Raw genomic sequence first — 72,089 nt, forward strand, 5'->3', positions numbered from 1 at the left:
GTGAAATTATTCCCAGCAGATACACTCATGCCCAGGACGATGACAATTAAGGCAATGGCATAAAGCAAGCAGGCAGCACAACCCCAGCGACAATTATCGGATCTATACCGTAGGAAAGCATACCTCTCAGAGACTCACATTAATTTCTTTATACTTACCAGAACCACTGTTCCCCAGCAGAAGAGTTCTGAATCCGTGCAGTCGAATCCATCTCAGCAGTCTGCTTTGCAGGAACACTTCTTTGACCGCTCCTTCCCCGTGATGCAGTTCTGAATCCTCCCTGTAGCAGGGGGTCTTCGCTCATGCCTGAAGATGTCTCTTCCCAGGTTTCAGCACCACTTCTTGTGAGCGCCTGTCTTGCCAGCAAGAACGACGCCACAACAGGATCCTTCCACACATGTTGATTGGAAGAGATTGATTGCAGAGGCGAAAAGACGCCAAGCCCAGAACTGGTGTTGCTTATATAGGCCTAGGAGAGGCGTGTCTCACACCCGGATTGGTTATGCTTTTCACCTCATTTGCATGTTCCTCATCTGATTGGTTATTCTCTCTCAGTACCTCACTGAGCCTCATTATCATACCTTATTTGCATGTCTCTCATCTGATTGGTTATTCTCTCACAGTACATTGCAGAGCCTCATTATCATGCCCGGGCCAGGCAGTGACTTGGTGAAAACTTTACTGTATATAAACACATTGGTTGTTTACCCAGACTTATGCATGGTGGCCAGCGGTAGCCAACAAGACCCTGCAATAGCATATGTGGCTTCCACAGAAAAGGGAGACAAAACAACAGATCATGAAGAAATACAAAACACAATCAGATCCTTCTACAAAAGGCTATACTCAACAAAACTGAAGAACCTGAATGAAATGAATAAACTTCTAGACAGATACCAGGTACCAAAGTCAAACCAGGATCAGATTAGTGATCTAAACAGTCCTATATCCCCTAAAGAAATAGAAGCAGTCATTGATGGTCTCCCAACCAAAATAAGCCCAGGACCAGATGAGTTTAGTACAGAGTTCTATCAGACCTTCAAAGAAGATCTAATTCCAGTTCTTCACAAACTATTCCACAAAATAGAAGCAGAAGGTACTCTACCCAATTCATTCTATGGAGCCACAATTACTCTGACACCTAAACCACAGAAAGACCCAACAAAGAAAGAGAAATTCAGACCAATTTCCCTTATGAATATCAATGCAAAAATACTCAATAAAATTCTTACTAACCAAATCCAAGAACACATCAAAACAATCATCCATCCTGACCAAGTAGGTTTCATTCCAGGGATGCAGGAATGGTTTAATATAAGGAAATCCATCCAAGTAATCCACTATATAAACAAACTCAAAGACAAAAACTACATGATCCTCTCGTTAGACTCGGAGAAAGCATTTGACAAAACACAACACCCATCATGATAAAAGTCTTAGAAAGATCAGGAATTTGAGGCCCATACCTAAACATGATAAAAGCAATCTACAGCAAACCAGTAGCCAGCATCAATGTAAATGGTGAGAAGCTGGAAGCAATCCCACTAAAATCAGGCACTAGAAAAGGCTGCCCACTTTCTCCCTACCTATTCAACATAGTACTTGAAGTCCTAGCCAGAGCAATTCGGCAACAAAAGGAGATCAAGGGGATACAAATTGGAAAGGAAGAAGTCAAGGTATCACTATTTGCAGATGATATGAGAGTATATATAAGTGACCCTAAAAATACCAACAGAGAACACCTAAACCTGATAAATAGCTTCAGTGAAGTAGCTAGATATGAAATTAACTCAAACAAGTCAATGACCTTTCTCTACACAAAGGATAAACAGACTGAGAGAGAAATTAGGGAAACAACTCCCTTCACAATAGTCACAAATAATATAAAGTAACTTGGCCTTACTCTAACTAAGGAAGTGAAAGATCTGTATGATAAGAACTTCAAGGCTCTGAAGAAAGAAATTAAAGATCTCAGAAGATAGAAAGATCTCCCATGCTCATGGATTGGCAGGATCAATATAGTAAAAATGGCTATCTTGCCAAAAGCAATCTACAGATTCAATGCAATCCCCAACAAAATTCCAACTCAATTCTTCACTGAGTTAGAAAGGGCAATTTGCAAATTCACCTGGAATAACAAAAAAACTAGGATAACAAAAACTCTTCTCAAGTATAAAAGAACCTCTGGTGGAATCACCATGCCTGACTTAAACCTCTACTACAGAGCAATTGTGATAAAAACTTCATGGTACTGGTATAGCCACAGACAAGTAGACCAATGGAATAGAATTGAAGACCCAGAAATGAACCCACACACCTATGGTCACTTGATTTTTGACAAGGGAGCTAAAACCATCCAGTAGAAAAAAAGACAGCATTTTCAACAAATGGTGCTGGCACAACTGGCAGTTATCATGTAGAAGAATGTGAATTGATCCATTCCTATCTCCTTGTACTAAGGTCAAATCTAAGTGGATCAAGGAACTCCACATAAAACCACATAGAGTGGAACTTATAGAAGAGAAAGTTGGGAAAAGCCTCGAAGATATGTGCACCGGGAGGAAATTCCTGAATAGAACAGCAATGGCTTGTGCTGTAAGATTGAGAATCGACAAATAGGACCGCATAAAATTACAAATCTTCTGTAAGGCAAAAGACACCATCAATAAGACAAAAAGACCACCAACAGATTGGGAAAGGATCGTTACCTATCCTAAATCAGATAGGGGACTAATATCCAATATATATAAAGAACTAAAGAAGGTGGACTCCAGAAAATCTAATGACCCCATTAAAAAATGGGGCTCAGAGCTAAACAAAGAATTCTCACCTGAGGAATGACAAATGGCTGAGAAGCACCTGAAAAATGTTCAGCATCCTTAATAATCAGAGAAATCAAATCAAAACAACCATGAGATTCCACCTCACACCAGTAAGAATGGCTACGATCAAAAAAAATCAGGTGACAGCAGATGCTGGCGAGGATGTGGAGAAAGAGGAACACTCCTCCATTATTGGTGGAATTGCAAGCTTGTACAACCACTCTGGAAATTGGTCTGGTAGTTCCTCAGAAAACTGGATATAGTACTACCGGAGGATCCAGCAATACCTCTCCTGGGCATATATCCAGAAGATGTTCCAACTGGTAAGAAGGACACATGCTCCAATATGTTCATAGCAGCCTTATTTATAATAGCCAGAAGCTGGAAAGAACACAGATGTCCCTCAACAGAGGAATGGATACTGAAAATGTAGTATATTTACACAATGGAGTACTACTCAGCTATTAAAAAGAATGAATTTATGAAATTCCTAGGCAAATGGATTGACCTGGAGGGCATCATCCTGAGTGAGGTAACACAATCACAACAGAACTCACATGATATGTACTCACTGATAAGTGGATATTAGCCCAGAAACTTAGAATACCCAAGATACAAGATACAATTTGAAAAACACATGAAACTCAAGAAGAACAAAGACCAAAGTGTGGACACTTTGCCCCTTCTTAGAATTGGGAACAAAACACCCATGGAAGGAGTTACAGAGACAAATTTTGGAGCTGAGACGAAAGGATGGACCATCTAGAGACTGCCATACCCAGGTATCGATCCCATAATTAGCCTCCAAATGCTGACACCATTGCATACACCAGCAAGATTTTATTGAAAGGACCCTGATATAGCTGTCTCTTGTGAGGCTATTCCAGTGACTGGCAAACACAGAAGTAGATGCTCACAGTCAGCTAATGGATGGAACACAGGGACCCCAATGGAGGAGCTAGAGAAAGCACCCAAGGAGCTAAAGAGTCTGCAACCCTATAGGTGGAACAATAATATGAACTAGTCAGTACCCTCGGAGCTCATGGTTCTAGCTGAATACTTATCAGAAGATGGCCTAGTCAGCCATCATTGGGAAGAGAGGCCCCTTGGTCTTGTAAACTTTATATGCCTCAGTATGGGGGAATGCCAGGGCCAAGAAGTGGGAGTGGGTGGCTAGGGGAGTGGGGTAGAGGAGGGTCTGGGGGACTTTTGTGATAGCATTTGAAATGTAAATGAAGAAAATACCTAATTAAAAAATTATTTTAAAAAATGAGTGAGAGACTAGGCCCTGCAGGCTGCCCATCCCTTCTGCCACCGCGTGTCCCTCTCCCTCTCTGGTGCTCACTCCTTCCCTCCATGAGGCTCTGGGCTGGGGTGCCTAGTGCACCACTCTGCTTTTTCCCTGGTGCAGCGCCCCCTGCCAGACACTGCACTGTGCCTCTTGGGTCCGGTGGCTTCCTGGCAAAGGTCACTAGTGTTGCTCTAGGTCAGAGGGATGGAGTCTACCACCTGCTGATATGCATGAGGAAAGCCTTGGGCTTCCAGATCCCTGGCTAGGTCTGGAAGGTTAGGATAGTAACACAGTAACATTTATGTCAAGGGTTGGAAGGTGAAGACTCTGTGTGTGCAAGTTTCAGGGTCTGTTTACCCGGGTAATTTTTTATTAACAAAGTTTTTCCCTGGTCTGGAACGCCCCAAGCAGACTAGTTTGGCTGGCCAGTGAACTCCACGAATAACCTATTTTCCAACTTACTAATTTAGGATTGTTAAATGAGTACGACCACACGACTTTTTCTTTTCTTTTTTTTTTTTTTGTTTTTTTGTTTTGTTTTGTTTTGTTTTGTTTTTAAAGGTAGATCACAGCCGGATGTGGTGGCGCACGCCTTTAATCCCAGCACTCGGGAGGCAGAGGCAGGCGGATTTCTGAGTTCGAGGCCAGCCTGGTCTACAAAGTGAGTTCCAGGACAGCCAGGACTATACAGAGAAACCCTGTCTCGAAAAAACCAAAAAAAAAAAAAAAAAAAAAAAAAAAAGGTAGATCACATTATGTATCCCTGGCTAATCTGGAACAATTTACATAGACTAGGCTGGCCTTGAGTTTACAGATTTATCTGACTATGACTCCTGAGTGCTAGGGTTATAGGGGCGTGTGACAAATTTTCTTTAAAAATTAAAAAAGAAAAAAGACCCACCAGCTATTCACAAGACCCAACACGGGATCTTAAGACCTCTGGTGAGTGGAACACAGCTGCTGCTTCAATCCAATCGCATGGGATCTGAGACTGCATTAATTAGGGAAGCAGATAACCCTGCCTGATCAGGGGCACACGTCCCATCCTGTCCCGCTGGCACTGACCCACAAGACCCACCACAAGATATTAAGACCTATGGTGAGTGGAACACAGCGTCTACTCCAATCCAATCGCGTGGGACCTGAGACTGCATTAATTAGGGAAGCAGAAACCCCGGCCTGTCAGGGACACAAGTCCCTTCCGATCCCGCCAGCACCGAGGCAGCTAGGGTGTGGAGTCGGCTGACACCCGCCAGCTACTCACAAGACCCGCCACGGGATCTTAAGACCTCTGGCGAGTGGAACACAGTGTCTGCTCCAATCCAATCGTGCAGTGTCCTGAGCTATCGTTCTCGCCGGCAAGAACACACTCGGACAACCGGAATCTTCTGCAGCAAAAGCTTTATTGCTTCTTCAAGAGGGAAGACCCAGACCCCGGAAAATGCCGTTGCTTATATAGCCGTCAGCCATGGCGTTTCAGCACCTGATGTGGCATGTCAGCTCCTGATTTGTTGCTCGCCCATGACCCCATTACTATACCCCGAGATGGGCAGTGACTAGGCAGAATTCACTCTCGCACCTGCGTACAAGGCTTGTTTACTAGTTAGGCACAGCGGAGGCCAGCGCCATCTTATAATGGCGATTGCTCGCGGCACGGCTCTCCACATCTTCCCCCCTTTTTTTTATTAAAATGAGGCTGGACTAGGTCTGTGTGATTATGTCCATCCGCTGTGGCTCCTGTCTTAGGTCATTCCTCTAATGTCACAGCCGGTCCTGTCATAGGGTAACCCTATCGCCACCGGGCCCCGTGTCTTAGGTTGATCTGTGCATGAGGAAAGTTGCCCATCCCTGGATACCACAGTGCTATGTGAAAGTAACTACTAAATGACCTAGGGCGAACTCTACAAAAGAGGCCAGCCACCAAGGTCAACTAATTCTTGAGCATAGATAGCCAGATTTCAGGGGAGGCCCCTTGCTCAATGGCAGCAAGTGCTTGAGCTATCACAACCTTGTTTGTTTGTTGGGTTCTGAGCTTGCAAACCAACCAGAGCATGAACACAAGTCCACAGCAGGTGGCAACACCAAATAAACCTACCTCCACCCATTCCTTAAAATAAGAAAATGCAGATGAAATCCAGGAAGAGAGGCCCTCTGTCAATGTCAGGTCCACTCTCGTTGAGTTGATCTATAAAACTTCTACTCTCAGGGCCTAAAGAGTCTCAGTGAATCCCTCTGACCAATTTCCTGCAAGATACAAGGAAATCTGTCTAGACAGATTAGCTGCATGAGTAAAATTTTCATATGGGACACTGGTAATACACAGAGCGCCCAATTTTCTTTCACAACCCAACTGGACCAACTGGTATAGGACGCCTATCTGTTCCTCCGCTAGGTCAAGGCGCTGATTCAAAATCATCAGCCCTCCCTTTAACTTGGTACTAGCAGAAGTTTGGACAGTGATGGCATCAGTCAGATCTGTGAAGCTGATTTAATTTTGTGCCTGATTGAACCATACTAGCCATAGTGTACCCTGCAGCTGTAGCAGCAGCTGCACTGGCTGAAATTGCTATGATTACGGCAGCAGTAATGCCAAAATCTCTTTTTTGTCGAAACAGGGATAAGGTGGAGGGTGTTTCCACTGGAATAGGGATCAACGTGGGATCTGTGCCACCATGGGACGGGTGTCCTTTGTTACATCCCAACATTGAGAAATCCAACAAGAATCATTGGAACAAACTTCAAATGAATCATTTGAAAGAATAAACAAGAAAGAGGGGTAAACACAGACTGGGGTAGGTGGATAATTAATCTGCTTTACCAAAGTTTTATTGAACCCAGTGATCTCTACACTGGTATTAGTATATCCATAAGAGTCTAGGGAGGCAGCATGTATTCCTCAATACTTAGCAAATCTTGAGATGCCAGTAAAAGAAGCCTTTCCAACTGTTCCTCCCTGGATAAAGATCAAAGGATTGAGTTCTGTACAACTGCATTGACTCCACAAAGCACCCATTTGTGAAAGGGGTGCATTCTAAAGTCCTGTATGAAAAGTCCTTTTTTCATAACAAATTCCTTCTCTGGATCAGCCATCATGTTGGGAGAAAAGGAAAAGGTTTTACTCTGATCTGCCCAATGAGTGATAGAAGATTGACAATCAGACCAAGGCAGGATCAGCCCTTCATCTTCCAAGCTACAATGAGGGGCTATTTTTAGTTGGTGGGGAAGTTCTTTGTCTGAAAAGTTAGGTGATAGAAGTGTACCATTAACACAAATTGCCTCCTGCCAGAAGGTCCAAAAAGGTTATATCTGCGTTGGAAGTATCTTGGGTTGTGCTCACCCAACCTCCGCGCTGCTCATTAAACCTCCCCAAAGCTCGGGCTGTGAGGTTGATACATTTTCCTGGTCCATTAATTTGAAAACATAAAGAACCCTGTTCTAATAAAAAGGGATTTTCTCCTAATGGTGCTCGGGTGGGATCATAGGGTAGATATGGTAAATCTAATGTTTTATTAATAGTGAAGAATTTTGGGAAAACTATAGCATCATGGCGAACTGGCATTGGTTTAGGGAAAGTCGAGAGAATGGCCCATCTCTGTTCACCCATCATACTAGGAACCTGAGACAAGCTCAGCATTGTCAGGATTAGGATCAGTCCACGGGAGGTCAACATCTTCCACACCATCCTTGATTAGTATCTTGCCAGTGAGTCGTTCCGGCAGCCAAAATGGATTGTCTTCACTCTGTGGAAAAACACAAACCGCTCCCCTGGATCTTATCAAAATAGGATCCGGGCCCCTTTCCACAGACCAGATAAGACATCCTTCCATTTCACCATTTCTTTTGGTCTATCAGGGTTTGAGCTATGTCGATCGGCTGCAGACTGACCTTGCTCGTCAAGATTCAAAAAATTAAGTGTAAAGAGTGCCATAGATACAGCTACTCTTGCCACTGAGGGCAGAGTCTCAACAACTCCCCCTTTTTTGTTTTATAAAATAAGACTTGAGTGTATGGTGGGCACATTCCACAATGCCTTGTCCTTGGGGATTATAAGGAAGGCCAGTCAGGTGAGTGACATCCATTTGATGACAAAATTGCTGAAATTTAGTAGAGGTATATGCTGGCCCATTATCAGTTTTAAGGATTGTGGACTTGCCCCAAGCACTCCACGCTTCTAAACAGTGCTGTATAGCATGAGAGGCTTTGTCACCTGTTAAAGGTGTAGCAAACATAACACCAGAGCAGCTGTCAATGGAAACATGTAAATATTGATTTCTTCCAAAGAAGGAAATATGAGTGACATCCATTTGCCAGACCTGTAATGGCCTGATGCCTCGGGGGTTTACCCCTACATGAGGAGTAGGCAGAAATTGACAACAGTTTTGACATTGGGTGACAATGTCACGAGCTTCCTTTCTGGTTAAAGTGAAACAGCTGCGTAATGTTTCAGCCATCACGTGGAAGCGTTTATAAAACTTCCTTACAACCTCTGCCTGTGAGGACAGAGCAGCAGCCACGATTCTAGTGGCTTTGTCTGCCAGGTCATTTCCATGAGACAAGGGGCCAGGAAGGCCAGAATGAGCCCTGGGATGAGTAATATACACAAGATGTGTTATATGTAACAGGACTGACTGAATTTGCTGAAAAATGTGACCAAGCTTGCTAGAGAGTCTAATTAAGCCAGCAACTTCAAGCGTATTAACTGCATTAACCACATATAAGGAATCAGATACAATATTGAGCGGTCCCGGAAAAGTTTCAAGGACCTCTAGAACTACCAAACACTTTACACCCTGGGGTGATGTCTCATTATATTGTTTAGATGTTACTTTGCCATTTACTACATATGCACCTATACCAGATTTGGATCCATCTGTATACACTACTACCCCATCCGGAAGTGGGTGTTTGGCTGTTACTACTGGAAACACTATGGCTTGGCTTAAGGCAAACTGTAAAATTGAATGTTTTGGATAATGATTATCAATTTGTCCTGAATAGGAGGCAACCAAGACTGCCCAATCATTAGTTGTTTCTGCTAGGGTTTGAACTTGAGCAGAAGTATAAGGTACAATTAGCATATGAGGTTCTTTCCCAAAATGAGTAATGGTTGCTTTTATCCCCCAAAATGCAAATTGAGCAACTGCATTAGGATACCACTCAATGATTTTTCCAGGGGAAACATTAGGGTGGACCCACAATAAGGGTCCATTTTGCCACAAGACTGCTGTTGGTAATGTGCAGTTTTTAATATGCACAATTCAAATGACTCTGAATCGTCAATGTGTCGTAATTGAGCATCTTGTAAGGCCTTTTCTATAGTTTGTAAAGCTTGACATGCAGCTAGGGTAAGTGCTTTGTGGGAGGAGATGTGGGTATCACCCTCTAATATATCAAATAAGGGCTTTAATTCTGCTGATGGAATTTTAAAAAATGGTCTTAGCCAATTAATATCTCCTAGCAATTTTTGGAAATCATTTAAGGTATGTAGTTGATCTTTGCCAATCTCTAATTTTTGAGGAAAAATTTTGTCAGGATAAATGAGTGACCCTAGGAAGGCTCCCATTCGAGCAACTTGCACCTTTTCAGTGGCCACCTGCAATCCCCATTGCCCTAACATTTTTATTAATATAGGGTATGCATCTTGCAATAACTGTGAATTTTTATTAGCAAGCCTTTCAACTTGGGCTACAGTAAAGTTGGCATTGACTCCATAGTTACGGACTGACTCCGCAAGTGCTTTAATCTGTATATACTCCACCGGAGTGTAAACGCGTCCTCCATCAGCACCTTCAAATACTGGGAATGCTTGCTGCACTTTTCTCTGTTCCTCTTTTGAAATGAATGAGTCTGAATTATACCTCTGCACATAGGGCAGAGGTGCACTAGGACCCAGAGTTCGAGGGTCCGGAGACCACACAGTGATTTGACATTTGTCTCTAGCTGCTTTTGCTTTCTCTATGTTATTCTGTGACTGATTAGCTCGTGTTTCATCTGGCTGGTATCTTTCTCCCTCATAGCCTGCTGCTTCTTCCTCTAAGTCTGTTTCCTCAGAGGAGCTAAGTTCCTTATCCAATTCTGAGCTACTGACAGCTAGTGCCTTGAACTCACCTAATGGCGGGTAGAGGCTCCTTTCCTTTTGTGCCTCTCCAGCTCGATCTCTCTTCTTCTCTCCCTTTCCATCCCTTTTTCTAAGCTCTCCCAGGGCATTCTGTCCCTTATATCTCATTTCCTCAGGCTCAAGGTGCGTGGAAAGGCCTTTATTATTCAGTGCACCTTGTTTCGTCTCAACTCTTACACTCTCTCCCCGCTCTGTCTCTGATAGACTGTCTTGAATTTCGTCCAAAACTTTCTGCCCCACTTCAACCATTTGCTGATGATAATCCTCGTCTGTTAAGCACGATCTCACCAGTTTCCACAATGGCATGATCCCTGCTTTAAGTTTGCCATTCTGCTGTTCCCTAACTAGAACTCCTTTCAGTTTGTCCCATGAGGCGACAGTTAAAGACTCTGAGCAAGCATACCACGGTGCCACATGGTCTATCTCCCTGACAAATCCCTCTATAGTCTTAGTGGCGATTTTCAGGCCACATTGCTTCAAGACTGACCGTAAGGCCATTACTACAGAGTGGGAGATTCCCATACTGGTCGCTGTCCAGGCCTGACCGCAACTGAGAACCAGTCAGCAATACTGGTCGCTGTCCAGGCCTGACCACAACTGAGAACCAGTCAGCAGTTCCAGCGGTGGAAGCAAAACGAAACCGAAAGAAAAAGAACAAGCGCAATGAAAACAATCAAAAGGGCGTCTAACTCTGGAGAACTTTCAAGACTACGTACCTTACAGAGCCTTAATGTCCTGCAGTTCTGATTCCACCCCGCGAACGGGGGATCTCCCTTCACTGGTGTGATGGTATAAAGTTCCAGGGTTCTTCGGCGCCACTTATCCCGAGCTATCGTTCTCGCCAGCAAGAACACACTCGGACAACCGGAATCTTCTGCAGCAAAAGCTTTATTGCTTCTTCAAGAGGGAAGACCCAGACCCCAGAAAATGGCGTTGCTTATATATCCCTCAGCCATGGCATTTCAGCACCTGATGTGGCGTGTCAGCTCCTGATTTGTTGCTCACCCATCACCCCATTACTACGCCACAAGATTGGCAGTGACTAGGCGTGAATTCACTCTCACACCTGCATACAAGGTTTGTTTACTAGTTAGGCACAGCGGAGGCCAGCACCATCTTATAATGGAGATTGCTCATGGCACAGCTCTCCACAGCACGGGACCTGAGACTGCATTAGTTAGGGAAGCAGAAAATCCGGCCTGATCAGGGGCACAAGTCCCTTCCGATCCCGCCAGCACCAGGGTAGCTAGGGCGTGGAGTTGGCTGACACCCGCCAGCTACCCACAAGACCTGCCAAGGGATCTTAAGACCTCTGGCGAGTGGAACACAGCATCTGCTCCAATCCAATCGCGCTGGACCTGAGACTGCATTAACAAGGGAAGCAGATAACCCGGCCTGGCCAGGGGCACAAGTCCCTTCTGGTCCACTCCAGCACTGGGCTTCCTGGCTCGCTGAGTCTCCGGACACCCGCAAGGACCCACACAGGATCCCCCACGGTGTCCTAGGACCTGTAGTGAGTGGAACACAGTGCCTGCTCCAATCCAAACACATGGAACCTGAAACTGCATTAACTAGGGAAGCAGATAACCCTGCCTGATCAGGGGCACAAGTCCCTTCTGGTCCACTCCAGCACCAGGGATCCTGGCCGGCTGAGTCTCTTGACACCCGCAAGTACCAACACAGGATCCCCCGTGGGATCCTAAGAACTCTGGTGAGTGAAACACAGTGTCTGCTCCAATCCAATCATGCAGGACCTGAGACTGCATTAACTAGGGAAGCAGATAACCCGGCCTGATCAGGGGCACAAGTCCCTTCTGGTCCACTCCAGCACAGAGGTTCCTGGCCCGCTGAGTCTCCGGACATCCACAAGGACCCACACAGGATCCTCCACGGTGTCCTAGGACCTGTAGTGAGTGGAACACAGCGTCTACTCCAATCCAATCGCACGGGACCTGAGACTGCATTAACTAGGAAAGTAGATAACCTGTCCAGATCAGGGGCACAAGTCCTTTCCGTTCATGCCAGCACCGGGGTAGCTAGGGCACAGAGTCAGCTGATACCCGCAAGCTACCCACAAGACCCGCCATGGGACCTTAAGACCTCTGGTGAGTGGAACACAACTGCTGCTCCAATCCAATCGCGCGGGACCTGAGACTGCATTAATTAGGGAAGCAGAAAATCCGGCCTGATCAGAGGCACAAGTCCCTTCTGGTCCATACCAGGACAGGGGTACCTTGGGCTTGGAGTCTGCGGACACCCATAAGGTATACACAGGACCCTCCAAGGGATCTTAAGACCTCTGTGAGTGGATCACAACTTCTGCCAGGAGGCAGGTTCAAACACCAGATATCTGGGCACCTTCCCTGCAAGAGGAGAGCCTACCTGCAGAGAGTACTCTGAACACTGAAACTCAGGAGAGAGCTAGTCTCCCAGGTCTGATGATAGAGGCTAACATAAACACCTGAGGAACAATATCTAACCAGAGACAAATACAACAACTAATTCCAGAGACTACCAGATGGTGAAAGGCAAAAGTAAGAATCTTACTAACAGAAATCAAGACCACTCACCATCATCAGAACGCAGCACCCCAACCGAACCCAGTCCTGGGCACCCCAACACACCCAACAAACTAGACCCGGATTTAAAAGCATATCTCATGATGATGGTAGAGGACATCAAGAAGGACTTTAATAACTCACTTTAAAAAATATAAGAGAACACTGCTAAACAGGTACAAAACCTTAAAGAGGAAGCACAAAAAATCCCTTAAAGTATTGCAAGAAAACACAAACAAACAGGTGATGAAATTGAATAAAACCATCCAAGACCTAAAAAAGAAAGTAGACACAATAAAGAAAACCCAAAGTGAGGCAACACTGGAGATAGAAAACCTAGAAAAGAAATCTGGAACTATAGCAACAGAATACAAGAGATGGAAGAGAGAATCTCAGGTGCAGAAGATTCCATAGAGAACATCGGCACAACAATCAAAGAAAATACAAAATGCAAAAGGATCCAAACTCAAAACATCCAGGAAATCCAGGACACAATGAGAAGACCAAACCTACGGATAATAGGAGTTGATGAGATGGAAGATTTTCAACTTAAAGGGCCAGCAAATATCTTCAACAAAATTTTAGACGAAAACTTCCCAAACCTAAAGAAAGAGATGCCCATGAACATACAAGAAGCCTGCGGGACTCCAAATAGAATGGACCAGAAAAGAAATTCCTCCAGACACATAATAATCAGAACAAAAAATGCACTAAATAAAGATAGAATATGAAAAGCAGTAAGGGAAAAAAGTCAAGTAACATATAAAGGCAGGCCTATCAGAATTACAACAGACATTTCACCAGAGACTATGAAAGCCAGAAGATCCTGGACAGATGTTATACAGACGCTAAGAGAACACAAATGCCAGCCCAGGCTACTATACCCAGCCAAACTCTCAATTACCATAGATGGAGAAACCAAAGTTTTCCAAGACAAAACCAAATTCATACATTATCTAGCCATTCAAAGGATAATAACAGGAAAAAAAAAACAATACAAGGATGGAAACCACGCCCTAGAAAAAGCAAAAAGTTATCCCTCAACAAAACAAAAAAAAGACAGCCACAAAACCAGAATACCAACTCTAAAAACAAAAATAATAGGAAGCAACAATTACTTTTCCTTAATATCTCTTAATATTAATGGACTCAATTCCCCAATAAAAAAGTCATAGACTATCAGATTGGCTATATAAACAGGACCCAATATACTGCTGCTTACAGGAAACCCATCTCAAGGAAAAAGGCAGACACTATCTCAGAGTGAAAGGCTGGAAAACAATTTTCCAAGCAAATGGTCAGAAGAAACAAGCTGGAGTAGCCATTTTAATATTGAATAAAATTGACTTCCAGCCGGGCGGTGGTGTCACACGCCTTTAATCCCAGCACTTGGGAGGCAGAGGCAGGCGGATTTCTGAGTTCGAGGCCAGCCTGGTCTACAAAGTGAGTTCCAGGACAGCCAGGGCTATACAGAGAAACCCTGTCTCGAAAAAACCAAAAAAAAAAAAAAAAAAAAAATTGACTTCCAACCCAAAGTTATCAAAAAAGACAAGGAGGGACACTTCATACTCATCAAAGGTAAAATCCTCCAACAGGAACTCTCAATTCTAAATATCTGTGCTCCAAATGCAAGGGCAGCCACATTCATTAAAGAAACCTTAGTAAAGCCGGGCGTGGTGGCACATGCCTTTAATCCCAGCACTTGGGAGGCAGAGGCAGGCGGATTTCTGAGTTGGAGGCCAGCCTGGTCTACAGAGTGAGTTCCAGGACAGCCAGGCCTATACAGAGAAATCCTGTCTCAAAAAAACCAAAAAGAAAAAAGAAAAAAGAAAAGAAACCTTAGTAAAGCTCAAAGCACATATTGAACCTCACACAATAATGGTGGGAGACCTCAACACACCACTTTCATCAATGAACAATCGTGGAAACAGAAACTAAACAGGGACACAGTGAAACTAACAGAAGTAATGAAACAAATGGACTTAACAGATATCTACAGAAAATTTTATACTAAAACAAAAGCATATACCTTCTTCTCAGCACCTCACGGAACCTTCTTCAAAATTGACCATATAATTGGTCACAAAACAAGCCTCAACAGATACAAAAATATTGAAATTGTCCCATGCATCCTATCAGGTCACCATGGAATAAGACTGATCTTCAATAACAACATAAATATTGGAAAACCAATATTCACGTGGAAACTGAACAACTCTCTTCTCAATGATACCTTGGTCAAGGATGGAATAAAGATAGAAAGTGAAGACTTTTTAGAGTTTAATGAAAATGAAGCCACAACATACCCAAAGTTATGGGACACTATGAAAGCATTTCTAAGAGGGAAACTCATAGCTCTGAGTGCCTCCAAAAAGAAACTAGAGAGAGCACACACTAGGAGCTTGACAATACACCTAAAATCTCTAGAAAAAAAGGAAGCAAATTAACCCAAGAAGAATAGACAGCAGGAAACAATCAAACACAGGGGCAAAAGCAACCTAGTGGAAACAAGAAGAATTATTCAAAGAATCAACCAAATGAGGAGCTGGTTCTTTGAAAAAATCAACAAGATAGATAAAACCTTTGCCAGACTCACTAGAGGGCACATGGACAGCATCCTAATTAACAAAATCAGAAATGAAACGGGAGACATAACAACAAACCCTGAAGAAATCCAAAACACCATCAGATCCTTCTACAAAAGGCTATACTCGACAAAACTGGAAAACCTGGTCTAAATGGACAAATTTCTAGACAGATACCAGGTCCCAAAGTTAAACCAGGATCAAGTTAACTATCTAAACAGTCCCATATCCCCTATAAAAATAGAAGCAGTCATTAATAGTCTCCCAACCAAAAAAAGCCCAGGACCAGATGGGTTTAGTGCAGAGTTCTATCAGACCTTCAAAGAAGATCTAATTCCAGTTCTGGACAAACTACTCCACAAAATAAAAGTAGAAGGTACTCTACCCAACTCATTCTATGAAGCCACAATTACTCTGATACCTAAACCACAGAAAGATCCAACAAAGATAGAGAACTACAGGCCAATTTCCCTTACGAATATTGATGTAAAAATACTCAATAAAATCCTCGCAAACTGAATCCAAGAACACATCAAAATGATCATCCATCATGATGAAGTAGGCTTCATCCTATGGATGCAGGGATGGTTTAATATATGGAAATACATCAATGTAACCCACTACATAAACAAACTCAAAGACAAACCCCACATGACCAGTTTGTTAGATGCTGAAAAGCATTTGACAAAATCCAACACATCTTCATGATAAAGGTCATGGAATGATCATGAATTCAAGGCCCATTATCTAAATATAATAAAAGAAAAGTACAGCAAACCAATAGCCAACATCAAACTAAATGGAGAGAAGATTGAAGCAATCCCACTAAAATCAGGGTCTAGACAAGGCTGCCCACTCTCTTGCTACCTATTCAATATAGTACTAGAAGTCCTAGCCAAAGCAATTCGACAACAAAAGGACTTCAAGGGGATACAGATTGGAAAGGAAGAAGTCAAAATATCACTATTTTCAGATGATATGATAGTATATATAAGTGACCCTAAAAATTCCACCAGAGAACTCCTAAACCTGATAAACAGCTTCAGTGAAGTAACTGGATATAAAATTAACTCAAACAAGTCAATGGCCTTTCTCTACACAAAGGATAATCGGGTGATAAAGAAATTAGAGAAACAACACCCTTTACAATAGTCACAAATAATATAAAATACCTTGGTGTGACTCTAACTAAGGAAGGGAAAGATCTGTATGATAAGAACTTCAAGTCTCTGAAGAAAGATATTGAAGAAGATCTCAGAAGATGGAAAGATCTCCCATGCTCATGGAGTAGCAGGATTAATATAGTCAAAATAGCTATCCTGTCGAAAGCAATCTACAGATTAAATGGAATGTCCATCAAAATTCCAACCCAATTCTTCAATGAATTAGAAAGGGCAATTTAAAAATTCATCTGGAATAACAAAAAAAAAAAAAACTAGGATAGCAAAAACTATTTTCAACAATAAAAGGACCTCTGGTGGAATCACCATGCTTGACCTCAAGCTGTAATACAGAGCAATTGTAATAAAACTGCATGGTAGTGGTACAGCTACAGACAGGTAGATCAATGGAATAGAATTGAAGACCCAGAAATGAATCTACACCCCTATGGTCACTTGATCTTTGACAAGGGAGCTAAAACCATCCAATGGAAAAAAGACAGCATTTTCAACAAATTGTGTTGGCACAACTGGCAGTTATGATGTAGAAGAGTGTGAATTGATCCTTTCTGATCCCCTTGTATAAATCTCAAGCCTAAGTGGATCAAAGAACTCCACATAAAACCAGAGACACTGAAATTTATAGAGGAGAAAGTGGTGAAAATCCTCGAAGATATGGGCACAGGGGAAAAAATTCCTAAACAGAACAGCAATGGCTTGTGCTGTAAGATCAAGAATTGACAAATGGGACCTCATAAAATTGCAAAGCTTCTGAAAGGCAAAAGACACTGTCAATAAGACAAAAAGGTCCCCAACAGATTGGGAAAGGATTTTTTACCAATCCTAAATCTGATAGGAGACTAATATACAATAAATACAAAGAGGTCAAGAAGCTGGACTCCAAAAATTCAAATAACCCCATTTTTAAAATGGGTATAGAGCTAAACGAAAAAAATCTCAACTGTGGAATACCGAAGGGCTGAGGAGCACCTGAAAAAATGTTCAACATCCTTAATCATCAGGGAAATGCAAATAAAAACAACCCTGAGATTCCATCTCACACCAGTCAGAATGCCTAAGATAAAAAATTCAGGTGAAAGCAGTTGCTGGCAAGGCAGTGGAAGAACAGGAACATTCCCCCATTGCTTGAGGGATTGCAAGCTTGTATAACCACTCTGGAAATCAGTCTGGTGGTTCTTCAGAAAATTGGACATAATACTACCAGAAGATCCAGAAATACCTCTCCTGGGCATATACTCTGAAGATGTTCCAACTGGTAATTAGGACACATGCTCTACTATGTTCATAGCAGCCTTATTTATAATAGCCCGAAGCTTGAAATAACCCAGATGTCCCTCAACAGAGGAATGGATACAGAGAATGTGGTACATTTACCCAATGGAGTACTACACAGCTATTAAACACAATGAATTTATGAAATTCTTAGGCAAATGGATGTATCTGGAGGATATCATCCTGGCTGTGGTAACCCAATAACAAAAGTGGTCATTTGATATACACTTACTGAAAAATTGATTTAAGCCCAGAAGCTCAGAATACCTAAGATACAATTTGCAAAGCACAAGAAAATCAAGAAGGAAGACCAACGTGTTGATACTTCAGTCCCCCTTACAATAGGGAACAAAATACACTTGGAAGGAGTTACAGAGAAAAAGTTTGGAGCTAAGACAAAAGGATCAACCATCCAGAGACTACCCCACATGGAGATCTTCCCATAATCAGCCAGCAAACCCAGACACTATTATATATGCCAGCAAGATTTCACTGAAAGGACCCTGATATACCTACCTCATGTGAGGCTATGACAGTGCCTGGCAAATACAGATGTGGATGCTCACAGTCATGTATTGGATGGAACATAGGATCCCAATGGAGGAGCTATAAAATATACCCAAGGAGTTGAGTGGTTCTGCAACCTGATAGGTGGAACAGCAATATCAACTAACCAATACCCCCAGAGCTTGTGTCTCTAGCTGCATATGTAGCATAAGATGGCCTAGTTGGCTATCTTTGGGAAGAGAGAGCCCTTGGTCTTGCAATCTTTATATGTCCCAGTACAGGGGAAGACCATGGCCAGAAGTAGGAGTGGGTGTGTAGGGGAGCAGGGCATGGCGAGGGTACAGGGAAGTTTTGGGATATAATTTGAAATGTAAATAAAGAAAATATCTAATAAAAATTCATTTATCTACAAACTTCATAATAATATTTTGATAAGCAGATGAATAGTGTCCCATGGTCATTATCCATTCATTATCTTATGGATATTTAAACTGTTTCTATATCATGGCTATAGTGAATATATCATCCATGGGACATTGCCTATATTTTTAACTGATTCCTCAATCCATTTTCTTGAGTGTACTTAAAGAATTGGTTCTTTCCATGTAAATTTCTATAAAAACTGGTACAGTCTAATATAATAATAAATCTCCATGGAGGTCTCAGAAAATGAATCATGATCTATCTTAAAGAAAATCAACCCTGGAATAACCCAAGAAGTCATGGTAGGGAATACAGGCTTCAGTTGTTTGATTTATCACAATAAAATGCCCTTGTCCACAAATAGGAAAATGCAAGATTACAGACTGCATGGTGATGATCTGGAAGGTCTTGATGTCAGCCAGATTTTGCAAGGTGAAAGTATATTATGCAACAAACACACACACACACACACACTGGGAAATAAACCTAACTTATCTCTTGATCTCCCCTGAAGAGCACCTCTCTACACCTGATGCCAACACCACTTTACCACTTAAATACTCCCTAAGGAAAAAAGGAAAACTTCTGGTAACTTTGGCTCTACTACTCATTATGATATCACAAACTCTTGGGCATTATCATTAATTACCAGAAAGTGAAAATGTTGATTTGCCTTTGAAATAAATATGTTTCCTTTCATTAAAAGTTTTCCAATATACCCATACAGTCATATTCAATAACACCACAGATGACAAGGGAATGGACTCTCTGAAGGATTTCAGGACCTGACACTGTCCCTTTATGAGCTCTGATATCTGGCTTCATTCAACAATCTGCACAGCACTTTATGGGAGAGGTAGGCACTTCTTTGAATCTGTCTTAGGAAATGGATACAGAAAGATGTTCTTCAAAGGGAGAGGAACTCAGAGCTACGTTTCTTCAGTAACTGTTCAGGAGCTTGCCTACATCTCTGTGAGCAACCCCATCTCTGATGGTACTAAGCAGGTGAGAAATCTGAAAGTTAAAATTATGCTTAAAGTTCTCTTCTCACTCCTACAATTCACGGGGTCTTCCAAAGTGAACATTAGTCGTTAGAATGGTTTTTTATTTCTCTCCCTAATTTACCTAATTATGTCAATGATTTCATTAGACTAAAGACATGTGTATTTCATGGATCAATACTTATTTGAAAATGTACTTTAATGTAACATGCATACATTAGATACCTGGTTTTTAGTTGTTGCATGGAGGCTTTTTCACCATATAGAGAAACAAATAAAGTCAATTGCAGATGAGATGTTAGCTATATAAAACAAGTATTCAATTAATCTGTGTGTACACAGCATTTAATGGTGATGGTGATAATGTTTCTTATGGTTCACAAGAAGGAGATGACTCAGGTATGTGTCCAGCACCCAATTCCTCAGAAAAACAAGTAAAACACAGACTGTCATGAATCAACAGTATGATAGTATCCCTCAGATTTTTTTCCCAAATAAATGATACAAGTGTAATTCAAGGTTCTTTCTATGTGAACAGAAAACTTGCACATTTTAAAAATAATATTTTGTTTTTTATCATTATGTTGAGTAGTGTGAAAAAATATAAACATTATATGTATTAATTTGGGGGCATATTTCATTAACTTTTTAAAAAAGATCTTATGTGCTTGTTTTTTTGTTCATTTATTTAATGTATTTGAGTACACTGTAGATGTCTTCAGACACACCAGAAGAGAGCAACTTATCCCATTACAGATGGTTCAGAGTCACCATGTGGTTGCCTTGAATAGAACTCAGGACCTTTGGAAAAGCAGTAAGTTTCCTTAACCACTGAGCCACCTTCTCAGTTCCTCATTGTATTTGATTCTAAAACATGGATTTTAATTTTGTGTTACATTTTTAAAGATTTCTTTCTTTATTTTTATTTTATGTGCAGTGGTGTTTTGCCTTCATGTATGACTGGGAAGGTCCAAAACCCCTGGAATTGGATTCACACACAGTTATAAGCAGCCATTTTAGAAATATAACACAGGTCATCTGGAAGTGCCCTTAACTCCTGAGAAATCTCCACAACACTTGATCAAATATGTAAAAGATATACTTATTTTATTTTATGCCTATTACGGTTTTGCTTGTGTGCATGACTAGAAATACATGAGTAAAGAACCACTGAGTAGAGGTCATTAGATTCAGAGTCATCTCTCCAACAACAAATTTGTATTTCTTACAACATTGTTATAACATGAGGGATGATATCAATACTCCTGAAACAAAAATGCACTCCTGTCTACAAACATTCATGTATACATCTTCAGAGCCCATGCTGTGTTAAAAAGGCTGCCATACTGTTCAACAACTCAGGTAGAGTTGCATTACACACACACACACACACAGACACACACACACACACTTACATCATGAGTGAAGGGAAAGGAAAATAAGTCTGAAATTCAAATTCTGGATCAATATCCATTCATTGTTTTCCAGAAAAAAATCCTGTAGTGTGTCAAAGCAGTGCCAGCTTAACAAACAAACAAACAAACAACAAAAAACACCAAACAAAAAAACAAAACTCCAGATCAATTGACAATCTTAGATAATTGAGAAGATTCTTGAAGACAGCACTATCTAACCCAATCTTTATACCACTGTCCTATGAAGCCATCTCCATGTTGTCTCAGAATAAAACCCTGAAAACCATGGAAGATTTGGCTCTTCAGATCCTTTTTCTTTGCCATGTTATGGTTGGGACTGGGGGCAACATCCTTCTGTTTGTCCATAATTTCTCTCCAATCTTGACTGATTCCAGACTGAGGCCCATACAGGTCATTCTAATCAATTTGGCTCTGACCAATGCATTAATGCTCTTTCTCTCAACATATTCACATGACATGATTGATTTTGTTCCAAGGAAGCCTCCAGCTGAACTCAAATGTAAACTTGCATACTTCTTTCACATGGTGGCTTGAGGCACAATCATGTGTTCTACCTGTGTCCTCAGCACCTACCAGTTTGTCACTCTTGTTCCTGGCAACTGGGCTAGGGTCATGTTCAGAGAAATATCCCCCAAGGTCGTGAGCTATTCTTGTTTCAGTTGCTGGTTGTGCAGTGTCTTAAATAATGCTTACATCCCAATGAATGTCAGTGGTCCACAAAAAACACACAATGACTCTGATTCTAAAGGCAATTCGATATGCTCCATCTCTGGGGTCAGTGTAGACATGAATTTCTTGCGATTTTCCCATGACATCATATTCCTTGGCATCATGGCCTGGACCAGTGTCTCCATGGTGATTCACCTAAACAGACACCACCAGAGAATGAAACACATACATAAGGTCAATCCAAACAACAGAGGCCATGCTGAGACCAGAGCAGCCCACACCATCCTGATGCTGGTGGTCACATTTGTGAGCTTATATATTCTAAATTGTATTAGTATTTTATTTCACATTTCCTTTGTGGAATCTCGTCTCTGGTTGAGGCACGTCACAAAACTTCTATCTCTAAGCTTACCCACCATTTCTCCCTTACTGTTGATATTTAGGGAACCTAGCGGTCATTGTTCTCTGCTCTTCAGTGTGGGCCTGGAAATCCAAGTGACTGGGGGAGTCATTACAGAGGAACAGTAAGGTCAAAACATGTCCAAACCCTGAAAATCTCATTCTTACATCAGCAGCAGTAGGATTGATCCTGCCTTGCTCTAGGACTGCATCTACCCACACACAGAGCAAGTCCATCTCCCAGCTCTGCCACCCTGAGGTAGTCATGTAGCCTAGTGGCCAGGATGCAGGGTAAATATCCTATCCCCTTATAAGAACAGGTCCAGCTAGAACCAGGAATTCCCAATCATGAAAATGAAGCAGTCCCAGCAACTGGACCACTGCCAATGGTGTACACTCATCCCAAAAAACCCTACCCTCACTCCAAGTGTTGTATAGACCATGCCACCTCCAATAAAGATGTCTGTTTCACTGAAAACAATCTTGAAAGAAGGCTGTTTTTCCTGGACTCAACACTGGCTGACATTCTGCTACCATGGCTGCAAAAATATGCCTGTTTATTGGTGTTATAAAGGACAGCTACTTATTTCTTTGAGATTCTTTTGTATCCAGCCACTTTGTGTAAGTTATCTCTGAGCTGTAGGAATTCTAATATATAATTTATAGGGTCACTAATATTTATACTATCAGGTCATCTATAAATGGTGATACTTTGACTTCTTCTTTTCCAATTTGTATCCCATTGATTTCCTTTTGTTCTCTTATTGCTCTAGGACTTCAAGCACTGTATTGAATAGAAAGGGAAAGAGTGGACAGCCTTGACTTTTCCCTGATTTAGTGTTATTGCTTTCATTTTCTCCTCATTAAATTTGTTATTGGTTATTGGCTTTCCTTATATTGCTTTTATTTCTTGGGGTGCATGTCTTGTATTTCTGAACTCTCTAAAACTTTTAACATAAAGGGGTGTTCAATTTTGTCAAAGACATTCTCACCATCTTATGAGATGATACTGTAAATTTTTTCTTTCAGTTTGTTTATATGGGGATTACATTGGTGAATTTATATATATTGAGCCATCTCTGCATCTAAAAGATGAAGCCTACTTGATCATGGAGGATGAAGTCTTTGATGAGTTCTTGGACTTGTTTTGTGAGTATTTTATTGAGTATTTTTGCATCTGTGTTTATACGAGAAATTGGTCTGAAATTGCATTTCTTTTTTGATCTTTGTGTAGTTTAGATATCAGGGTGACTCTGGTCTTGTTGAATGAGTTTGGCAATGTTGCTTCTGTTTCAATTTTGTGGGATAGTGTGAGGAGTATTGTTATTAGCTTTTCTTTAAAGGACAATTTAGTTCTGCCTAAAGTCATCTGGCTCTGGCATTTTATTTTTCTTGAAACTTTTGATGATTGCTTTTAATTCTTTAGTGGTTATAGGACCTTTTAGTTTATTTACCTAATACTCATTCAACTGATAAGTGGAGTCTATCAGGAATACCATCCATTTCACTTAGATTTTTTCCAATATTGTGAAATACATGCTTTTAAAATAAGACCAAATGATTCTTTGGATTTTCTCCATGTCTGTTGTTATGTCTCCCTTTTCATTTCTGACTCTTCTTATTTGGATATTGTCTTTCAGCCTTTTACTTTCCTCAAAGAACCACCTCTTGGATTTGTTGATTCTTTCAGTCACTTTCTTTGTTTCTAAATCATTGAATTCAGCCATGAGCTTTGTTATTTCCTGCCATCTACTCTTCTTGGGTGTGTTTCTATCTTTTATCTAAAGGTTTCAGGAGTACTATTAAGTTGCTAGTATGCAATCTTTCTAGTTTGGTGCTGAGACTGAAGGAAGGACCATCCAGAGACTGCCCCACCTGGGGATGCATCCCCTAAACAACCACCAAACCCAGACACCAACAAGATTTTGCTGACAGGACCCTTATATAGCTGTCTCCTGTGAGGCTTTGCCAGCGCATAACAAATACAGAAGTGTATGCTCACAGTCATCTATTGGATGCAAAACAGGGTCCCCAATGAAGGAAACAGAGAAAGTACCCAAGGAGCTAAAGTGATCTGCAGCCCTATAGGAGGAACAATATGAATTAGGCAGTACCCCCAGAGCTCATGTCTCTTGCTGCATATGTAACAGAAGATGGCCTATATGGCTGTCAGTGGGAGGAGAGACCCTTCGTTTTGCAAAGATTCTATCCCCCAGTATAGGGGAATGCTAGGGCAGGAAGAGGGAGTGAGTGCATTTAGGATCAGGGAAATGGGGAGGGTATAGAGGATTATCAGGGAGGAATCTAGGAAAAGTGATGGCATTTAAAATGTAAATGAAGAAAACATTTAATAAAAAATAAATCTTAGAAATATAAAAAGAATAATCACACTACAATTCACAGAGAGGAAGAAGCTAAGTAAGAAAGGGTCTTAGAAGGGGGGGGGGGGGGCATAAGGGATTGCATGGATCCTCCTGCAAAGGGAAATAGTACAGATTGTGCAGTTGTACAGATAGGCAAGTATTCAGGGGAAAATGGGGAATCATATGGGAGAAAGATGACTGAAAAGAGAGGCAGGGAGAGAGAGAGACAGAGAGAGACAGAGACAGAGAGAGAGAGAGAGAGAGAGAGAGAGAGAGAGAGAGAGAGAGAGAGGCAAATGGATGGAATTGGGGGCATTTGAGGAGTGATGTAGAATCAACCTAGTACAATGGAAAGCTCCTGGAATTTAGGAGTATGTCCCTAATTAGTACTTCAAGCAATGGATGACTCAGAGTGTGTTATGACAATCTTCTGTATCCAGAAAAATCTTCTAGGGGTGGAACTTGTCCACCAACCCAGCCATAAAACATTCCAAATACAACCTACTTTGTCTTCAAATTGTGCTGCAGCAATGATGGTCAGAGCTTGTCAATATGAGCAACCAATGACTGATATATCTTGAGGACCACATGACACAAAGGAGCTCTTGTATGACACTGCCTAGATGCCCAGAAATTTGAGACTGGATAGCCAGAAAACCTAGTCACTACTGGCAAAACAAACAAACAAATAAAAAACAAACAAACCAAAAAATCCAAGTATGATGAAAACATTCCTAATGATATTCTGTGCTCACACAGTCTTTCTCCAGCACCTGCTGGTAGCAGACGCACAGACACATAGCCAAACATTAGATGGAACTTGGGGAACCCTGAGAAAGAGGGGGAGGAAGAACTATAGGAATCAGAGTGGTCAAGGACACCAAGAGAACATGGCCCATAAAAATCAACTAAGCAAGGCATATAGGGGCTCATAGAGTGAATTCATTCACAGAGCCAGCATGGGTCTGACCTAGGGCTTCTGCAAAATGTTATTGATCTTTAGCTTAGAATTTTTGTAGAACTCCTAGCATAGGAAATGGGGCTGTCTCTGACGTTTTGCCTACCCTGTGGATCCTTGATAGGAATGACTTGTGAAATAATACAGTTGCTAAGATCAGTTTCTATCATGCACAAAAAACCAAATTCTATTCCCAGCACCTCTTGACAACTAATAACTATTGGCTTTCATGGGCACTGCACACATGTATAACACACATAAACATAAAATAAAAAATAAATGAATCTTGTTTTTGGATCTGGCACTTGAGGTTTTACTCTTTGTGTTTGAAATGCAGAATGAAGGCCCTTGATTTATAACTTACTGTTTCTCTTTTCTTATTTCTCCTGCCACTTTTCATGACTTTATTTTCTATTGCTTTATAATATTCAGTCATTTCAATATTTAAGTTAATGGTGTTAAAACATGTGAAAATTAGTGTTTGATTTTGCATTGTACTGTGAACTCACAAGACCGATGTTTTAGTTAGAATCACTCTTAGGAACTTCATAGAGAATTTAGTAATGACATGGTAATTCTGTATGAGTTATATCAGGTCCCACACTATGATATCAGCTTAGTAGCTGTCACCATGAACAAACAAACAAGGATAGATTCCAGGCCTTATGTAATTATAGGTGTCACACATACTGAGCCAAATTATCTGCTGAAAATGTAGACATTTTCTACGTAGAAACAATATTCCTGAAACAAAAGGAGGATGGGTAACTCAGTCCCCCTGGTTAAAGGTCATTTCTCCACTAGATCCATGTCAATGGCTTGTGATTTCTAGAGTGAAAACTAACCTTTGAAAAAATAACTCTTAGAATCTGTAATGATTTTGAAGTGCCTGGCACTTCAAAATTTGAAAGATTTTTGAAGGAAGTGGCACTACTAGAAAGTGAGGCACTATTGGAATATGTGTTGGCTTTTTGGAGGAAGTGTGTCAGTGTGCAGATGGACAATAGATCCTCCTCCTAACCACATGAGAGTCTGTCTTCTGCTAGAAACCTTCAGATGAAGAGGTAAAACTCTCAGCACCTCCTGTACCATGCCTGCCTGGAAGCTGTCTTTCTCATGCTTTTATGACAGTGGGCTGAACCTCTGTACCTGTAAGCAAGCCCCAGTTAATTATTGTCCTTATTAAAGTTGCCTTAGTCATGGAGTCTGATCACAGCACTGAAACCTTAACTAAGACACCATTAGAATGCACTAAGCTTGGTTGTCTTTCCTAAATCCTTCTTATTTACACATTGCCATAGTTGGAACACACTTGCCACTAATTCCAACTCAATTCTTCATAGTGTTAGAAAAAGCAATTCTCAAATTCATCTGGAATAACAAAAAAACTCAGGATATTGAAAACTATTCTCAACAATAAAAGAATTTCTGGGTAAATCACCATCCCAGACCTCAAGCCGTACTATAGAGGAATTGTGATAAAAAAACAAAAACAAAAAAAAAACACCTCCCCAAACAAAGAACAACCCCCCCCAAAAAAACTACATGATAATGGTACAGTGACAGGCAGGTAGATCAATGCAATACAATTGAAGACCCAGAAATGAACCCATACACCTATGGTCACTTTATGTTTGACAAAGTAGCTAAAATCATCCAGTGGAAAAAGGACAGTATTTTTAACAATTGGTGTTGATTCAACTGGCAGTCAGCAAGTAAAAAATGGAAACTGACCCATTCTTATCTCCTTGTACAAAATTCAAGTCCAAGTGGATCAAGATCATCCACAAAAAACAAATTACACTGAAACTAATAGAGAGAAATTGGGGAATAGCCCTGATCACACGGGCACAGGGGGAATTTTCCTGAACAGAACACCAATGGCTTATGCTCTAGTATCAAGAATTGACAAATGGGACCTCATAAAATTACAAAGCTTCTATAAGATGAAGGACACTGTCAACAGGACAAAAGGCAACCAACAGATCTGAAACAATCTTTACTAGGCCTACATCTGATAGAGGGCTAATGTCCAATATATGCAAAGAACACAAGAAGAAGCCAATAACCCTATTAAAAATAGTGTATAGAGCTGAACAAAGAATTTTTGACTGAGGAATACTGAATGGCTGAGAAGCACCTAAAGAAATGTACAACATCCTTACTCATCAGGGAAAGGCAAATCAAAAATCCCTGAGATTCTACCTCACACCAGTCAGAATGGCAAAGATCAAGGTGACAGTAGATTCTGGCCAGAATGTGGAGAAAGAGGAACTCTCATTGCTAGTGGGATTCCAAGCTGGTACAACCACTCTGGAACTCAGTTTGGAGTTTCCTTAGAAAAGTAGACTACTAGAGGACCCAGCTACAGCACTCCTGGGCATACATCCAGAAGATGCTAAAACATATAACAAGGACACATGCTCAACTATGTTCATAGCAGTCTGATTTATAGTAGCCAGAAGTTCAAAAGAACCCAGATGTCCCTAAACATAGGAATATATACAGAAAATGTGGTTCATTTATGTAATGGAATACTACTCAACTGTTAAAAATAATGACTTCATAAAATTCTTAGGCAAATGGATGAAACTAGGAAATACCATCCTGAGTGAAGTAACCCAATCACAAAAGAACACACAAGATATATACTCACTGATAAATAGATATTAGCCTAGAATCTAAGAATACCCAAGATACAATTTGCAAAACACATGAAACTCAAGAAGAAGGAAACCAAAGTGTAGAAACTTTGATCCTTCTTAGAACAGGGAACAAAGTGTGAAGCAGAGACTGAGGAATGACCATTCAGAGACTGCCTCACATCAGGATCCATCCCATATATAGTAACCAAATTCAGACACTATTGTCAATGCCAAGAAGTGCTATCTGATAGGATCCTGATATAGCTGTCTCCTGAGAGGCTCTGCCAGTGCCTGAGAAATACAAAGGTGGATGCTCTCAGCCAACCTTTGGAATGATCACAACATCCCCAATGAAGGAGCTAGAGAAAGGACCAAAAGAGCTGAAGGAGTTTGAAGCCCCATAGAAAGAACATCAATATGAATTAACCAGTACCCCAGGGTTCCCAGAGACTAAGCCACCAACCAAGGAGTACACATGGAGGAACTCATAGCTCCAGTTGCATATGTAGCAGAGGATGGCCTTGGTACACATCAATGGGAGTAGAGGCCCTTAGGCCTGGTAAGGCTTGATTTCCCAGTGTAGGGGAATGCCTGGACAAGGAATCAGGAGTAGGTGTGTTGGTGAGCAGGGGGAGGAGGGATGAGATAAGGGTTTTTTAGAGGGAAAATCATGAAAGGAGAAAACATTTGAAATGTAAATAAAGAAAATATCTAGCCAATCACGCTGGACCTGAGACTGCTCTGGTTGGGGAGAGAGAAATCCGGCCTACATAGGGCCACAACCCTCTTCCGGTCAGAGGAGCGCCGGAGCAGCTGGGGCGCAGGGTCGGCTGACACTCGCCAGCTACCCACAACACCCGCCACAGGATCTTAAGACTTCTGGTGAGTGGAGCACAGCTTCTGCTCCAATCCAATTGCGCGGGACCTGAGACTGCATTAGTTAGGGAAGCGGAAACCGGCCTGAGTAGGGCCACAGGCCTCATCCGGCCGGATCAGCGCCAGGGTAGCGGGAGAGCAGGGTTGCCTGACACCCGCCAGCTACCCACGACCCCCGCCGCAGGATTTTGGGACTGCTGGTGAGTGGAACACAGCTTCTGCTCCAATCTTTAAACAGTGACAACGATAACAACTAACCCCAGAGATTACCAGATGGCGAAAGGTAAACGTAATAATCTTACTAACAGAAACCAAGACCACTCACCATCATCAGAACCCAGCACCCCCACTTCGCCCAGTCCAGGGCACCCCAACACACCGGAAAAGCTAGACACGGATTTAAAAGCATATCTCCTGATGATGATAGAGGACTTCAAGAAGGACTTTAATAACACACTTAAAGAAATGCAGGAGAACACTACTAAACAGGCAGACGACAATAAAGAGGAAGCACAAAAATGCCTTAAAGAATTGCAGGAGAACACTGCTAAAGAGTTACAAATCCTTAAAGAAAAACAGGATAACATAATCAAACAGGTAGAAGTCCTTACAGAAAAACAGGAAAACACATCCAAACAGATGATGGAAATGAACAAAACCATACTAGACCTAAAAAGGGAAGTAGACACAATAAAGAAAACCCAAAAAGAGGCAACACTGGAGATAGAAACCCTAGGAAAGAAATCTGGAACCATAGATACCAGCATCAGCAACAGAATACAAGAGATGGAAGAGAGAATCTCAGGTGCAGAAGATTCCATAGAGAACATCGGCACAACAATCAAGGAAAATGTAAAATGCAAAAAGATCCTAACTCAAAACATCCAAGAAATACAGGACGCAATGAGAAGACCAAACCTACGGATAATAGGAGTGGATGAGAATGAAGATTTTCAACTCAAAGGACCAGCAAACATCTTCAACAAAATTATAGAAGAAAACTTCCCAAATCTAAAGAAAGAGATGCCCATGAACATACAAGAAGCCTACAGAACTCCAAATAGACTGGACCAGAAAAGAAATACCTCCCGACACATTATAATCAGAACAACAAATGCTCTAAATAAAGATAGAATACTAAAAGCAGTAAGAGAAAAAGGCCAAGTAACATATAAAGGCAAGCCTATCAGAATTACACCAGATTTTTCACCAGAGACTATGAAAGCCAGAAGATCCTGGACGGATGTTATACAGACACTAAAAGAACACAAATTCCAGCCCAGGCTACTATACCCAGCCAAACTCTCAATTAACATAGATGGAGAAACCAAAGTATTCCACGACAAAACCAAATTCACACATTATCTCTCCACGAATCCAGCCCTTCAAAGGATAATAACAGAAAAAAACCAATACAAGGACAGGAACCACGCCCTAGAAACAACAAGAAGGTAATCCCTCAACAAACCTAAAAGAAGACAGCCACAAGAACAAAATGCCAACTTTAACAACAATAATAACAGGAAACAACAATTACTTTTCCTTAATATCTCTTAATATCAATGGACTCAACTCCCCGATAAAAAGACATAGACTAACAAACTGGCTACACAAACAAGACCCAACATTTTGCTGTTTACAGGAAACTCATCTCAGAGAAAAGGATAGACACTACCTCAGAATGAAAGGCTGGAAAACAATTTTCCAAGCAAATGGCATGAAGAAACAAGCTGGAGTAGCCATTCTAATATCTGATAAGATTGACTTCCAACCCAAAGTCATTAAAAAAGACAGGGAGGGACACTTCATACTCATCAAAGGTAAAATCCTCCAAGAGGAACTATCAATCCTGAATATCTATGCTCCAAATACAAAGGCAGCCACATTCATTAAAGAAACTTTAGTAAATCTCAAAGCACACATTGCACCTCATACAATAATAGTGGGAGACTTCAACACACCACTTTCACCAATGGACAGATCATGGAAACAGAAACTAAACAGGGACACAGTGAAACTAACAGAAATTATGAATCAAATTGATCTGGCAGATATCTACAGAACATTCTATCCTAAAACAAAAGGATATACCTTCTTCTCAGCACCTCATGGTACCTTCTCCAAAATTGACCACATAATTGGTCACAAAGCAGGCCTCAGCAGATACAAAAATATTGAAATTGTCCCATGCATCCTATCAGATCACCATGGACTAAGGCTGATCTTCAATAACAAAATAAATAATAGAAAGCCAACCTTCACGTGGAAACTGAACAACACTCTTCTCAATGATACCTTGGTCAAGGAAGGAATAAAGAAAGAAATTAAGGACTTTTTAGAGTTCAATGAAAATGAAGACACAACATACCCAAACTTATGGGACGCAATGAAAGCATTTCTAAGAGGAAAACTCATAGCTCTGAGTGCCTCCAAAAGGAAACTAGAGAGAGCACACATTAGCAGCTTGACAACACACCTAAAAGCACTAGAACAAAAGGAAGCAAATTCACCCAAGAGGAGTAGACGGCAGGAAATAATCAAACTCAGGGGTGAAATCAACCAAGTGGAAACAAGAAAAACTATTCAAAGAATCAACCAATCAAGGAGCTGGTTCTTTGAGAAAATCAACAAGATAGATAAACCCTTAGCCAGACTCACTAGAGGGCACAGGGAAAGCATCCTAATTAACAAAATCAGAAATGAAAAAGGAGACATAACAACAGATCCTGAAGACATCCAAAACACCATCAGATCCTTCTACCAAAGGCTATACTCAACAAAACTGGAGAACCTGGATGAAATGGAGAAGTTCCTAGACAGATACCAGGTACCAAAGTTGAATCAAGATCAGGTTAATGATCTAAACAGCCCTATATCCCCCAAAGAAATAGAAGCAGTCATTAATAGTCTCCCAACTAAAAAAAGCCCAGGACCAGATGGGTTTAGTGCAGAGTTCTATCAGACCTTCAAAGAAGATCTAATCCCAGTTCTTCACAAACTATTCCACAAAATAGAAACAGAAGGTACTCTACCCAACTCATTCTATGAAGCCACAATTACTCTGATACCTAAACCACAAAAAGACCCAACAAAGATAGAAAACTTCAGACCAATATCCCTTATGAATATTGATGCAAAAATCCTCAATAAAATTCTTGCTAACCGAATCCAAGAACACATCAAAACAATCATCCATCCTGACCAAGTAGGTTTCATCCCAGGGATGCAGGGATGGTTCAATATACGGAAATCCATCAACGTAATCCAGTATATAAACAAACTCAAAGACAAAAACCACATGGTCATCTCGTTAGATGCGGAAAAAGCATTTGACAAGATCCAACACCCATTCATGATAAAAGTCTTGGAAAGATCAGGAATTCAAGGCCCATACCTAAACATGATAAAAGCAATCTACAGCAAACCAGTAGCCAACATCAAAGTAAATGGTGAGAAGCTTGAAGCAATCCCTCTAAAATCAGGGACTAGACAAGGCTGTCCACTTTCTCCATACCTATTCAACATTGTACTTGAAGTCCTAGCCAGAGCAATTCGACAACAAAAGGAGATCAAAGGGATACAAATTGGAAAAGATGAAGTCAAAATATCACTTTTTGCAGATGATATGATAGTATATATAAGTGACCCTAAAAATTCCACCAGAGAACTCCTAAGCCTGATAAACAGCTTCGGTGAAGTAGCTGGATATAAAATTAACTCAAACAAATCAATGGCCTTTCTCTACACAAAGAATAAACAGGCTGAGAAAGAAATTAGGGAAACAACACCCTTCTCAATAGTCACAAATAATATAAAATATCTTGGCGTGACTCTAACTAAGGAAGTGAAAGATCTGTATGATAAAAACTTCAAGTCTCTGAAGAAAGAAATTATAGAAGATCTCAGAAGATGGAAAGATCTCCCATGCTCATGGATTGGCAGGATCAACATTGTAAAAATGGCTATCTTGCCAAAAGCAATCCACAGATTCAATGCAATCCCCATCAAAATTCCAAATCAATTCTTCAACGAATTAGAAAGTGCAATCTGCAAATTCATCTGGAATAACAAAAAACCTAGGATAGCAAAAACTCTTCTCAAGGATAAAAGAACCTCTGGTGGAATCACCATGCCGGACCTAAAGCTCTACTACAGAGCAATTGTGATAAAAACTGCATGGTACTGGTATAGTGACAGACAAATAGACCAATGGAATAGAATTGAAGACCCAGAAATGAACCCACACACCTACGGTCACTTGATCTTCGACAAGGGAGCTAAAAACATCCAGTGGAAGAAAGACAGCATTTTCAACAAATTGTGCTGGCACAACTGGTTGTTAACATGTAGAAGAATGCGAATCAATCCATTCCTATCTCCTTGTACTAAGGTCAAGTCTAAGTGGATCAAGGAACTTCACATAAAACCAGAGACACTGAAACTTATAGAGGAGAAACTGGGTAAAAGCCTTGAAGATATGGGCACAGGGGAAAAATTCCTGAATAGAACAGTAATGGCTTGTGCTGTAAGATCGAGAATTGACAAGTGGGACCTCATGAAACTACAAAGCTTCTGCAAGGCTAAAGATACCATCAATAAGACAAAAAAACCACCAACAGATTGGGAAAGGATCTTCACCTATCCTAAATCAGATAAGGGACTAATATCCAATATATATAAAGAACTCAAGAAGGTGGACTCCAGAAAGTCAAATAACCCCATTAAAAAATGGGGCTCAGAACTGAACAAAGAATTCTCACCTGAGGAATACCGAATGGCAGAGAAACACCTGAAAAAATGTTCAACATCCTTAATCATCAGGGAAATGCAAATCAAAACAACCCTGAGATTCCACCTCACACCAGTCAGAATGGCTAAGATCAAAAATTCAGGTGACAGCAGATGCTGGCGAGGATGTGGAGAAAGAGGAACACTCCTCCATTGTTGGTGGGATTGCAAGCTTGTACAACCACTCTGGAAATCAGTCTGGCGGTTCCTCAGAAAATTGGACATAGTACTACCGGAGGATCCAGCAATACCTCTCCTGGGCATATATCCAGAAGATGTCCCAACCGGTAAAAAGGACACATGCTCCACTATGTTCATAGCAGCCCTATTTATAATAGCCAGAAGCTGGAAAGAACCCAGATGTCCCTCAGCAGAGGAATGGATACAGAAATTATGGTACATTTACACAATGGAGTACTACTCAGCTATTAAAAAGAATGAATTTATGAAATTCCTAGCCAAATGGATGGACCTGGAGGGCATCATCTTGAGTGAAGTAACACAATCACAAAAGAACTCACACAATATGTATTCACTGATAAGTGGATATTAGCCCAAAACTTAGGATACCCAAGATATAAGATACAATTTGATAAACGCATGAAACTCAAGAAGAATGAAGACCAAAGTGTGGACACTGTGCGCCTTTTTAGAATTGGGAACAAAACACCCAGGGAAGGAGTTACAGAGACAAAGTTCGTAGCTGTGATGAAAGGATGGACCATTTAGAGACTGCCGTATCCAGGGATCCATCCCATAATCAGCTTCTAAACGCTGACACCATTGCATACACTAGCAAGATTTTGCTGAAAGGACCCAAATATAGCTGTCTCTTGTGAGACGATGCCGGGGCCTAGCAAACACAGGAGTGGATGTTCACAGTCAGCTATTGGATGTATCACAGGGCTCCCAATGGAGAAGCTAGAGAAAGTACCCAAGGAGCTAAAGGGATCTGCAACCCTATTGTTGGAACAACATGATGTACTAACCAGAACCCCGGAGCTCTTGTCTCTAGCTGCATATATATCGAAAGATGGCCTAGTCGGCCATCAATGGAAAGAGAGGCCCATTGGACTTGCAAACTTTATATGCCCCAATATAGGGGAATGCCAGGGCCAAAAGAATGGGAATGGGTGGGTAGGGAAGTGGGGGGCGCTATGGGGGACTTTTGGGATAGCATTGGAAATGTAATTGAGGAAAATATGTAATAAAAATATTAAAAATCAAAAAAGAAAATATCTAACAAAAAAAGAAAAAGGAAGATCAGAGTGTAGATGCTCCATTCTTTCTTAGAATGGAGATTACAACACTTCCAGGAGGAAATATGAAGACAAGATCTGGAGCAGAGACTGAAGGAAAAGCCATCCCACTTGGGGATCCATCCTATATATAGACACCAAACCTAGATACTATTGGAGATGCCAACAAGTTCTTGCTGACAGGAGCCTGACATAACTGTCTCTTGAGAGTCTCTGCCAGAGCCTGACAAGTACAGAAGCAGATGCTCACAGCCAGCCACTTGACTGGTCACCAAAGGAGGAGTTAGAGAAAGGACTGAAGGGGTTTACAACCCATAGGAAAAACAACCGTATCAACCAACCATACTCCCACCCCAGAATTCCCAGGAAGTAAACCACCAACCAAAGAGTAAACATGGAGGAACCCATGGCTCCAGTCCCATGAGTAGCAGAGGATGGCCTTGTTGGATATCAATGGGAGGAAAGGCTTTTGGTCCTGTGAGGTCTCAAAGCCACAGTGTAGGGGAATGTCTGGGGGTGAAAAGGGGAAGCAGAGGTGGGTAGATGGGTGGGTGAGCAGCCTTATAAAAGCAGGGGGAGGTGAGAGGGGTGTCTGGTGGGGAAACTAGTAATGGAGATAACATTTGAAATTGAAATAAATAAAATGTCCAATAAGACCCTGTTTTATATGTTACCCGTTTGTATTTTCTCATTTCTCATGCCACTTTTCATGACTTTATTTTCTATTACTTTAGAATCTTCAGTCATTTCAATATTTAATATATAAGTTAATGGTGTTAAAACATTTGAAAATTGGTATTTGTTTTTGCATTGTAGTATGGGCTCAAAAGACTTATGTTTTAGTTTGAACCACTGTTGGACCCTTCATATACAATTTAGAGATGGTAGGACACACTCTATTGTATTTTCTTACTATCTGGCACCATGAACAGACTAACAAGGGTAGAATCCAGACCTTATGGGATAATAGGTGGTACACATACTGAGACACTTTCTCTGCTGAGAACATAGAAGTTTTCTACTTAGGATCAATGTTCCTGAAACAAAAGGAGGTTTGGCAACTTAGATTCCATGGGTAGAGTTCTTGTTCCCACTAAATCCATGTCAGTGGCTCATGACTCTTAGAGTGAAAACTAACATTGTTACCTGTGAAAAAAATAACTCTGTCCATATGTGGCAATTTTGATGTGCTTGACACTGTGAATGGGACTACTAGAAGGTGTAGCCCTATTGCAGTAGTTGTGGGATTGTAGGATCCCCTGGACGGGGCTACCCACCAGGATCCCCACATCCTCAGGGCAGAAGGAGAGGGGTCAAGGGAGGGTCTTTGTGAAGATGGGACCAGAAGGGGGCAAGATTTGTTATATAAATATTTTTTTTAAAAAAGAGTAAAGGTATTGGGGCTGAAGGGATGGCTCAGCAGTTCAGAGAAGTGAATTCTCTCACAGAAGACATCGGTTGATTCCTAACACTCACATGGTAACTCACAGCTAATTGTTGCTCCAATTCTGAGGCTCAGACACCCTCTTTTAAATTCTGCAAGGACCATATTCACATGATGAATAAACATATATACAGAAGAAACACAGACATTTTAAAAAGAGGAAGGTTGTCACCATTTCTTTTTTCATTAATCATTTAATTTGTTTACATTTCAAATGATATCCCATTTCCCAGTTGCCTCTGCACAACACAGCCCCATCCAATCCACTGTCTCCCCCCTTCCTATGTGTCTCTCTGAGTGCTTCTCCACCCACTCACCCACTCACCCACTCCTGCCTCACCACGTATTCTCTTATGCTGGGGCATCAATCCTCCATAGGACCAAGAGCCTCCCCTCCCATTGATGTCAGATAAGGCAATTGTCTGCTACATGTGTATCTGGAGACATGGGTCCCTCCATGTGTATTATGTTTGGTGGTTTAGTCCCTAGGAGATCTGGGTTCCAGTTAGGTGATATTTTTTCTATGGGGTTGCACAACCCTTCAGCTCCTTCAGTCCTTCCCCTTGCTCTTCCACTGGGGTCCCTGGACTCAGTATGGTGTTGGGATATGAGTATTTGCATCTGTATTTGCTGGTAGAACTTCTCAGGAAACAGCCACACTAGGTTAGTGTCAGCAAGTGCTTCTTGGCAATAGCAATAGTGTCAGGGTTTTGTTGTCTGCAGATGGGATGGATCCTTGGGCGGGGCAGTCTCTGGATAACCTTTCCTTCAATTTCTGTTACATTTTTTTGTCCCTGTCTTTGCTTTGGACAGGAAATTTCTGGGTTAAAAATTTTGAGATGGGTGGGTAGTCCCATCCCTCAACTGGAGGGGGGGAGCGATTACTATCTACTAGAGGTGGTCTCTATAGGTTCTATCTCCCCTTTGTTGTTTATTGAAGCTAAAGTCACCATTTCTTGAAGCAAAATGATTTCTGATTGGTATCTGACTGTCTCAGGGGGCGAGTTATCCACCACACACAGTTTTCTTGTATGTAACAGTGCTTTGCTGCATGCTGCTCTTAAACCTATGTGCCGTAAATGCCAGTTTAATAGGTTATACTCTCTGATCACAGTGTTTCTCTCTGTTCCTCCAAACTCAGTAATTTAATCCTCAGATAAAAACAAAATAGCTCCTTATATTTCCGCATCTAAACAAAATAAAATATATGGTTAGGACTAAATTATTTCAAACATGAAATTTTTTAGCTATTTCCTTTATTTACATTTCAAATGTTATTCTCTTTCCTAGTTTCCCCTCTGAAATTCCCCTATCTTCTCCCCCTTCCCTGCTACCCAGCCCACCCACACCTGCTTCCTAGCCCAGGCATTCCCCTATACTGGGGCATAGAACCTTCCAAGACCAAAGGCCTCTCCTCCCATTGATGACCTACCAGGCCATCCTCTACTCCACATTCAGTTAGACCTATGAGTCCCACCATGTCTTTTCTTTGATTAGTGGTTTAGTCCCAGGGAGCTCTGGGGTTACTGGTTATTTCATACTGTTGTTCCTCCTAGGGGGCTGCAAACACATTTAGCTCCTTGGATATTTCTTTAGCTCCATCACATCTGTAGACACCAAACACAACACTGTTCCTGTGTTGAAGAGGTGCTTGCTGATAGGAACCTAGTGTTCCTTGGAAGGTCCGGCCAGTAACTGACCAATGCAGATTAAGATTCTTGGAGCCAACCATCAGACTGAGCTCAGGAAACCCGGTGGCAGTGCTGGCAGAAGGACTGGAAAAGCAGAGTGGGATTGGAAGATCATTGGAAGACCAACATGAGCTATCCTGACCACCCAGTTCTCCCAGCATCTAGACCACCAACTAAGGTGTGTACCTAGAGGCTTCAGATACATATGTAGCAGAGGATGGCGTTACCTAATAGAAATGGGAGGGGAGGCCATTGATCCACGGGAAGGTTTGATGCCCCAGCATAGAAGAATGCTGGAACAGTGGGGTAGGAGAGTGTGGGTAGGTGAGGGAGCATCCCCATACCAGCAAAAGGGGAAGGGGAAGGCATATCTGGGAAGGGGGTTGGTGGAGGGGTAGCTGGGATATCATTTAAGATGTAAACAAATGGAATGATTAATTTTTTTTAAGAGAGTGTGCACCTTTGATCACATCAGTGATTTTTGCCTTGTACATTGTCATTCCAAAATGTAAAGACCTTGGTCCAAGTTCCACTTACCATCACCCTGAATAAACCTAGAAAGATATTCATCAAAAGTCTGTGGTTTATGTTGATGGGGTAACAGTTTCACTGTCTTGTAATTAGATGTAGCCACATTTCTTGGATTCCTGATGATATAATCTAAAATAAAATGGAGGATATAACCATAGAGTATAAGTATTTAATATTGTCTGTTGAACCAAACTTAATATTGCTTTAAACAAAGCAGGAATATACAACCGGTATTGTTATTCTTATTCATTACTATTTTTTTTCAATTCAACACTTTTTTAAGTTTGACTCCAGGAAATTAACATTCTAAGAAGGATTTAAATACAGGGTAGTATAAGCCAAAGATGAAGTGAGACTTCCAAAGCAGTGTGGGCAAAATAATTTATCAACTGTACTAAGTATGTGGGTGACTCATTTCATTTCGTTTTGGTTTTTTGTTTCTTTGTTTGTTTTGGGGGGTTTTTTGTTTTTTTAAAATATTTTTATTACATATTTGCCTCAATTACATTTCCAATGCTATCCCAAAAGTCCCCAATACACTCCCCCCCACTTCCCTACCCACCCATTCCCATTTGTTGGCCCTGGCGTTCCCCTGTACTGGGGCATATGAAGTTTGCATGTCCAATGGGCCTCACTTACTAGTGATAGCCGACTAGGCCATCTTTTGATACATATGCAGCTAGAGTCAAGAGCTCCGGGGTACTGGTTAGTTCAGAATGTTGTTCCACCTATAGGGTTGCAGATCCCTTTAGCTCCTTGGGTACTTTCTCTAGCTCCTCCATTGGGGGCCCTGTGATCCATCCAATAGCTGACTGTGAGCATCCACTTGTGTGTTTGCTAGGCCCCGGCCTAGTCTCACAAAAGACAGCTATATCAGGATCCTTTCAGCAAACGCTTGCTAGTGTATGCAATGGTGTCATATTTGGAGGCTAATTATGGGATGGATCCCTGGATATGGCAGTCTCTACATGGTTCATCCTTTTGTCTCAGCTCCAAACTTTGACTCTGTAACTCCTTCCATGGGTGATTGTTTCCAATTCTAAGAAGTGGCAAAGTGTCGACACTTTGGTCTTCGTTCTTCTTCAGTTTCATGTATTTTACAAATTATCTCTTATATCTTGGGTATGCTAAGTTTCTGGGCTAATATCCACTTATCAGTGAGTACACATCATTTGAGTTCTTTTGTGATTGTGTTACCTCACTCAGGATGATGCCCTCCAGGTCCAACCATTTGCCTAGGAATTTCATAAATTCATTCTTTTTAATAGCTGAGTAGTACTCCATTGTGTAAATGTACCACATTTTTTGTATCCATTCCTCTGTTGAGGGGCATCTGGGTTCTTTCCAGCTTCTGGCTATTATAAATAAGGCTGCTATGAACATAGTAGAGCATGTGTCCTTCTTACCGGTTGGGACTTCTTCTGGATATATGCCCAGGAGAGGTATTGCGGGATCCTCCGGTAGTACTATGTCCAATTTTCTGAGGAACTGCCAGACTGATTACCATGAGTGGTTGTACAAGCTTACAATCCCACCAACAATGGAGGAGTGTTCCTCTTTCTCCACATCCTCACCAGCATCTGCTGTCACCTGAATTTTTGATCTTAGCCATTCTGACTGGTGTGAGATGGAATCTCAGGGTTGTTTTGATTTGCACTTCTCTGATGATTAAGGATGTTGAACATTTTTTCAGGTGCTTCTCGGCAATTCGGTATTCCTCGGGTGAGAATTCTTTGTTTAGCTCTGAGCCCCATTTTTTAATGGACTTATTTGATTTTCTGGAGTCCACCCTCTTGAGTTCTTTATATATATTGGATATTAGTCCCCTGTCTTATTTAAGATAGGTAAAGATCCTGTCCCAATCTGTTGGTCGCCTTTTTGTCTTATTGACAGTGTCTTTTGCCTTGCAGAAACTTTGCAGTTTCATGAGGTCCGATTTGTCAATCCTCGATCTTACAGCACAAGCCATTGCTGTTCTATTCAGGAATTTTTCCCCTGTGCCCATATCTTCGAGTCTTTTCCCCACTTTCTCCTCTATAAGTTTCAGTGTCTCTGGTTTTATGTGGAGTTCCTTGATCCACTTAGATTTGACCTTAGTACAAGGAGATAGGAATGGATCAATTCGCATTCTTCTACATGATAACAACCAGTTGTGCCAGCACCATTTGTTGAAAATGCTGTCTTTCTTTCACTGGATGGTTTTAGCTCCCTTGTCGAAGATCAAGTGACCATAGGTGTGTGGGTTCATTTCTGGGTCTTCAATTCTATTCCATTGGTCTACTTGTCTGTCACTATACCAGTACCATGCAGTTTTTATCACAATTTCTCTGTAGTAAAGCTTTAGGTAAGGCATGGTGATTCCACCAGAGGTACTTTTATCCTTGAGAAGAGATTTTGCTATCCTAGGTTTTTTGTTATTCCAGATGAATTTGCAGATTGCACTTTCTAATTCGTTGAAGAATTGATTTGGAATTTTGATGGGGATTGCATTGAATCTGTAGATTGCTTTTGGCAAGATAGCCATTTTTACAATGTTGATCCTGCCAATCCATGAGCATGGGAGATCTTTCCATCTTCTGAGATCTTCTATAATTTCTGTCTTCAGAGACTTGAGGATTTATCATACAGCTCTTTCATATCCTTAGAGTCACGCCAAGAAATTTTATATTATTTGTGACTATTGAGAAGGGTGTTGTTTCCCCAATTTCTTTCTCAGCCTGTTTATTCTTGATGTAGAGAAAGGCCATTGACTTGTTTGAGTTCATTTTATATCCAGCTAATTCACTGAAGGTCTTTCTCAGGTTTAGGAGTTCTCTGGTGGAATTTTTAGGGTCACTTATATATACTATTATATCATCTGCAAAAAGTGATATTTTGACTTCATCTTTTCCAATTTGTATCCCCTTGATCTCCTTTTGTTGTCAAATTGCTCTGGCTAGGACTTCAAGTACTAAGTTGTATAGGTATGGAGAGAGTGAACAGCCTTGTCTAGTCCCTGATTGTAGTGGGATTGCTTCAAGTTTCTCACCATTTACTTTGATGTTCTCTACTGGTTTGCTGTAGATTGCTTTTATCATGTTTAGGTATGGGCCTTGAATTCCTGATCTTTCCAAGACTTTTATCATGAATGGGTGTTGGATCTTGTCGAATGCTTTTTCCGCATCTAACGAGATGATCATGTGGTTTTTGTCTTTGAGTTTGTTTATATAATGGATTACGTTGATGGATTTCCGTATATTAAACCATCCCTGCATCCCTGGAATAAAACCTACTTGGTCAGGATGGATGATTGCTTTAATGAGTTCTTGGATTCGGTTTGTGAGTATTTTATTGAGGATTTTTGCATCTATATTCATAAGGGAAATTGGTCTGAAGTTCTCTATCTTTGATGGATCTTTCTGTGGTTTAGGTATCAGAGTAACTGTGGCTTCATAGAATGAGTTGGGTAGAGTTCCTTCTACTTCTATTTTGTGGAATAGTTTGTGCAGAACTGGAATTAGATCTTCTTTGAAGGTCTGGTAGAACTCTGAACTAAACCCATCTGGTCCTGGCCTTTTTTTTGGCTGGGAGACTATTAATGACTGCTTCTATTTCTTTAGGGGATATGGGACTGTTTAGATTGTTAACTTGATCCTGATTTAACTTTGGTACCTGGTATCTGTCTAGAAATTGTCCATTTTGTCCAGGTTTTCCAGTTTTGTTGAGTATAGCCTTTTGTAGAAGGATCTGATGGTGTTTTGGATTTCTTCAGGATCTGTTGTTATGTCTCCCTTTTCATTTCTGATTTTGTTAATTAGGATGCTGTCCTTGTGCCCTCTGGTGAATCTAGCTAAGTGTTTATCTATCTTGTTGATTTTCTCAAAGAACCAACACCGAGTTTGGTTAATTCTTTGAATAGTTCTTCTTGTTTCCACTTGGTTGATTTCACCCCTGTGTTTGATTATTTCCTGCCGTCTACTCCTCTTGGGTGAATTTTCTTCCTTTTTTTCTAGGGCTTTTAGATGTGTTGTCAGGCTGCTAGTGTGTGCTCTCTCCAGTTTCTTTTTGGAGGCACTCAGAGGTATGAGTTTCCCTCTTAGAAATGCTTTCATTGTGTCCCATAGGTTTGGGTATGTTGTGGCTTCATTTTCATTAAACTCTAAAAAGTCTTTAATTTCTTTCTTTATTCCTTCCTTGACCAAGGTATCATTGAGAAGTGTGTTGTTCAGTTTCCACGTGAATGTTGGTTTTCCATTATTTATGTTGTTATTGAAGATCAGCCTTATTCCATGGTGATCTGCACAGGCCCCAGACAGCGGGCCACTTTCTGGGCCAGAGGTTAGGGATCCGACCGGACTGGGAAAGCTTTGCCTGAGTATCAACAACAGACATCCTGGTTCCGGGACCCTGGCGAGTGCATTCTGCACCGGTCCCAGACTTCCGGTCACCTTCCCGGCCAGAGGAAAGGGTCAGAGTGGAGAGGGAACGCTTTGCCTGAGCATCAGCAGACATCTTGGTTCCGGGACCCCACCGAGTATATTCTGCACAGGTGAGAGTACAGAATACAGAAGCTAAAAGCTTCTGGGACAGGGGGGAGCCACAGAGCTTCTAAGGCAACCCCCTTTTCGGGCCCCAGACAGCTGGCCACTTTCCCAGCCAGAGTTTAGGGATCCGACTGGCCTGGGAACACTTTGCCTGAGCATGCGCAGCAGACATCTTGTTTCCGTGACCCCGCCGAGTGTATTCTGCACAGCCCCAGAGATTACCAGATGGCAAAAGGCAGACGCAAGAATCCTACTAACAGAAATCAAGACCACTCACCATCATCAGAACGCAGCACTCCCACCCCACCTAGTTCTGGGCACCCCAACACAACCGAAAAGCTAGACCCGGATTTAAAAGCATATCTCATGATGATGGTAGAGGACATCAAGAAGAACTTTAATAACTCACTTAAAGAAATACAGGAGAACACTGCTATAGAGTTATAGGTCCTTAAAGAAAAACAGGAAAACACAACCAAACAGGTAGAAGTCCTCAAAGAAAAACAGGAAAACACATCCAAACAGGTGATGGAAATGAACAAAACTATACTAGACCTAAAAAGGGAAGTAGACACAATAAAGAAAACCCAAAGTGAGACAACGCTGGAGATAGAAACCCTAGGAAAGAAAAAAGGAGCTATAGATGCAAGTATCAGCAACAGAATACAAGAGATGGAAGAGAGAATCTCAGGTGCAGAAGATTCCATAGAGAACATCGGCACAACAATCAAAGAAAATACAAAACACAAAAGGATCCTAACTCAAAACATCCAGGAAATCCAGGACACAAGGAGAAGACCAAACCTACGGATAATAGGAGTTGATGAGATGGAAGATTTTCAACTTAAAGGGCCAGCAAATATCTTCAACAAAATTTTAGACGAAAACTTCCCAAACCTAAAGAAAGAGATGCCCATGAACATACAAGAAGCCTACAGAACTCCAAATAGACTGGACCAGAAAAGAAATTCCTCCTGACACATAATAATCAGAACAACAAATGCACTAAATAAAGATAGAATATTAAAAGCAGCAAGGGAGAAAGGTCAAGTAACATATAAAGGCAGGCCTATCAGAATTACACCAGACTTTTCACCAGAGACTATGAAAGCCAGAAGAGCCTGGACAGATGTTCTACAGACACTAAGAGAACACAAATGCCAGCCCAGGCTACTATACCCGGCCAAACTCTCAATTACCATAGATGGAGAAACCAAAGTATTCCATGACAAAACCAAATTCACACATTATCTTTCCATGAATCCAGCCCTTCAAAGGATAATAGCTTCCTGTTATTCTTGATGTAAGAGTTGGGATTCTGTTCTTGCAGTGGTCTACTTTTAGGTTTGTTGAAGGATTCTTTTCTTGCTTTTTCTTGGGTGTAGTTTCTGTCCTTGTGTTGGAGTTTTCCCTTTATTATCCTTTGAAGGGCTGGATTCGTGGAAAGTTGTGTGAATTAGGTTTTATCATGGAATACTTCGATTTCTACATCTATTTTAATTGAGAGTTTTGCTGGGTATAGTAGCCTGGGCTGGCATTTGTGTTCTCTTAGGGTCTGTATGACATCTGTCCAGGCTCTTCTGGCTTTCATAGTCTCTGGTGAGAAGTCTGGTGTAATTTGAATAAGCCCACCTTTATATGTACTTGACCTTTTTCCCTTACTACTTTTAATATTCTGTCTTTATTTAGTGTATTTGTTGTTCTGATTATTATGTGTCAGGAGGAATTTCTTTTCTGGTCCAGTCTATTTGGAGTTCTGTAGGCTTCTTGTATGTTCATGGGCATCTCTTTCTTTAGGTTTGGGAAGTTTTCGTCTAAAATTTTGTTGAAGATATTTGCTGGCCCTTTAAGTTGAAAATCTTCCATCTCATCAACTCCTATTATCCGTAGGTTTGGTCTTCTCATTGTGTCCTGGATTTCCTGGATGTTTTGAGTTAGGATCCTTTTGTGTTTTGTATTTCCTTTGATTGTTGTGCCGATGTTCTCTATGGAATCTTCTGCACCTGAGATTCTCTCTTCCATCTCTTGTATTCTCTTGCTGATGCTTGCATCTATAGCTCCTTTTTTCTTTCCTAGGGTTTCTATCTCCAGAGTTGTCTCACTTTGGGTTTTCTTTATTGTTTCTAGTTTCCTTTTTAGGACTTGAATGTTTTTGTTCAATTCCATCACCTGTTTGGTTGTGTTTTCCTATAATTCTTTAAGGGGTTTTTGTGTTTCTTCTTTAAGGACTTCTACCTGTTTCGCAGTGTTTTCCTGTAATTTTTTAAGGACTTCTACCTGTTTAGCACTGTTCTCCTGTATTTCTTTAAGTGAGTTATTAGTGCCCTTCATTAAATTCTTCTACCAGCATCATTAGATATTATTTTAAATCTGAATCTTGCTTTTCTGGTGTGTCGGGGTATCCAGGACTGGCTGAATTGGGAGTGCTGTGTTCTGATGATGGTGAGATGTCTTGGTTTCTGTTAGTAAGATACTTATGTTTGCCTTTTGCCATCTGGTAATCTCTGGTGTTAGTTGTTATACTTGTCTCTGGCTGGAGCTTGTTCCTTCTGTGATTGTTAGCATCTGTCAGCAGTCCTAGGAGTTCAGCTTTCTCCTGAGTCTCAGTGGTCAGTACTCTCTGCAGGGAAGGTGCACAGAGGTCTGGCATTCAGACCTGCCTCCTGACTGAAGATGAAGGCCTGAAACAGGGCCTGTCCCAGAAGATGTGTTGCCTCTGTAGTCTTTGTGCTCACCTGCTCAGACTGGTCTCAGAGGGTCCTGGGACACTAGATGGCTCCCTCACCTGCTCTGGAAGTCGGAGCCCTCCCAGGAGGCCACCTCTCCTCTGGCAGGGAAGGTGTCCAGTTGTCTAGAGCCTGAAATGGGGTCTGGCCCAGAAGCTGTGTCGCTTCTGCAATCCTCTCTCTCACCCTCCGCGTCCGCACATTCACCTGTGCAGACTGGTCTCTGAGGGACCCAGGACAGAAGATGGATCCCTCACCTGCTCTGGCAGTCAGAGCCCTCCAGGGTGGCCACCTCTACTTTGGCAGGAAAGGTGCCTGGATGTCTGGAGTCAGAAAGGGGTTCTGTCCTAGAAGCTGTGTCGCTTCTGCCTGTCCCAGAAGCTGTGTCGCTTCTTCAGTCTGCTCCCTCACCCTCCACAGTCTGCACGTTCACCTTCTCAGACAGGTCTCAGAGTGACCCGGGACACCCATAAATGAATTTTTGAGAAGAAAACATACTTCATATGGTAACCCACAAATTAAGACAGACATTGCATATTTTCCTTAATTTGTAGACATTAGCCTTGAATATTGAGTTATATGTGTTTAATTTGGGATACTTGTATAAAAGTAAGAGACATAGGATTAAGGGTCTTCCTATAGAACACAGTCACTTAAGAATTAAAAGAAATAATGGAAAGTGATGAATTAAATTATATTGAGGGGATGGAGGAGAAAATATGGGGAGAGTTAATAATACTAATTGCCATTTTAGAAAGCTTCATAGAAACATATTAATGCAGAATTTTAGAAACTATATTTTCTATCTCTATCTTACACACACAATGTGGAGAGAGAGAGAGATTTGCCTTTGGGATAAATGTGTTTTCTTTCATTAAAAGTTTTCCAATATACCCATACAGTCATATTCAATAACACCACAGATGACAAGGGAATGGACTCTCTGAAGGATTTCAGGACCTGACACTGTCCCTTTATGAGCTCTGATATCTGGCTTCATTCAACAATCTGCACAGCACTTTATGGGAGAGGTAGGCACTTCTTTGAATCTGTCTTAGGAAATGGATACAGAAAGATGTTCTTCAAAGGGAGAGGAACTCAGAGCTATGTTTCTGCAGTAACTGTTCAGGAGCTTGCCTACATCTCTGTGAGCAACCCCATCTCTGATGGTACTAAGCAGGTGAGAAATCTGAAAGTTTTAATTTCTGCTTAAAGTTCTCTTCTCACTCCTACAATCCATGGTGTCCTCCAAAGTGAACATTAGTCGTTAGAATGGTTTTGTATTTCTCTCCCTAATTTACCTAATTATGTCAATGATTTCATTAGACTAAAGACATGTCTATTTCATGGCTCAGCACTTATTTGAAAATGTACTTTAATGTGACATGTATACATTAGATAACTGGTTTTTAGTTGTTGCCTTGATTTGAACTCAGGACCTTCAGAAAAGCAGAGAATGTCCTTAACCAGTCAGACAACTTCTCAGTTCCTTATTTACATTCTTCTATAAAGCATGGATTTTAATTTTATGTTACATTTTTAAAGATTTCTTTATTTATTTTTATTTTATGTGCACTGGTGTTTGGCCTGCATGTATGACTGAGCAGGTCCAAATCCCCTGGAAATGAAGTTACACACAGTTATAAGTAGCCATGACAGTGGTAGAAATTGAACACAGTCATCTGGAAGTGCTCTTAACTGCTAAGAAATCTCTTCAACACTTGATCAAAACTTTTAAAGATACACTTATTTTATTTTATGCCTATTACTGTTTTTCTTGAGTGTATGATTGGAAATACATTAATAAGGTGCCACACGAAGCTGAGTAGAGGTCATTAGATCCAGAATCATCTCTCCAAGAACAAATTTACATTTCTTAACACACTGTTATAACATGAGGGATGATGTCAGTTCTCTTGAAACAAAAATGCACTCCTGTCTACAAATATGCATGTATACATATGCAGAGCCCATACTGTGTTAAGATATGTGTCATCCTGTTGATCAACAGAGACAGAGTTGCATTACACACACACACACACACACACACACACTTACATCATGAGTGAAGGGAAAGGAAAATAAGTGTGAAGTTGATATTCTGGATCAATGTTCATTCATTGTTTTCCAGAAATAATCTCCTGTAGTCTGTCAAAGCACTGACAGCATTTCAACAAAAAAAAAAAGACTCCAAATCAGTTGAAAATCTCACATGATTGAGAAGATTCTTGAAGACAGCACTGTCCAACCTGATCATTACACCACTGTGCTATGAAGATACCTCCACATTGTCTCAGAATGAAACCCTGAAAACCATGGAAGTGTTGGCTCTTCACATCCTTTTGCTTTGCCAGGTTGTGGTTGGGACTGTGGGCAACATCCTTCTGTTTGTCCATAATTTCTCTCCAATATTGAATGATTCCAGACTAAGACCCATACATGTTATTCTAATCAATTTGGCTGTGGCCAATGCATTCATGCTCCTTCTCTCAACATACTCACATGACATGATTGATTTTGTTCCAAGGAAGCCTCCAACTGACCTCAAATGTAAACTTGCACACTTCTTTCACATGATGGCTCGAGGCACAAACATGTGTTCTACTTGTGTCCTCAGTACCTACCAGTTTGTCACCCTTGTTCCTGGTAACTGGGCTAGGGTCATGTTCAGAGAAATATCCCCCAAGGTTGTGAGCTATTCTTGTTTCAGTTGCTGGTTGTTCAGTGTCTTAAATAATGCTTACATCCCAATGAATGTCAGTGGTCCACAGAAAACACACAATGACACTGATTCTAAAGGCAATTGGATATGCTCCATCTCTGGGGTCAGTGTAGACGTGAATTTCTTTCGTTTTTCCTATGACATCATGTTCCTTAGCATCATGGCCTGGACTAGTGTCTCCATGGTGATTCATTTAAACAGACACCACCAGAGAATTCACTATATACATAATCCTAACCATAAAAACACAGGCCATGCTGAAACCAGAGCAGCCCACACCATCCTGATGCTGGTGGTCACATTTGTGAGCTTATATATTCTAGATTGTGTTTTTATTTTATTTCACATTTCCTTTGTGGAATCTGGACTCTGGTTGAGGCATGTCATACAACTTATGACTCTAAACTTCCCCACCATTTCTCCCTTTCTATTGATTTTTAGGGATCCTAGGGGTCCTTAATCTCTACTCTTCATTGTGGGTCTGGAAATCCATGTGACTGGGGGAGACATTACAGAGGAACATTAAGATCAAAACATGTAAATACCTTGAAAAATCTCATCCTGACACCAGCAGGAGTAGAACTGACCCTGCCTTGCTCTAGGACTGCATCTACCCACACACAGAGCCAGTCCATTCCCCAGTTCTGCCACCCTGAGGTAGTCATGTAGCCTAGTGGCCAGGATGTAGGGTAAGCTTCCTATCTCCTTATAAGAACATGTCCAGCTAGAACCAGGAATTCCTAATCATACAATTGAAGCAGTCCCAACAACTTGACCACTGCCTATGATGTGCACTCATTCCCCCTCCCAAAAAAAATCCTACCCTCTGTCCAAGGGTTATATAGACCCTGCCACCCCCAATAAAGATGTCTGTTTCACTGAAAACCATATTGGAAGAAGGCTGTTTCTCCTGGACTCAACACTGGCTGAAATTCTGCTAACATGCCTGCACAAATAAGCCTGTTCATTGGTTTTATAAAGGACAGCTACTTATTTCTTTGAGATGCTTTTCTTTTTTTTTTTTTTTTTGTTTTTTTTGTTTTGTTTTGTTTTTTTTTTTTTTAATATTTTTATTACATAATTTCCTCAATTACATTTCCAATACTATCCCAAAAGTCCCCCATAGCGCCCCCCACTTCCCTACCCACCCATTCCCATTCTTTTGGCCCTGGCATTCCCCTATATTGGGGCATATAAAGTTTGCAAGTCCAATGGGCCTCTCTTTCCATTGATGGCCGACTAGGCCATCTTTCGATACATATGCAGCTAGAGACAAGAGCTCCAGGGTTCCGGTTAGTACATCATGTTGTTCCAACAATAGGGTTGCAGATCCCTTTAGCTCCTTGGGTACTTTCTCTAGCTTCTCCATTGGGAGCCCTGTGGTACATCCAATAGCTGACTGTGAACATCCACTCCTGTGTTTGCTAGGCCCCGGCATCGTCTCACAAGAGACAGCTATATTTGGGTCCTTTCAGCAAGATCTTGCTAGTGTATGCAATGGTGTCAGCGTTTAGAAGCTGATTATGGGACGGATCCCTGGATACAGCAGTCTCTAAATGGTCCATCCTTTCATCACAGCTACGAACTTTGTCTCTGTAGCTCCTTCCCTGGGTGTTTTGTTCCCAATTCTAAGAAGGTGCACAGTGTCCACACTTTGGTCTTCATTCTTCTTGAGTTTCATGCGTTTAGCAAATTGTATCTTATATCTTGGGTATCCTAAGTTTTGGGCTAATATCCACTTATCAATGAATACATATTGTGTGAGTTCTTTTGTGATTGTGTTACTTCACTCAAGATGATGCCCTCCAGGTCCATCCATTTGGCTAGGAATTTCATAAATTCATTCTTTTTAATAGCTGAGTAGTACTCCATTGTGTAAATGTACCATAATTTCTGTATCCATTCCTCTGTTGAGGGACATCTGGGTTCTTTCCAGCTTCTGGCTATTATAAATAGGGCTGCTATGAACATAGTGGAGCATGTGTCCTTTTTACCGGTTGGGACATCTTCTGGATATATGCCCAGGAGAGGTATTGCTGGATCCTCCGGTAGTACTATGTCCAATTTTCTGAGGAACCGCCAGACTGATTTCCAGAGTGGTTGTACAAGCTTGCAATCCCACCAACAATGGAGGAGTGTTCCTCTTTCTCCACATCCTCGCCAGCATCTGCTGTCACCTGAATTTTTGATCTTAGCCATTCTGACTGGTGTGAGGTGGAATCTCAGGGTTGTTTTGATTTGCATTTCCCTGATGATTAAGGATGTTGAACATTTTTTCAGGTGCTTCTCTGCCATTCGGTATTCCTCAGGTGAGAATTCTTTGTTCAGTTCTGAGCCCCATTTTTTAATGGGGTTATTTGACTTTCTGGAGTCCACCTTCTTGAGTTCTTTATATATATTGGATATTAGTCCCTTATCTGATTTAGGATAGGTGAAGATCCTTTCCCAATCTGTTGGTGGTTTTTTTGTCTTATTGATGGTGTCTTTAGCCTTGCAGAAGCTTTGTAGTTTCATGAGGTCCCACTTGTCAATTCTCGATCTTACAGCACAAGCCATTACTGTTCTATTCAGGAATTTTTCCCCTGTGCCCATATCTTCAAGGCTTTTCCCCACTTTCTCCTCTATAAGTTTCAGTGTCTCTGGTTTTATGTGAAGTTCCTTGATCCACTTAGACTTGACCTTAATACAAGGAGATAGGAATGGATCGATTCGTATTCTTCTACATGTTAACAACCAGTTGTGCCAGCACCATTTGTTGAAAATGCTGTCTTTCTTCCACTGGATGGTTTTAGCTCCCTTGTCGAAGATCAAGTGACCATAGGTGTGTGGGTTCATTTCTGGGTCTTCAATTCTATTCCATTGGTCTATTTGTCTGTCACTATACCAGTACCATGCAGTTTTTATCACAATTGCTCTGTAGTAGAGCTTTAGGTCCGGCATGGTGATTCCACCAGAGGTTCTTTTATCCTTGAGAAGAGTTTTTGCTATCCTAGGTTTTTTGTTATTCCAGATGAATTTGCAGATTGCACTTTCTAATTCGTTGAAGAATTGAGTTGGAATTTTGATGGGGATTGCATTGAATCTGTAGATTGCTTTTGGCAAGATAGCCATTTTTACAATGTTGATCCTGCCAATCCATGAGCATGGGAGATCTTTCCATCTTCTGAGATCTTCTATAATTTCTTTCTTCAGAGACTTGAAGTTTTTATTATACAGATCTTTCACTTCCTTAGTTAGAGTCACGCCAAGATATTTTATATTTTTTGTGACTATTGAGAAGGGTGTTGTTTCCCTAATTTCTTTCTCAGCCTGTTTATTCTTTGTGTAGAGAAAGGCCATTGATTTGTTTGAGTTAATTTTATATCCAGCTACTTCACCGAAGCTGTTTATCAGGCTTAGGAGTTCTCTGGTGGAATTTTTAGGGTCACTTATATATACTATCATATCATCTGCAAAAAGTGATATTTTGACTTCATCTTTTCCAATTTGTATCCCTTTGATCTCCTTTTGTTGTCGAATTGCTCTGGCTAGGACTTCAAGTACAATGTTGAATAGGTATGGAGAAAGTGGACAGCCTTGTCTAGTCCCTGATTTTAGAGGGATTGCTTCAAGCTTCTCACCATTTACTTTGATGTTGGCTACTGGTTTGCTGTAGATTGCTTTTATCATGTTTAGGTATGGGCCTTGAATTCCTGATCTTTCCAAGACTTTTATCATGAATGGGTGTTGGATCTTGTCAAATGCTTTTTCCGCATCTAACGAGATGACCATGTGGTTTTTGTCTTTGAGTTTGTTTATATACTGGATTACGTTGATGGATTTCCGTATATTGAACCATCCCTGCATCCCTGGGATGAAACCTACTTGGTCAGGATGGATGATTGTTTTGATGTGTTCTTGGATTCGGTTAGCAAGAACTTTATTGAGGATTTTTGCATCAATATTCATAAGGGATATTGGTCTGAAGTTTTCTATCTTTGTTGGGTCTTTTTGTGGTTTAGGTATCAGAGTAATTGTGGCTTCATAGAATGAGTTGGGTAGAGTACCTTCTGTTTCTATTTTGTGGAATAGTTTGTGAAGAACTGGGATTAGATCTTCTTTGAAGGTCTGATAGAACTCTGCACTAAACCCATCTGGTCCTGGGCTTTTTTTAGTTGGGAGACTATTAATGACTGCTTCTATTTCTTTGGGGGATATAGGGCTGTTTAGATCATTAACCTGATCTTGATTCAACTTTGGTACCTGGTATCTGTCTAGGAACTTCTCCATTTCATCCAGGTTCTCCAGTTTTGTTGAGTATAGCCTTTGGTAGAAGGATCTGATGGTGTTTTGGATGTCTTCAGGATCTGTTGTTATGTCTCCTTTTTCATTTCTGATTTTGTTAATTAGGATGCTTTCCCTGTGCCCTCTAGTGAGTCTGGCTAAGGGTTTATCTATCTTGTTGATTTTCTCAAAGAACCAGCTCCTTGATTGGTTGATTCTTTGAATAGTTTTTCTTGTTTCCACTTGGTTGATTTCACCCCTGAGTTTGATTATTTCCTGCCGTCTACTCCTCTTGGGTGAATTTGCTTCCTTTTGTTCTAGTGCTTTTAGGTGTGTTGTCAAGCTGCTAATGTGTGCTCTCTCTAGTTTCCTTTTGGAGGCACTCAGAGCTATGAGTTTTCCTCTTAAAAATGCTTTCATTGCGTCCCATAAGTTTGGGTATGTTGTGGCTTCATTTTCATTGAACTCTAAAAAGTCCGTAATTTCTTTCTTTATTCCTTCCTTGACCAAGGTATCATTGAGAAGAGTGTTGTTCAGTTTCCACGTGAAGGTTGGCTTTCTATTATTTATTTTGTTATTGAAGATCAGCCTTAGTCCATGGTGATCTGATAGGATGCATGGGACAATTTCAATATTTTTATATCTGTTGAGGCCTGTTTTGTGACCAATTATGTGGTCAATTTTGGAGAAGGTACCATGAGGTGCTGAGAAGAAGGTATATCCTTTTGTTTTAGGATAGAATGTTCTGTAGATATCTGCCAGATCCATTTGATTCATAATTTCTCTTAGTTTCACTGTGTCCCTGTTTAGTTTCTGTTTCCATGATCTGTCCATTGGTGAAAGTGGTGTGTTGAAGTCTCCCACTATTATTGTATGAGGTGCAATGTGTGCTTTGAGATTTACTAAAGTTTCTTTAATGAATGTGGCTGCCTTTGTATTTGGAGCATAGATATTCAGGATTGATAGTTCCTCTTGGAGGATTTTACCTTTGATGAGTATGAAGTGTCCCTCCCTGTCTTTTTTAATGACTTTGGGTTGGAAGTCAATCTTATCAGATATTAGAATGGCTACTCCAGCTTGTTTCTTCATGCCATTTGCTTGGAGAATTGTTTTCCAGCCTTTCATTCTGAGGTAGTGTCTATCCTTTTCTCTGAGATGAGTTTCCTGTAAGCAGCAAAATGTTGGGTCTTGTTTGTGTAGCCAGTTTGTTAGTCTATGTCTTTTTATCGGGGAGTTGAGTCCATTGATATTAAGAGATATTAAGGAAAAGAAATTGGTGTTTCCTGTTATTTTTGATGTTAAAGTTGGCATTTTGTTCTTGTGGCTGTCTTCTTTTAGGTTTGTTGAGGGATTACCTTCTTGTTGTTTCTAGGGCGTGGTTCCTGTCCTTGTATTGGTTTTTTTCTGTTATTATCCTTTGAAGGGCTGGATTCGTGGAGAGATAATGTGTGAATTTGGTTTTGTCGTGGAATACTTTGGTTTCTCCATCTATGTTAATTGAGAGTTTGGCTGGGTATAGTAGCCTGGGCTGGAATTTGTGTTCTTTTAGTGTCTGTATAACATCTGTCCAGGATCTTCTGGCTTTCATAGTCTCTGGTGAAAAGTCTGGTGTAATTCTGATAGGCTTGCCTTTATATGTTACTTGGCCTTTTTCTCTTACTGCTTTTAGTATTCTATCTTTATTTAGAGCATTTGTTGCTCTGATTATTATGTGTCGGGAGGTATTTCTTTTCTGATCCAGTCTATTTGGAGTTCTGTAGGCTTCTTGTATGTTCATGGGCATCTCTTTCTTTAGATTTGGGAAGTTTTCTTCTATAATTTTGTTGAAGATGTTTGCTGGTCCTTTGAGTTGAAAATCTTCATTCTCATCCACTCCTATTATCCGTAGGTTTGGTCTTCTCATTATGTCCTGTATTTCTTGGATGTTTTGAGTTAGGATCTTTTTGCATTTTCCATTTTCCTTGATTGTTGTGCCGATGTTCTCTATGGAATCTTCTGCACCTGAGATTCTCTCTTCCATCTCTTGTATTCTGTTGCTGATGCTCATATCTATGGTTCCAGATTTCTTTCCTAGGGTTTCTATCTCCAGTGTTGCCTCATTTTGGGTTTTCTTTATTGTGTCTACTTCCCTTTTTAGGTCTAGTATGGTTTTGTTCATTTCCATCATCTGTTTGGATGTGTTTTCCTGTTTTTCTGTAAGGACTTCTACCTGTTTGATTATGTTATCATGTTTTTCTTTAAGGATTTGTAACTCTTTAGCAGTGTTCTCCTGCAATTCTTTAAGGGATTTTTGTGCTTCCTCTTTATTGTCTTCTTCCTTTTTAGCAGTGTTCTCCTGCATTTCTTTAAGTGTGTTATTAACGTCCTTCTTGAAGTCCTCTATCATCATCAGGAGATATGCTTTTAAATCCGTGTCTAGCTTTTCCGGTGTGTTGGGGTGCCCTGGACTGGGTGAAGTGGGGGTGCTGGGTTCTGATGATGGTGAGTGGTCTTGGTTTCTGTTAGTAAGATTATTACGTTTACCTTTCGCCATCTGGTAATCTCTGGGGTTAGTTGTTATCGTTGTCACTATTTAAAGATTGGAGCAGAAGCTGTGTTCCACTCACCAGCAGTCTCTAAATCCTGCGGCGGGGGTCGTGGGTAGCTGAAGGTACCCCGGTGCTGGTCCAGCCGGAAGAGGCCTGTGGTCCTACTCAGGCCGTTTTTCTGCTTCCCTAACTAATGCAGTCTCTGGTCCCGCGTGCAATTGGATTGGAGCAGAAGCTGTGTTCCACTCTCCAGAAGTCTTAAGATCCTGTGGTGGGTGTTGTGGGTAGCTGGTGAGTGTCAGCCGACCCTGCGCCCCAGGCCGGATTTCTCTCTCCCCAACCAGAGCAGTCTCAGGTCCCGCGTGATTGGACTGGAGCAGAAGCTGTGTTCCACTCACCAGCAGTCCCAAAATCCTGCGGCGGGGGTCGTGGGTAGCTGGCGGGTGTCAGGCAACCCTGCGCTCCCGCTACCCCGGCGCTGATCCAGCCGGATGAGGCCTGTGGTCCTACTCAGGCCGGTTTCTGCTTCCCTAACTAATGCAGTCTCAGGTCCCGCGCAATTGGATTGGAGCAGAAGCTGTGCTCCACTCACCAGAAGTCTTAAGATCCTGTGGCGGGTGTTGTGGGCAGTTGGCGAGTGTCAGCACACCCTGTGCCCCAGCTGCTCAGGTGCTTTTCTGACCGGAAGAGGGTTGTGGCCCTATGTAGGCCGGATTTCTCTCTCCCCAACCAGAGCAGTCTCAGGTCCCGCGTGATTGGACTGGAGCAGAAGCTGTGTTCCACTCACCAGCAGTCCCAAAATCCTGCGGCGGGGGTCGTGGGTAGCTGGCGGGTGTCAGGCAACCCTGCGCTCCCGCTACCCTGGCGCTGATCCGGCCGGGTGAGGCCTGTGGCCCTACTCAGGCCAGTTTCTGCTTCCCTAACTAATGCAGTCTCAGGTCCCGCGCAATTGGATTGGAGCAGAAGCTGTGTTCCACTCACCAGCAGTCCCAAAATCCTGCGGCGGGGGTCGTGGGTAGCTGGCGGGTGTCAGGCAACCCTGCGCTCCCGCTACCCCGGCGCTGATCCAGCCGGATGAGGCCTGTGGTCCTACTCAGGCCGGTTTCTGCTTCCCTAACTAATGCAGTCTCAGGTCCCGCGCAATTGGATTGGAGCAGAAGCTGTGCTCCACTCACCAGAAGTCTTAAGATCCTGTGGCGGGTGTTGTGGGCAGTTGGCGAGTGTCAGCACACCCTGCGCCCCAGCTGCTCAGGTGCTTTTCTGTCCGGAAGAGGGTTGTGGCCCTATGTAGGCCGGATTTCTCTCTCCCCAACCAGAGCAGTCTCAGGTCCCGCGTGATTGGACTGGAGCAGAAGCTGTGTTCCACTCACCAGCAGTCCCAAAAACCTGCGGCGGGGGTCGTGGGTAGCTGGCGGGTGTCAGGCAACCCTGCGCTCCCGCTACCCTGGCGCTGATCCGGCCGGGTGAGGCCTGTGGCCCTACTCAGGCCAGTTTCTGCTTCCCTAACTAATGCAGTCTCAGGTCCCGCGCAATTGGATTGGAGCAGAAGCTGTGTTCCACTCACCAGCAGTCCCAAAATCCTGCGGCGGGGGTCGTGGGTAGCTGGCGGGTGTCAGGCAACCCTGCGCTCCCGCTACCCCGGCGCTGATCCAGCCGGATGAGGCCTGTGGTCCTACTCAGGCCGGTTTCTGCTTCCCTCTTGAGATGCTTTTCTATCCAGCCACTTTGCAGAAGTTATTTATCAGCTGCAGGAGTTATAATATATAATTTATAGGGTCTCTAATATATATACTATCATGTTATCTATGAATGGTGATACTTTGAATACTTCTTTCCAATTTGTATCCCATTGATGTCCTTTTGTTCTCTTATAGGTCTAGTTAGGACTTCACGTACTGTATTGAATGGAAAGGGAAAGAGTGGGAAGCCTTGTCTTTTCCCTGATTTTCGTGTTATTGCTTTCATTCTCTACCCATTAAATTTGTTGTTGATTATTGACTTTCTGTATATTGCTTTTATTATTTGGGGTACATGCCTTGTATTTCTGAACTCATTAAAACTTTTAATATAAAGGATTGATCAATTTTTTTCAAAGACCTTCTCGCAATCTAATGAGACGTTCCTGTGAATTTTTTTTCTTTCAGTTTGTTTCTATGGGAATTGCATTGATGAATTTATATATATTGAGTGATCCTTGCATCTACAAGATGAAGCCTACTTGATCATGGAGGATGATGTCTTTAATGAGTTCTTGGACTTGATTTGAGAGTATTTTATTGAGATTTTTGCATCTGGGTTCATAAGGGAAATTGGTCTGTAATTGTACTTCTTTTTTGAGTCTTAGTGTCATTTAGATATCAAGGTGATTATGACCTTGTAGAATGAGTTTGGCAATGTTCTTTTTCTTTCTATTTTGTGGGAGAGTGTGAGGAGTATTGATATTCACTTTTATTTAAAGGACAATTTAGTTCTGCCTAAAGCCATCTGGCTCTGGGCTTTTATTTTACTGTACACTTTTGATGATTGTTTTTAATTCTATAATGGTTATTAGACTTTTTGTTTATTTACATGATCCCTGTTCAACTTTGATAAGTGGAGTCTATGAGGAATACCATCCATTTCATTTAGATTTTCCAGTGTTGTGTTGTACAGGCTTTTAAAATAAGACCAAGTGATTCTTTGGATTTTCTCCATGTCTGTTTTTATGTCTCCCTTTTCATTTCTGATTTTGTTGATTTGGATATTGTCTTTCTGCCTTTTGCTTAGTTTGACCAAGGGCTTGTCTATCTTGTTAATTTCCTCAAAGAAGCAGCTCTTGGATTTATTGATCCTTTCAGTCACTTTCTTTGTTTCTAATTCATTAAGTTCAGTCATGAGCTTTGTTATTTCCTGCCATCTACTCCTCTTGGGTGTGTTTCTATCTTTTATCTAAATTTTTCAGGAGTACTATTAAGTTGCTAGTATGCGATTTCCCTAGATTCTCTATGAAGGTGCTTCCTGCTATGAACTTTCCTCTCATCACTGCTTTCACTGTGTCAAGTTTGTGTATGTTGTGCCTTCACAGAAGTAGAAAAAATCATCCTGAGTAAGGCTATCCCAACCAGAAAAAATAAGTGTGGTATGTATTCCCTTATAAGTGGATATTAGCAGTTAAGTAAAGAATAATCACACTACAATTCACAGACATGAAGAGGCTAAGTAAGAAAAGGGGCTTAACGGGGTGCATGGATCTTCCTATAAAAGGGAAATATAACAGACTTTGCAGTTGAACTATAGGAAGGTCTGCAGGGAAAACAGGGAAATCATATGGGAGAAAGATGACTGAAAAGAGAGAGAGAGAGAGAGAGAGTATGGGAGAGAGACACATAGAATTGGGGGCATTTGGGGAGTGATGTAGAAACCTAGTACAATGGACAGTTCCTGGAATTTAGGAGTATGCCCTTTAGTTAGGACTTCAAGCAATGGATGACTCAGAGTGTGTTCTGACAATCTTCTGTAATCAGAAAAAAACTCCTAGTGGTCCAGCAACCCAGTCACAAAGCATTCCAGATACAACCTGTCCTGTCTTCAACCTGTTGTGCAGCAGCAATGATGGCTCAGAGCTTGTGGATGTGAGCAATCAATGACTTATCTATCTTGAGTCCCATACAACACAATGGAGTCCATGTATGACACTGCCTAGATGCCTAAAAATTGGAAGCTGGATAGCACGAAGAACTAGTCACCACTAGCTAAATAAAAAATAACCAAAGTCTAATGAAAGCCTTCCTAATGATATTCTGTGCTAACACGGTCTTTTTCCAGTATCTACTGATAGCTGAGGCAAAGGCACATAGCCAAACATTAGATGGAACTTGGGGAACCCTAAGTAAGAGGGTGAGGAAGAACTATAGGAACCAGAGTAGTCAAGGACACCAAGAGAACATGACCCATAAAATCATCTGAGCAAGGCTTATAGAGGCTCGCATGGCAAATCATAGAGCCTCCATGGGTCTGAACTAAGGCTTCTGCAAAATGTTGTTAATCTTCAGCTTAGTATTTTTGTGTTACTTGTTACAAAGTAAGTGGGGCTCTCTCTGATTCCTTTGCCTCCTACACAACTACCTCATCCAGCCTTCATAGGAATTAATTGTGAAATAGTTCAGTAGCTAAGATCAGTTTCTATTCATGAACAAGAAGCAAATTCTATACCCAGCACCCACTTGGCAGCTAACAACTATTGATAACTACAATTTCAGAGGGCCTGGTGCACATCTATGGCTTTAATGGACACTGCACACATGTGGTACAGTGACACACAGTATATCACATATACACATGAAATAAAAATAAATAAATATTGTGTTTGGATCTGACACTTGAGGTTTTACTTTTTGTCTTTGAAAAGTAGAATGAAGGCCCTTGATTTATAACTTACCTCTTTGACTTTTCTCATTTCTCCTGCCACTTTTCATGACTTTATTTTCTATTGCTTTATAATATTCAGTCATTTCAATATTTAAGTTAATGGTGTTAAAATATGTGAAAATTAGTATTTATTTTTGCATTGAACTGTGGGCTCAAAAGACTTATATTTTAGTTAGAATCACTGTTAGAAACTTCATATTTAGTATGAGTTTAGTATGAGTATTTAGTAATGGCATGGGAATGCTGTATGACTTAGAGCAGGCCACACAGTATTATATTAGTATAGTAGCTGTCACCATGAAAAAAAAAAACAAGTGTAGAATCCAGGCCTTATGTAATAATAGGTGGCACACATACTGAGCCAAACTCTCTGCTGAAAACATAGACGTTTTCTACTTAGAAACAATATTCCTGATACAAAAGGAGGTTTGGCAACTCAGCCCCTTGGTTAAAGATCATTTCTCCACTAGATCCATGTCAAGGGCTTGTTACTCCTACATTGAAAATGAACACTAATACCTTTGGGGGGAAAAATAACTATCCATCTGTGGTGTTTTCAATGTGCTTTGCTCAGAAAGTGACACTACTAAAAGGTGTGGCCCAATGGGACTAGGTGTGGGCTTGTTGGAGGAGGTGTGTCACTGTGGGCATGGGCAATGAGATCCTCATCCTAACCACATGGGAGACAGTCTTCTCCTAGCAGCCTCCAAATAAAGACGTAGACCTCTCAGCCCCTCCTCCTCATGTATCTTCCCACAGTGCTGCACCAAAATTAAAACTGGTGAAACTATAGTACCATGTTGTGGTCATAACACTGGCCATAATCAGAGGCAGCAAGGTAACTCAGCAGGTAAAGTGCTTGTCAGTGAAACTGATGACTGGTTCTACACAGCAGAGAGAACCTCCTTCAGGTTGTCCTCTGGCCTCCACACTGTGTACTTACACATGTCCATACACAATAAACACCTGAAGCACATTGGCCTCTGGGCAGAGGAATCTGTTCTTCACCTCTGTCAATTCACCAACTGGTCATATGAAACAAAAGGAGCTACACTCTGAATGTATTAGGTGCTGACACAGTTCAAAACCCATGAATAACACCCGGGTTACTGCATTCTATTTCACAACTGCTCTTCTGAGATAACATTAGCATACTAGATAATTTCATCACCACATCTGTGACATGACAAACACAGAGAATCCTAGTGATCATAAGCAGCCAGAGTTTGTCTCTTTTAAACCTCCCAAAACTAAAAATTAAAGCTCCAGGTACCATTTAAACTAAATTTCTTATGAATGTGGAAAATCCACTTGGATAATATGGAGAAATGAGGAAGGAGTGAAGATTATTGTCTACTGGCCTTGACCATGGGTCTGTATGGATAAGGGAGCAGACAACTATGGGAAAGGCCCTCTAAAGGGACATGAGAAAATACAGGAATGTCGAGCATCATGATGCAACCGTTTTTAGTATTTCATTAAACTAATATTGAAAACCCAAATGATTTATGATTTGTTTTTTTTTTATTTAGTTGTTTGTTTCTTTAGCTGGTTGGTTTTGGGTTTGGGGTTTGGGGTTTTTCGTTTTTCGTTTTTCATTTTTTGTTTTTTTGTTTTATAATTTTTTTGTTTGTTTTTTGTTTGTTTGATTGATTGGTTGGTTGGTTTTGGTTATTCAGAGTCACGGTTCTTATCCACGCAGCCCTGGCTGTTCTGGAACTTGCTCTGCAGACCAGGCTGCTGCTTCAAGATTCACCTACCTCTGCCTCCCCAGTGCTAGGACTAAAGGCATGTACATCCAACATCCTGCTCAAACTGACTTATATAATACAAACATGATGTAACTCAGTTTTACTCAACAATAACATACTTACCTTTTCTCAACAGTGGTGTACTAATAGTTGAGTCATTCATATGCTATGTCTCTCAGTCTCTGTGTGTGTGTGTGTGTGTGTGTGTGTGTGCGAGCGCGTGTGTGTTGTCCTTGGCTCCAAATATTTGCAAAAAAAGAAAATCCTGAAATATCTTTTGCACATTGCCCTTCAGTCATGTGGATGGGGAGAAAAGAGTATTGTAGTGCTTTCATGTTAGTCAGGTTCCAATGCTTCTTGCCTTCATGACCCTTGCCAGTTAACAAAAGCTTACAAGAAAACCCCAGTGTTCACAGATACAGAGGAACTGATCTGATCATAAGTCTGTTTTCTTTGTTTGTCTAAAGACTTAGTTTTGAATGTGCACGTAGGTTTCTGACTGTGGCTATTTACACTAGAATGCAGTTCCTAAGACGGCCAGAAAAGTGAATTGAGTCTCTTGGAGGTAGACATATAAACAGCTGTGAGCCAACTCACACAGGTGCTGAGAACCAAACTCGGGTCCTCTAAATGAGTAACACCTGTTCTTGGCAGGTGGATATCTCCCCATCCCCCAAGAAGTTGTTTTACAAGATTTTCTGAGAAACTACCATTAAATTATAGTCAAAGAAGTCTTCCTTGCATCACTGCCATTAGCATTGCCTTCCCTTACCCACACACAGACTGATAGGGATCTTGCAATTCATGTGCACTTTAATATTTCCTGCCTTTTTGTAGATGCATAATTGGTCATGTGTGTGCACTTTGCTCTCATCAATTGTATGTGAAGAATTCACAAAGATGAATCTCCTTGTTCCTGTATTTCTGTGATTCTCACGCTTCCTATACTTCCTCATCAGTATCATGAATTGCAAAGTGGAACATCATGGTCAAAGATCCATCTGAGTTTCCTAACCAATTCTAAGCAGCCTGACCTGCTGCAGACACTCTCGGTCCCTTGTCTGCATAGAACAGGGTCTCTGGTTGCAGATGGGCAAGGAATTGGCAAATGACAGACAGATCAACAAGCAACATTGTTTAGAATAGGGATGTAGTGTCACAAAGTGAACACCAGTCTTATATAATACAGAAAATAAAGGGAGTAGGATGTCACAGTAGGCAAAGTACATTAAAGTTACCTGACACAAAACAAAGGGATGGCTTCAAAAGAACTTAAAGGAAATGAGGTAAATGTTTACAGTAAAGAAAAAGCAGTCCTGCCTAGGATCAGCTTAATGACAGGTAAGGATTTCACACCCTAGTCACAATTTGTGCTACTCCTTTGAGCATTGTGAAAGCTAGCACCAGAGGGTTCTGCTCTAGCAGACCTTCTCATGAATAATGCAAAACCACAACCCCCCATTTCCTGGGCCCTGATAAATTCTTGTATGAGTGCAACTTGGCTGTTCTTTTAAGTATCTGTGGAGAATCTCCATTTGTCAGAAGAATTCACCAACTTGCTTCTAATATGCAATGTAGCCTGCTATACCTGGCTGTAGTGAAGATTCCTGTCTCAGTGGGATTCCCTCACTCTTTCATGATAAACCCACCTATTAGCTAGGCCATTGTGTATGGGTGAGACTGGCTACTGCCTCAAGTAAACACTCTGCAGACTAACCCTGAGCTATTCCAGCTAGGTTCTTTATAATGCCCGATTAGTTCCACTGTCTCTACTAGAAGTAAATTTGAATGTTACTGAATAGGTAACCTTCTCACTGAATTCCTACTGAATTCCCAGTTTGTCAGCTTCAAGGATTTTCTGGGACATTGGAACACTGGCAAAGGCTTAGCTATGTCAGAATTCAATCTGATAAGGCACTTATAATAAGATAATACTAAAAGAGAGCACATGGATCCATAAACCAGACTAACGCGGGGATAGGGTATGAGTATACGGGTTATGACAACTCCAAAGTTCCAGGAGGTGAGTTTCCCTGAAACTCTTTGCCTTGTGAGTGCTCCCAGGCCTCTCGGCCTGCCAAGCAAACTTCACTGGAGTGTGCATAGCACTGACCCAGAGAGGCAAGGCCTCAAGCATTGCCTTTCACAGTATTCTCTGCCTGTAGGTGTAGAAGAGAGGTAGTGAAAAGTGAGAGGGATGGACTAACTCAGATCCAAAAGAAACATGCACTCCCTTCTGTATGTTGTCATAGGATATTAACAGGAAAGACCCAGGGTCTCTCTACTTTAACCATCCAACAATGTGATCAAACCAAGAGCTATAATAAACTATAATGAGAGAAGAAATGGACAAATCCAGAACATGACAGTCTGACTGGACAATCATTTGTTTTTTTGTTGCATAACCATGAGGAACAATGTTATGTTGGTACATTTGGAAATCTCTGATATAGTGATTATGTAAATCATGTGCACTTTTCTAAGTGCTAAGAAGCATTCATCTTCCTTCTTACACCACATATTTGTAAGATTTATTTTATATATATGATGAAACTTTTGCCTATATACGTGTATCTCCCAATGTGTGTATGTACAATGTTAATGCAGTGACTGTGGAGGTCAAAAGAGGATCCTGGATCTGTGGAACTGCAGTTGCAGCTATTTTTAAACTACCATATGTGTTCTCAAAACTGATCCAAGATCTTTTGAAAGAGCAGTCAGTGCTATTATCTACTGAGTAATCTCTCTAGTCCTATTACCACCACATTTCTGAATAGAGTAGCAAAGGTTACATTTAAAAATTCTTAACGTCTAAAATGAACACATTTCAGTAAACAGACCTGGACATAAATTTTATACATAATCTTCTAACAAGGGTTAACTCTGATACAACTTTTACAGGAAAACAAAACTGATGGTGAGGCTGAGATACAGCTCAATACTAATATCCTCACAAGCCTCTACATTCAACCCTCAGTGATAACAAAATAATTTTTGAAATGAAATTGTTTTGTTACCAGACACACAAATGAAAGACTCTACTATATAAGAGTACATAGTAGTTTTTAAAGATGCTGAGCTGTCAAGACAAAAGTCAGTTCCATATTAAAGGAGTTGAAGTTATCAAGTGTAGTAGATAATGTTACATTGAAGCCCGTATTGAACTCACAACTGGTAAAGCATGGAATAAATGGAACTAGTAGACAAGTAGATAACTAATATCTAACTGAAATGTTGCTTTTTTCATTTTTATCATTGTAATATTCTTATAAAATGTCTTTAATAAAAACTAAAACATTTCTTGAATGTCTCTATGTGGGAAACTCATATTTTTCAGAACGTGAGGCAAATGGAGATACTCACGGCCAACCATTAGACTGAGGTTGGGGACCACTATGGAAGAGTGGGTGAAGGACTGAAAGAGCTGAAGGGGATGTCAACCCCACAGGAAAACCAAGAGTATCATGTAACTCAGACCACTAGCAGTTCCCAGAGACCAAGCCAGCAGCCAAAGAGTATACATGGGCTTCTCCATGGTCCCCAGCACATGTGTATCAGAGGACCGTCTTAACTGGCCTCAGTGGGAAAGGATGCTTTTAATCCTGTAGAAACTTAATGCCCCAGGGAAAGGAAAAGCTGGGGTGTGTGTGTGTTGACATGGGGGAGGGAAGCAAAGGAGAGGGCCTGAAGATCTCTAAGAGAGGGGACTGACAAGTTACAATATTTGCAATATAAATAAGTAAAATAATTAAATATATATGTATGACAAGGTTTTCAACACATAAAAAATTTAACATGTAACTAAAGAAAATTATACACCCTAATAAACACTTCCAATCCCTTGGTTGGCAATAGAGGTTACATGATTCATGAGACTTGGGATATCTTGCTTGCCACAGTCAGCCAGTGAAGGGAGTGCCTCAGACACCTGAGAATATGTCTCAGCTTTTTGTCTCAGCTTTCAGTTCTAGATGCTATACAATACATAAATACATATAAATGTGACCTGAAAGTAGGGACCAAGGGAACCTAACATGAGGTCTTAAGAAAAGAAGGTAAGAGGGCATAGTGTGGAAATTTTACCCAAAATGCATTCCACCCATGGAAAAACTGGCTTTATGTAACACAATATAATAAAATAAAAACACCACAAGCACAGAATGAGAAAGAATATGAAAAGCAGTGAGGTAAAAAGGTCAAGTAACATATTAAGACAGACCTATGAGAATTACAGCAGACTTACCAGAGACTATGAAAGCCAAAAGAACTAGAGATGGATATAGATCCTAAGAGATCCAAAATGCCAGCCCACAATTTGCAAATACCTCTAGAATAACAAAAAACCTAGGATAGTAAAAACTCTTCTCAACAATAAAAGAACCTCTGGGGTAATCACTGTGCCTGACCTCAAGCTGTACTACAGAGCAATTGTGATAAAAACTACATGGTACTGGTACAGCAACAGACAAATAGATCAATGGAATAGAATTGAAGGCCGAGGAATGAACAGACACACCTATGGTCACTTGATCTTTGACAAGGGAGCTAAAACCATACAGTGGAAAAAAGACAGCATTTTCAAGAAATGGTGCTGGCAAAGCTGGCAGCATGTAAAGGATTCAAATTGATCCATTCTTATCTCCTTGTACAAAGCTCAAGTCTAAGTGGATCAAGTAACTCCACATGAACTCCACAAGGAACTCCACATGAAACCAGAGACACTGAAACATATACAGGAGAAACTGGGGGGGAAGCCTTGAAGATATGGGCACAGGGGAAAAATTCCTGAACAGAACAGCAATGGCTTGTGCTGTAAGATCAAGAATCGGCAAATGGGAAGACATAAAACTGCAAAGCTTCTGTAAGGCCAAAGAAAAAAGGCCACCAACAGATTGGGAGAGGATCTTTACCATTCTAAATCAGAAGACCCACATACATGTGGAAGCTAGTATGAGAGTAACTTCTAAGTATCTGTAGAGAATCTCCATTTGTCAGAAGAATTCACCAACTTGCTTCTAATATTCAATGTAGCCTGTACTGAAGATTTCTATCTCAGTGGGATTCCCTGGCTCTTTCATGGTATTCCCTTGTTTGGGTGAGATTTACTACTGTCCTTAGTAATTACTCTGCAGACCAGCCCTGAGCTGCTGGCTCCATCTTTTGTAATGCTTAATTAGATACTGAATAGGTAACTTCCTTACTGCAATGCTTCTGGCACATTGGAACACTGGTGGGAGGCTTAACTATGTCAGAATTCAATCTTAAAAGGCACATATAATAAAATAATACTAAAAGAGAGCACATGGATCCATACACCAGACTAACGCAGGGATAGGGTATTAGTATTTGGGTTAATGAGAACTTCAAAGCTCCAGGAGGTGAGTATTGGTGAAACTCTTTGCCTCATGAGTGCTTCCAGGCCTCTCAGCATGCCAAGCACACTTCACTGGAGTGTGCGTAGCAGTGTCAGAGGCAGAATACTTCCCAGAACTGTGATGTGAAGTAGGAATGGGACAGATGGCAGGCAAGTACCACAGCCCATTCATGATCAACGGTGCCCAAGTGAGTGATACAGCATCTGTCACCCCTTTCCCAGAGTGTGTGGAAATTAGAGGCTCTGTCCCCACCCAGCATGGCTAGGCATTTGGGCCTAAAACTACCAGCCATTGTCCACAGAAAGGAGGCTCAACTGTCACCAAAGGACAGCAAGAGTTGGTGGTAGACAGAGTACATGAGCTGTTGGCACAGTGGAAGGAGACCTCTGAGAAGCTGATGACAGCTCATGGTGCCCTTCCTGTCAGGTCAGTCACAGAGGGTGACCTGAGTTGAAGAAGCCAGGTCCAGATAGACACTGAAATCTCCAGCACAGAAAAGCCTCGGACCAGCTACAGTAATGTTTGGCTGTGATTAAGTGCTATATAAAATAAAATAAAATAAAATAAAATAAGAGGGGTATAGATAATTGTAGAAGAAATGGTTTAAAAATAAACTCAAACCGAAGGAGCTGAAGGGATCTGCAACCCTATGTGTGGAACAACATTATGAACTAACCAGTACCCCGGAGCTCTTGACTCTAGCTGCATATGTATCAAAAGATGGCCTAATCGGCCATCACTGGAAAGAGAGGCCCATTGGACATGCAAACTTTATATGCCCCAGTACAGGGGAACACCAGGGCCAAAAAAATGGGAATGGGTGGGTAGGGAAGTAGGGGGGAGGGTATGGGGGACTTTTGGGATAGCATTGGAAATGTAATTGAGGAAAAGATGTAATGAAAAAAAAGAAAGAAAGAAAAAAATAAATAAAATAAACTCAAGTCTCTGTGGGAAGGAGAGATTTAAAAGGAAAATATGCTCTGTGTTAAAAAGCAGAAAAGGCATGGGGATCCCATATACTTTTTTTCACTTCTCAGTTTACAAATAATTGTGTTTTCTATGATGACTACAATTTTATATATCCTTCTGAAGAGAGATCAGAAGAAAGCAGATTAGATAAAGAACCACAGAAATCCTTGCTAATGTACAAACAAGAGAACAACACTTAGAAATTCCCATGATTCATAAAATTACAGATGAATTAAATGCAAAGCCTACCCAATCCCCTAGTGTCAAGTCTGCAAAAAGGCAGTTTGTGCCCATCGAAAAACTTGCAAATGATTTTCCAGTCCTGATATTCAATTTGAACCAAGTGAAGAGGTTCCAGTAAATTATCAAGAATTTGAGTGGTGAACCACAGAGGCTAAAGATTTACAAAGATTTAATGGAGCAATAACAATCTATGGTTTAAACATACATATGGTGATAGTAACACAGATATGTAATAACTGTACCCCAGAAAAATTATGTAATTCCAAAAGATTGGGGAGATTTACAAAGATCACCCAAAGTTTAAAAGGTCTTTCACTAAATTCATACAAAGAATAAGTACAGTTCTAAATAGAGCAATATAGAGGTGAGGGAGCAATCTTGTGTCCCCTGTCCCTCGGAGACTAGTCTGCACAGGTGATCTCACAGAGGATGAGCAAGAGGACTGCAGAAGTGACACAGCTTCTGGGACAAGAGGAAGCAACACAACTTCTGGGACAGACCCCATACTGGGATTCAGACATCCGGTCACCTTCCCTGCCAGAGGAGAGGTGGCTAACTTGGAGGGCTCTGACTGCCAGACAGGTAAGGGAGCCATCTTGGGTCCCAGGTAACTCAGGGAATAGTCTGTGCAGGTGAGCGCACAGACTGCAGAGGCAACACATCTTCAGGGACAGGCCCTGTTTTGGGCCTTTGTCCTCAGCCAGGAGGCAGTCTGAGAAGAGTACTCTGACCACTGGTGCTCAGGAGAGAGCTGGACTCCCAGGACTGCTGACAGAGGTTAACAGAATCATAGGAGAAACAGGCTCCAGCCAGAGACAACTATAACAACTAAGGCCAGAGATTACCAGATGGCAAAAAGCAAATGTAAGAATCTTGCTAACAGAAACAAAAACCACTCACCATCATCAGATCACAGCACTCCCACCCCAGCCAGTTCTGGATACCACAACACACCCGAAAAGCATGATTAATATTTAAAATAATATCTCATGGTGCTGGTAGAGGGCTTTATGAAAGGCATTAATCACTCACTTAAAAAAATACAGGAGAACAGTGCTAAACAGGTAGAAGTCCTTAAAGAGGAAACACAAAAATCCCTTAAAGAATTACAGAAAAACACAAACAAACAGGTAATGGAATTGAACAAAATCATCCAACCTAAAGGGAAATAGAAACAATAAAGAAAACCAAAAGTGAGACAACTCTGGAGATAGAAATCCTAGGAAAGAAAAAAGGAGCTGTAGATGCAAGCATCAGAAACAGAATACAAGAGATAAAAGAGAGAATCTCGGGTGCAGAAGACTCCATAGAGAACATGGGCACAACAATCAAAGAAAATGCAAAATGCAAAAAGATCATAACTCAAAACATCCAGGAAATCCAGGACACAATGAGAAGACCAAACCTAGGGATAATAAGAGTAGATGAGAATGAAGACTTTCAACTTAAAGGGCCAGCAAATATCTTCAACAAAATTATAGAAGAAAACTTCCCAAACCTAAAGAAAGAGATGCCCATGAACATACAAGAAGCCTACAGAACTCCAAATAGACTGGACCAGAAAAGAAATACCTCCCGACACATAATAATCAGAACAACAAATGCACTAAATAAAGATAGAATATTAAAAGCAGTAAGGGTAAAAGGTTAAGTAACATATAAAGGCAGGCCTATTAGATTTACACCACACTTCTCACCAGAGACTATGAAAGCCAGAAGATCCTGGACAGATGTTACATAGACCCTAAGGGAACACAAAAGCCAGCCCAGGGTACTATACCCAGCAAAACTCTCAATTAACATAGATGGAGAAACCAAAGTATTCCATGATAAAAACCAAATTCACACAATATCTTTCCACGAATCTAGCCCTTCAGAGGATAATAAAGGGGAAACACCAACACAAGGACATAAACTACACCCTAGAAAAAGCAAGAGAGTAATCCTTCAATAAACCTAAAAGAAGACTGCTGCAAGAAGAGAATCCCAACTTTAAAAACAAAAATTACAGGAAGCAACAATTACTTTTCTTTAATTTCTCTGAACATTAAAGGACTCAATTCCCCCAATAAAAAGACATAGACTAACAGACTGGCTACACACACAGGACCCAACATTTTGGAGCTTGCAGGAAACCCACCTCAGGGAAAAAGACAGACACTACCTCAGAGTGAAAGGCTGTCAATTTCCCAAGCAAGTGGTCCGAAGAAACAAGCTGGAGTAGCCCTTCTAATATCGAATAAAATTGACTTCCAACCCAAATTTATCCAAAAAAACAAGTAGGGGCACTTCATACTCATCAAAGGTAAAATCTATCAAGATGTAATCTCAATTCTGAATATCTATGCTCCAAATGCAAGAGCATCCACATTTATTAGAGAAACTTTGGTAAAGCTCAACACACCCATTGCACCTCACACAATAATAGTGGGAGACTTCAACACCCCACTCTAACAAATGGACAGATCCTAGAAACAGAGACTAAACAGAGACACAAGGACACTAACAGAAGTTATGAAACAAATGGATTTAATAGATATCTACAGAACAGTTTATCCTAAAACAAAAGGATACACCTTCTTCTCAGCACTTCATGGTACCTCCTCCAAAATTGACCATATAATCAGTCACAAAACAGGACTCAACAGATACAAAAGTATTGAAATTGTCCCATGCATCCTATCAGATCACCAAGGACTAAGGCTGATCTTCAATAACAGCATAAATAATAGAAAGCCAACATTCATGTGGAAACTGAATTCACTCTACTCAATGATACATTGGTCAAGGATGAAATAAAGAAAGAAATTAAAGACTTTTTAGAGTGTAAGGAAAATGAAGCCACAACATACCCAAACTATGGGGCACAATGAAGGCAGTCCTAAGAGGAAAACTCATTGCCCTGAGTGACTCCAAATAGAAACTAGAGAGAGCATACACTAGCAGTCTGACAGCACACCTGAAAGCTCTAGAACAAAAGGAGGCAAATTAACCAAAGAGGAGTAGAGGGCAGGAAGTAATCGAACTCAGAGCTGAAATCAACCAAGTGGAAATAAAAAGAACTATTCAAATAATCAACCAAACCAGGAGCTGGTTCTTTGAGAAAAAAAACAAGTTAGATAAACCCTTAGTCAGACTAACTAGAGGGCACAGGAACAGTATCCTAATTAACAAAATCAGAAATGAAAAACGAGACATAACAACAGAACCTGAGAAAATCCAAAACATCATCAGCTCCTACTACAAAAGACTATACTCATCAAAATAGGAAAACCTGGATGAAATGGACAGTTTACTAGACAGATACCAGGTACCAAAGTTAAATCAGGATCAGATTAACAATCTAAATAGTCCCATTTCCCCTAAAGATATAGAAGCATTCATCAATAGTCTCCCAACCAAAAAAAGCCCAGGACCAGATGGGTTTAGTGTAGAGTTCTATCAGACCTTCAAAGAAGACAGAATTGCAACTCACCTCGAAATATTCCACAAAATAGAAACAGAAGGTACTATTACCCAATTCATTCTACAAAACCCCAATTACTTTGATACCTAAACCACATAAAGACCCAACAAAGAAAGAGAACTTCAGGCCATTTTCCCTTATGAACATCGATGCAAAAATACTCAATAAAATCCTTGCAAACTGAATCCAAGAACACATCAAAATGATCATCCATCATGACCAAGTAGGCTTCGTTATAGGGATGCAGGGATGATTTAATATACTGAAATCCATCAACGTAATATACTCTATAAACAAAC

At 41.1% G+C, this 72,089-nt stretch overlaps 1 protein-coding gene and 1 pseudogene across 2 annotated transcripts; both read left to right on the forward strand.

The window, feature by feature from the left end:
- Positions 1–19,597: 19,597 nt before the first annotated feature.
- LOC110287640 (vomeronasal type-1 receptor 4-like) lies at positions 19,598–23,282 on the forward strand (annotated as a pseudogene). The gene is made up of 3 exons (XR_015048037.1): positions 19,598–19,762; positions 20,471–20,572; positions 20,696–23,282. The product of XR_015048037.1 is annotated as a vomeronasal type-1 receptor 4-like (transcript).
- LOC147003743 (vomeronasal type-1 receptor 4-like) lies at positions 19,598–49,795 on the forward strand. Its single transcript, XM_085842387.1, has 6 exons — positions 19,598–19,762; positions 20,471–20,572; positions 23,292–23,411; positions 43,000–43,345; positions 46,969–47,097; positions 48,198–49,795. The coding sequence occupies exon 6, from the start codon at positions 48,382–48,384 to the stop codon at positions 49,246–49,248; it is 867 nt and encodes a 288-aa protein (XP_085698513.1). The 5' UTR covers positions 19,598–19,762; positions 20,471–20,572; positions 23,292–23,411; positions 43,000–43,345; positions 46,969–47,097; positions 48,198–48,381; the 3' UTR covers positions 49,249–49,795.
- The last annotated feature ends 22,294 nt before the right edge of the window (positions 49,796–72,089 follow it).

The sequence above is a fragment of the Mus caroli genome, unplaced genomic scaffold, assembly GCF_978045245.1.
Source record: "Mus caroli unplaced genomic scaffold, Mus_caroli_1 scaffold_8, whole genome shotgun sequence".
Classification (NCBI taxonomy): domain Eukaryota; kingdom Metazoa; phylum Chordata; class Mammalia; order Rodentia; family Muridae; genus Mus; species Mus caroli.

What these genes read in the sequence shown, in the direction of transcription:
- LOC147003743 (XM_085842387.1), top strand. Translation starts at nt 48,382, where the DNA reads ATGGAAGTGTTGGCTCTTCACATCCTTTTGCTTTGCCAGGTTGTGGTT.